This window comes from Hippocampus guttulatus, chromosome 10 (assembly GCF_054856545.1).
Source record: "Hippocampus guttulatus isolate MCC_2025c chromosome 10, RoL_Hgut_1.0, whole genome shotgun sequence".
In the NCBI taxonomy this organism is placed as follows: Eukaryota; Metazoa; Chordata; class Actinopteri; order Syngnathiformes; family Syngnathidae; genus Hippocampus; species Hippocampus guttulatus.
The window spans coordinates 22,561,324-22,633,412 of NC_141270.1; positions in this window are offsets into that span (position 1 = coordinate 22,561,324).

Here is a 72,089-nt window from a genome sequence, read left to right on the forward strand (position 1 = left end):
ATATGGGCTTCAGGAGGTCATCCTGAACAAAATACATGTTGAAGTGTGTGCATAAGTCCTTTGGTTTAGGTGTGACACTCAATTTGAGTTTTTATTGCTTTAAATGCATTTTCAGCCCGAGCTGAGCACGTTTTGTGATTTTGAATGTATCTTCATAGGAATGAGTTGTGTAGTCAAATTAATGCTCATTTAGGCTTCAGGTGGTCATCCTGAACTAAATACATGTTGAAGTGTGTGCAAAAGTCCTTTGGTTTAGGCGTGACACTCAATTTGAGTTTTTATTGATTTAAATTAAATGCATTTTCAGCCCGAGCTGAGCGCGCTTTCTGACTTTGAATGTATCTTCATAGGAATGAGTTGTGTAATCAAATTAATGCTCATTTAGGCGTCAGGTGGTCATCCTGAACAAAATACATGTTGAAGTGTGTGCATAAGTCCTTTGGTTTAGGCGTGACACTCAATTTGAGTTTTTATTGCTTTAAATGCATTTTCAGCCCGAGCTGAGCACGTTTTGTGAGTTTGAATGTATCTTCATAGGAATGAGTTGTGTAGTCAAATTAATGCTCATATGGGCTTCAGGAGGTCATCCTGAACAAAATACATGTTGAAGTGTGTGCATAAGTCCTTTGGTTTAGGCGTGACACTCAATTTGAGTTTTTATTGCTTTAAATGCATTTTCAGCCCGAGTTGAGCACATTTTGTGAGTTTGAATGTATCTTCATAGGAATGAGTTGTGTAGACAAATTAATGCTCATATGGGCTTCAGGATGTCATCCTGAACTAAATACATGTTGAAGTGTGTGCATAAGTCCTTTGGTTTAGGTGTGACACTAAATTTGAGTTTTTATTGCTTTAAAGGCATTTTCAGCCCGAGCTGAGCGCGTTTTGTGAGTTTAAATGTATCTTCATAGGAATGAGTTGTGTGGTCAAATTAATGCTTATTTAGGCTTCAGGAGGTCACCCTGAACAAAATACATGTTGAAGTGTGTCCATAAGTCCTTTGGTTTAGGCGTGACACTCAATTTGAGTTTTTATTGCTTTAAATGCATTTTCAGCCCGAGCTGAGCGCGTTTTGTGAGTTTGAATGTATCTTCATAGGAATGAGTTGTGTGGTCAAATTAATGCTCAATTAGGCGTCAGGTGGTCATCCTGAACAAAATACATGTTGAAGTGTGTGCATAAGTCCTTTGGTTTAGGCGTGACACTCAATTTGAGTTTTTATTGCTTTAAATGCATTTTCAGGCCGAGCTGAGCACGTTTTGTGTGTTTGAATGTATCTTCATAGGAATGAGTTGTGTGGTCAAATTAATGCTCATATGGGCTTCAGGAGGTCATCCTGAACAAAATACATGTTGAAGTGTGTGCATGAGTCCTTTGGTTTAGGCGTGACACTCAATTTGAGTTTTTATTGCTTTAAATGCATTTTCAGCCCGAGCTGAGCGCGTTTTGTGAGTTTGAATGTATCTTCATAGGAATGAGTTGTGTGGTCAAATTAATGCTTATTTAGGCTTCAGGAGGTCACCCTGAACAAAATACATGTTGAAGTGTGTGCATAAGTCCTTTGGTTTAGGCGTGACACTCAATTTGAGTTTTTATTGCTTTAAATGCATTTTCAGCCCGAGCTGAGCGCGTTTTGTGAGTTTGAATGTATCTTCATAGGAATGAGTTGTGTGGTCAAATTAATGCTCATTTAGGCGTCAGGTGGTCATCCTGAACAAAATACATGTTGAAGTGTGTGCATAAGTCCTTTGGTTTAGGCGTGACACTCAATTTGAGTTTTTATTGCTTTAAATGCATTTTCAGGCCGAGCTGAGCACGTTTTGTGTGTTTGAATGTATCTTCATAAGAATGAGTTGTGTGGTCAAATTAATGATCATATGGGCTTCAGGAGGTCATCCTGAACAAAATACATGTTGAAGTGTGTCCATAAGTCCTTTGGTTTAGGCGTGACACTCAATTTGAGTTTTTATTGCTTTAAATGCATTTTCAGCCCGAGCTGAGCGCGTTTTGTGAGTTTGAATGTATATTCATAGGAATGAGTTGTGTGGTCAAATTAATGCTCAATTAGGCGTCAGGTGGTCATCCTGAACAAAATACATGTTGAAGTGTGTGCATAAGTCCTTTGGTTTAGGCGTGACACTCAATTTGAGTTTTTATTGCTTTAAATGCATTTTCAGGCCGAGCTGAGCACGTTTTGTGTGTTTGAATGTAACTTCATAGGAATGAGTTGTGTGGTCAAATTAATGCTCATATGGGCTTCAGGAGGTCATCCTGAACAAAATACATGTTGAAGTGTGTGCATAAGTCCTTTGGTTTAGGCGTGACACTCAATTTGAGTTTTTATTGCTTTAAATGCATTTTCAGGCCGAGCTGAGCACGTTTTGTGTGTTTGAATGTATCTTCATAAGAATGAGTTGTGTGGTCAAATTAATGATCATATGGGCTTCAGGAGGTCATCCTGAACAAAATACATGTTGAAGTGTGTCCATAAGTCCTTTGGTTTAGGCGTGACACTCAATTTGAGTTTTTATTGCTTTAAATGCATTTTCAGCCCGAGCTGAGCGCGTTTTGTGAGTTTGAATGTATCTTCATAGGAATGAGTTGTGTGGTCAAATTAATGCTCAATTAGGCGTCAGGTGGTCATCCTGAACAAAATACATGTTGAAGTGTGTGCATAAGTCCTTTGGTTTAGGCGTGACACTCAATTTGAGTTTTTATTGCTTTAAATGCATTTTCAGGCCGAGCTGAGCACGTTTTGTGTGTTTGAATGTATCTTCATAGGAATGAGTTGTGTGGTCAAATTAATGCTCATATGGGCTTCAGGAGGTCATCCTGAACAAAATACATGTTGAAGTGTGTGCATAAGTCCTTTGGTTTAGGCGTGACACTCAATTTGAGTTTTTATTGCTTTAAATGCATTTTCAGCCCGAGCTGAGCGCGTTTTGTGAGTTTGAATGTATCTTCATAGGAATGAGTTGTGTGGTCAAATTAATGCTTATTTAGGCTTCAGGAGGTCACCCTGAACAAAATACATGTTGAAGTGTGTGCATAAGTCCTTTGGTTTAGGCGTGACACTCAATTTGAGTTTTTATTGCTTTAAATGCATTTTCAGCCCGAGCTGAGCGCGTTTTGTGAGTTTGAATGTATCTTCATAGGAATGAGTTGTGTGGTCAAATTAATGCTCATTTAGGCGTCAGGTGGTCATCCTGAACAAAATACATGTTGAAGTGTGTGCATAAGTCCTTTGGTTTAGGCGTGACACTCAATTTGAGTTTTTATTGCTTTAAATGCATTTTCAGGCCGAGCTGAGCACGTTTTGTGTGTTTGAATGTATCTTCATAAGAATGAGTTGTGTGGTCAAATTAATGATCATATGGGCTTCAGGAGGTCATCCTGAACAAAATACATGTTGAAGTGTGTGCATAAGTCCTTTGGTTTAGGCGTGACACTCAATTTGAGTTTTTATTGCTTAAAATGCATTTTCAGCCTGAGTTGAGCACGTTTTGTGAGTTTGAATGTATCTTCATAGGAATGAGTTGGGTGGTCAAATTAATGCTCATTTAGGCTTCAGGTGGTCATCCTGAACTAAATACATGTTGAAGTGTGTGCATAAGTCCTTTGGTTTAGGCGTGACACTCAATTTGAGTTTTTATTGCTTTAAATGCATTTTCATCCCGAGCTGAGCACGTTTTGTGAGTTTGAATGTATCTTCATAGGAATGAGTTGTGTGGTCAAATTAATGCTCATATGGGCTTCAGGAGGTCATCCTGAACAAAATACATGTTGAAGTGTGTGCATAAGTCCTTTGGTTTAGGTGTGACACTCAATTTGAGTTTTTATTGCTTTAAATGCATTTTCAGAGCGAGCTGAGCACGTTTTTTGAGTTTGAATGTATCTTCATAGGAATGAGTTGTGTGGTCAAATTATTGCTCATTTAGGCTTCAGGAGGTCATCCTGAACAAAATACATGTTGAAGTGTGTGCATAAGTCCTTTGGTTTAGGCGTGACACTCAATTTGAGTTTTTATTGCTTTAAATGCATTTTCAGCCCGAGCTGAGCAAGTTTTGTGAGTTTGAATGTATCTTCATAGGAATGAGTTGTGTGGTCAAATTAATGCTCATTTAGGCTTCAGGTGGTCATCCTGAACAAAATACATGTTGAAGTGTGTGCATAAGTCCTTTGGTTTAGGCGTGACACTCAATTTGAGTTTTTATTGCTTTAAATGCACTTTCAGCCCGAGCTGAGCACGTTTTGTGAGTTTGAATGTATCTTCATAGGAATGAGTTGTGTGGTCAAATTAATGCTCATATGGGCTTCAGGAGGTCATCCTGAACAAAATACATTTTGAAGTGTGTGAATAAGTCCTTTGGTTTAGGTGTGACACTCAATTTGAGTTTTATTGCTTTAAATGCATTTTCAGCCCGAGCTGAGCACGTTTTGTGAGTTTGAATGTATCTTCATAGGAATGAGTTGTGTGGTCAAATTAATGCTCATATGGGCTTCAGGAGGTCATCCTGAACAAAATACATGTTGAAGTGTGTGCATAAGTCCTTTGGTTTAGGTGTGACACTCAATTTGAGTTTTTATTGCTTTAAATGCATTTTCAGCCCGAGCTGAGCGCGTTTTGTGAGTTTGAATGTATCTTCATAGGAATGAGTTGTGTGGTAAAATTAATGCTCAATTAGGCGTCAGGTTGTCATCCTGAACAAAATACATGTTGAAGTGTGTGCATAAGTCCTTTGGTTTAGGCGTGACACTCAATTTGAGTTTTTATTGCTTTAAATGCATTTTCAGGCCGAGCTGAGCACGTTTTGTGTGTTTGAATGTATCTTCATAGGAATGAGTTGTGTGGTCAAATTAATGCTCATATGGGCTTCAGGAGGTCATCCTGAACAAAATACATGTTGAAGTGTGTGCATAAGTCCTTTGGTTTAGGCGTGACACTCAATTTGAGTTTTTATTGCTTTAAATGCATTTTCAGCCTGAGTTGAGCACGTTTTGTGAGTTTGAATGTATCTTCATAGGAATGAGTTGTGTGGTCAAATTAATGCTCATTTAGGCTTCAGGTGGTCATCCTGAACTAAATACATGTTGAAGTGTGTGCATAAGTCCTTTGGTTTAGGCGTGACACTCAATTTGAGTTTTTATTGCTTTAAATGCATTTTCATCCCGAGCTGAGCACGTTTTGTGAGTTTGAATGTATCTTCATAGGAATGAGTTGTGTGGTCGAATTAATGCTCATATGGGCTTCAGGAGGTCATCCTGAACAAAATACATGTTGAAGTGTGTGCATAAGTCCTTTGGTTTAGGTGTGACACTCAATTTGAGTTTTTATTGCTTTAAATGCATTTTCAGACCGAGCTGAGCACGTTTTTTGAGTTTGAATGTATCTTCATAGGAATGAGTTGTGTGGTCAAATCATTGCTCATTTAGGCTTAAGGAGGTCATCCTGAACAAAATACATGTTGAAGTGTGTGCATAAGTCCTTTGGTTTAGGCGTGACACTCAATTTGAGTTTTTATTGCTTTAAATGCATTTTCAGCCCGAAATGTGCAAGTTTTGTGAGTTTGAATGTATCTTCATAGGAATGAGTTGTGTGGTCAAATTAATGCTCATTTAGGCTTCAGGTGGTCATCCTGAACAAAATACATGTTGAAGTGTGTGCATAAGTCCTTTGGTTTAGGTGTGACACTCAATTTGAGTTTTAATTGCTTTAAATGCATTTTCAGCCCGAGCTGAGCACGTTTTGTGAGTTTGAATGTATCTTCATAGGAATGAGTTGTGTAGTCAAATTAATGCTCATTTAGGCTTCAGGTGGTCATCCTGAACTAAATACATGTTGAAGTGTGTGCATAAGTCCTTTGGTTTAGGCGTGACACTCAATTTGAGTTTTTATTGCTTTAAATTAAATGCATTTTCAGCCCGAGCTGAGCGCGCTTTCTGACTTTGAATGTATCTTCATAGGAATGAGTTGTGTGGTCAAATTAATGCTCATTTAGGCGTCAGGTGGTCATCCTGAACAAAATACATGTTGAAGTGTGTGCATAAGTCCTTTGGTTTAGGCGTGACACTCAATTTGAGTTTTTATTGCTTTAAATGCATTTTCAGCCCGAGTTGAGCGCGTTTTGTGAGTTTGAATGTATTCTCATAGGAATGAGTTGTGTGGTCAAATTAATGCTCATATGGGCTTCAGGAGGTCATCCTGAACAAAATACATGTTGAAGTGTGTGCATAAGTCCTTTGGTTTAGGCGTGACACTCAATTTGAGCTTTTATTGCTTTAAATGCATTTTCAGCCCGAGTTGAGCGCGTTTTGTGAGTTTGAATGTATCTTCATAGGAATGAGTTGTGTGGTCAAATTAATGCTCATTTAGGCTTCAGGTGGTCCTCGTGAACAAAATACATGTTGAAGTGTGTGCATAAGTCCTTTGGTTTAGGCGTGACACTCAATTTGAGTTTTTACTGCTTTAAATGCATTTTCAGCCCGAGCTGAGCACGTTTTGTGAGTTTGAATGTATCTTCATAGGAATGAGTTGTGTGGTCAAATTAATGCTCATATGGGCTTCAGGAGGTCATCCTGAACAAAATACATGTTGAAGTGTGTGCATAAGTCCTTTGGTTTAGGTGTGACACTCAATTTGAGTTTTTATTGCTTTAAATGCATTTTCAGCCCGAGCTGAGCACTTTTTTTGAGTTTGAATGTATCTTCATAGGAATGAGTTGTGTGGTCAAATTATTGCTCATTTAGGCTTCAGGAGGTCATCCTGAACAAAACACATGTTGAAGTGTGTGCATAAGTCCTTTGGTTTAGGCGTGATACTCAATTTGAGTTTTTATTGCTTTAAATGCATTTTCAGGCCGAGCTGAGCACATTTTGTGTGTTTGAATGTATCTTCATAGGAATGAGTTGTGTGGTCAAATGAATGCTCATTTAGGCGTCAGGTGGTCATCCTGAACAAAATACATGTTGAAGTGTGTGCATAAGTCCTTTGGTTTAGGCGTGACACTCAATTTGAGTTTTTATTGCTTTAAATGCATTTTCAGGCCGAGCTGAGCACGTTTTGTGTGTTTAAATGTATCTTCATAGGAATGAGTTGTGTGGTCAAATTAATGCTCATATGGGCTTCAGGAGGTCATCCTGAACAAAATACATGTTGAAGTGTGTGCATAAGTCCTTTGGTTTAGGCGTGACACTCAATTTGAGCTTTTATTGCTTTAAATGCATTTTCAGCCCGAGTTGAGCACGTTTTGTGAGTTTGAATGTATCTTCATAGGAATGAGTTGTGTGGTCAAATTAATGCTCATTTAGGCTTCAGGTGGTCATCGTGAACAAAATACATGTTGAAGTGTGTGCATAAGTCCTTTGGTTTAGGCGTGACACTCAATTTGAGTTTTTATTGCTTTAAATGCATTTTCAGCCCGAGCTGAGCACGTTTTGTGAGTTTGAATGTATCTTCATAGGAATGAGTTGTGTGGTCAAATTAATGCTCATATGGGCTTCAGGAGGTCATCCTGAACAAAATACATGTTGAAGTGTGTGCATAAGTCCTTTGGTTTAGGTGTGACACTCAATTTGAGTTTTTATTGCTTTAAATGCATTTTCAGCCCGAGCTGAGCACGTTTTTTGAGTTTGAATGTATCTTCATAGGAATGAGTTGTGTAATCAAATTATTGCTCATTTAGGCTTCAGGAGGTCATCTTGAACAAAATCCATGTTGAAGTGTGTGCATAAGTCCTTTGGTTTAGGCGTGACACTCAATTTGAGTTTTTATTGCTTTAAATGCATTTTCAGCCCGAGCTGAGCGTGTTTTGTGAGTTTGAATGTATCTTCATAGGAATGAGTTGTGTGGTCAAATTAATGCTTATTTAGGCTTCAGGAGGTCATCCTGAATAAAATACATGTTGAAGTGTGTGCATAAGTCCTTTGGTTTAGGCGTGACACTCAATTTGAGTTTTTATTGCTTTAAATGCATTTTCAGCCCGAGCTGAGCACGTTTTGTGAGTTTGAATGTATCTTCATAGGAATGAGTTGTGTAGTCAAATTAATGCTAATATGGGGTTCAGAAGGTCATCCTGAACAAAATACATGTTGAAATGTGTGCATAAGTCCTTTGGTTTAGGTGTGACACTCAATTTGAGTTTTTATTGCTTTAAATGCATTTTCAGCCCGAGCTGAGCACGTTTTGTGAGTTTGAATGTATCTTCATAGGAATGAGTTGTGTGGTCAAATAAATGCTCATTTAGGCTTCAGGTGGTCATCCTGAACTAAATACATGTTGAAGTGTGTGCATAAGTCCTTTGGTTTAGGCGTGACAGTCAATTGGAGTTTTTATTGCTTTAAATTAAATGCATTTTCAGCCCGAGCTGAGCGCACTTTCTGACTTTGAATGTATCTTCATAGGAATGAGTTGTGTGGTCAAATTAATGCTCATTTAGGCGTCAGGTGGTCATCCTGAACTAAATACATGTTGAAGTGTGTGCATAAGTCCTTTGGTTTAGGCGTGACAGTCAATTGGAGTTTTTATTGCTTTAAATTAAATGCATTTTCAGCCCGAGCTGAGCGCACTTTCTGACTTTGAATGTATCTTCATAGGAATGAGTTGTGTGGTCAAATTAATGCTCATTTAGGCGTCAGGTGGTCATCCTGAACAAAATACATGTTGAAGTGTGTGCATAAGTCCTTTGGTTTAGGCGTGACACTCAATTTGAGTTTTTATTGCTTTAAATGCATTTTCAGCCCGAGCTGAGCACATTTTGTGAGTTTGAATGTATCTTCATAGGAATGAGTTGTGTAGTCAAATTAATGCTCATATGGGCTTCAGGAGGTCATCCTGAACAAAATACATGTTGAAGTGTGTGCATAAGTCCTTTGGTTTAGGCGTGGCACTCAATTTGAGTTTTTATTGCTTTAAATGCATTTTCAGCCCGAGTTGAGCACGTTTTGTGAGTTTGAATGTATCTTCATAGGAATGAGTTGTGTAGACAAATTAATGCTCATATGGGCTTCAGGATGTCATCCTGAACTAAATACATGTTGAAGTGTGTGCATAAGTCCTTTGGTTTAGGTGTGACACTGAATTTGAGTTTTTATTGCTTTAAATGCATTTTCAGCCCGAGTTGAGCACGTTTTGTGAGTTTGAATGTATCTTCATAGGAATGAGTTGTGTAGACAAATTAATGCTCATATGGGCTTCAGGATGTCATCCTGAACTAAATACATGTTGAAGTGTGTGCATAAGTCCTTTGGTTTAGGTGTGACACTAAATTTGAGTTTTTATTGCTTTAAATGCATTTTCAGCCCGAGCTGAGCGCGTTTTGTGAGTTTGAATGTATCTTCATAGGAATGAGTTGTGTGGTCAAATTAATGCTTATTTAGGCTTCAGGAGGTCACCCTGAACAAAATACATGTTGAAGTGTGTGCATAAGTCCTTTGGTTTAGGCGTGACACTCAATTTGAGTTTTTATTGCTTTAAATGCATTTTCAGCCCGAGCTGAGCGCGTTTTGTGAGTTTGAATGTATCTTCATAGGAATGAGTTGTGTGGTCAAATTAATGCTCATTTAGGCGTCAGGTGGTCATCCTGAACAAAATACATGTTGAAGTGTGTGCATAAGTCCTTTGGTTTAGGCGTGACACTCAATTTGAGTTTTTATTGCTTTAAATGCATTTTCAGGCCGAGCTGAGCACGTTTTGTGTGTTTGAATGTATCTTCATAAGAATGAGTTGTGTGGTCAAATTAATGATCATATGGGCTTCAGGAGGTCATCCTGAACAAAATACATGTTGAAGTGTGTGCATAAGTCCTTTGGTTTAGGCGTGACACTCAATTTGAGTTTTTATTGCTTTAAATTAAATGCATTTTCAGCCCGAGCTGAGCGCGCTTTCTGACTTTGAATGTATCTTCATAGGAATGAGTTGTGTGGTCAAATTAATGCTCATTTAGGCGTCAGGTGGTCATCCTGAACAAAATACATGTTGAAGTGTGTGCATAAGTCCTTTGGTTTAGGCGTGACACTCAATTTGAGTTTTTATTGCTTTAAATGCATTTTCAGCCCGAGTTGAGCGCGTTTTGTGAGTTTGAATGTATTCTCATAGGAATGAGTTGTGTGGTCAAATTAATGCTCATATGGGCTTCAGGAGGTCATCCTGAACAAAATACATCTTGAAGTGTGTGCATAAGTCCTTTGGTTTAGGCGTGACACTCAATTTGAGTTTTTATTGCTTTAAATGCATTTTCAGCCCGAGCTGAGCGCGCTTTCTGACTTTGAATGTATCTTCATAGGAATGAGTTGTGTGGTCAAATTAATGCTCATTTAGGCGTCAGGTGGTCATCCTGAACAAAATACATGTTGAAGTGTGTGCATAAGTCCTTTGGTTTAGGCGTGACACTCAATTTGAGTTTTTATTGCTTTAAATGCATTTTCAGCCCGAGCTGAGCACATTTTGTGAGTTTGAATGTATCTTCATAGGAATGAGTTGTGTAGTCAAATTAATGCTCATTTAGGCTTCAGGTGGTCATCCTGAACTAAATACATGTTGAAGTGTGTGCATAAGTCCTTTGGTTTAGGCGTGACACTCAATTGGAGTTTTTATTGCTTTAAATTAAATGCATTTTCAGCCCGAGCTGAGCGCACTTTCTGACTTTGAATGTATCTTCATAGGAATGAGTTGTGTGGTCAAATTATTGCTGATTTAGGCTTCAGGAGGTCATCCTGAACAAAATACATGTTGAAGTGTGTGCATAAGTCCTTTGGTTTAGGCGTGACACTCAATTTGAGTTTTTATTGCTTTAAATGCATTTTCAGCCCGAGCTGAGCGCGCTTTCTGACTTTGAATGTATCTTCATAGGAATGAGTTGTGTGGTCAAATTAATGCTCATTTAGGCGTCAGGTGGTCATCCTGAACAAAATACATGTTGAAGTGTGTGCATAAGTCCTTTGGTTTAGGCGTGACACTCAATTTGAGTTTTTATTGCTTTAAATGCATTTTCAGCCCGAGCTGAGCACATTTTGTGAGTTTGAATGTATCTTCATAGGAATGAGTTGTGTAGTCAAATTAATGCTCATATGGGCTTCAGGAGGTCATCCTGAACAAAATACATGTTGAAGTGTGTGCATAAGTCCTTTGGTTTAGGCGTGGCACTCAATTTGAGTTTTTATTGCTTTAAATGCATTTTCAGCCCGAGTTGAGCACGTTTTGTGAGTTTGAATGTATCTTCATAGGAATGAGTTGTGTAGACAAATTAATGCTCATATGGGCTTCAGGATGTCATCCTGAACTAAATACATGTTGAAGTGTGTGCATAAGTCCTTTGGTTTAGGTGTGACACTGAATTTGAGTTTTTATTGCTTTAAATGCATTTTCAGCCCGAGTTGAGCACGTTTTGTGAGTTTGAATGTATCTTCATAGGAATGAGTTGTGTAGACAAATTAATGCTCATATGGGCTTCAGGATGTCATCCTGAACTAAATACATGTTGAAGTGTGTGCATAAGTCCTTTGGTTTAGGTGTGACACTAAATTTGAGTTTTTATTGCTTTAAATGCATTTTCAGCCCGAGCTGAGCGCGTTTTGTGAGTTTGAATGTATCTTCATAGGAATGAGTTGTGTGGTCAAATTAATGCTTATTTAGGCTTCAGGAGGTCACCCTGAACAAAATACATGTTGAAGTGTGTGCATAAGTCCTTTGGTTTAGGCGTGACACTCAATTTGAGTTTTTATTGCTTTAAATGCATTTTCAGCCCGAGCTGAGCGCGTTTTGTGAGTTTGAATGTATCTTCATAGGAATGAGTTGTGTGGTCAAATTAATGCTCATTTAGGCGTCAGGTGGTCATCCTGAACAAAATACATGTTGAAGTGTGTGCATAAGTCCTTTGGTTTAGGCGTGACACTCAATTTGAGTTTTTATTGCTTTAAATGCATTTTCAGGCCGAGCTGAGCACGTTTTGTGTGTTTGAATGTATCTTCATAAGAATGAGTTGTGTGGTCAAATTAATGATCATCTGGGCTTCAGGAGGTCACCCTGAACAAAATACATGTTGAAGTGTGTGCATAAGTCCTTTGGTTTAGGCGTGACACTCAATTTGAGTTTTTATTGCTTTAAATGCATTTTCAGCCCGAGCTGAGCGCGTTTTGTGAGTTTGAATGTATCTTCATAGGAATGAGTTGTGTGGTCAAATTAATGCTCAATTAGGCGTCAGGTGGTCATCCTGAACAAAATACATGTTGAAGTGTGTGCATAAGTCCTTTGGTTTAGGCGTGACACTCAATTTGAGTTTTTATTGCTTTAAATGCATTTTCAGGCCGAGCTGAGCACGTTTTGTGGGTTTGAATGTATCTTCATAGGAATGAGTTGTGTGGTCAAATTAATGCTCATATGGGCTTCAGGAGGTCATCCTGAACAAAATACATGTTGAAGTGTGTGCATAAGTCCTTTGGTTTAGGCGTGACACTCAATTTGAGTTTTTATTGCTTTAAATGCATTTTCAGCCCGAGCTGAGCACTTTTTTTGAGTTTGAATGTATCTTCATAGGAATGAGTTGTGTGGTCAAATTATTGCTCATTTAGGCTTCAGGAGGTCATCCTGAACAAAACACATGTTGAAGTGTGTGCATAAGTCCTTTGGTTTAGGCGTGACACTCAATTTGAGTTTTTATTGCTTTAAATGCATTTTCAGGCCGAGCTGAGCACGTTTTGTGTGTTTGAATGTATCTTCATAGGAATGAGTTGTGTGGTCAAATGAATGCTCATTTAGGCGTCAGGTGGTCATCCTGAACAAAATACATGTTGAAGTGTGTGCATAAGTCCTTTGGTTTAGGCGTGACACTCAATTTGAGTTTTTATTGCTTTAAATGCATTTTCAGGCCGAGCTGAGCACGTTTTGTGTGTTTGAATGTATCTTCATAGGAATGAGTTGTGTGGTCAAATTAATGCTCATATGGGCTTCAGGAGGTCATCCTGAACGAAATACATGTTGAAGTGTGTGCATAAGTCCTTTGGTTTAGGCGTGACACTCAATTTGAGCTTTTATTGCTTTAAATGCATTTTCAGCCCGAGTTGAGCACGTTTTGTGAGTTTGAATGTATCTTCATAGGAATGAGTTGTGTGGTCAAATTAATGCTCATTTAGGCTTCAGGTGGTCATCGTGAACAAAATACATGTTGAAGTGTGTGCATAAGTCCTTTGGTTTAGGCGTGACACTCAATTTGAGTTTTTATTGCTTTAAATGCATTTTCAGCCCGAGCTGAGCACGTTTTGTGAGTTTGAATGTATCTTCATAGGAATGAGTTGTGTGGTCAAATTAATGCTCATATGGGCTTCAGGAGGTCATCCTGAACAAAATACATGTTGAAGTGTGTGCATAAGTCCTTTGGTTTAGGTGTGACACTCAATTTGAGTTTCTATTGCTTTAAATGCATTTTCAGCCCGAGCTGAGCACGTTTTTTGAGTTTGAATGTATCTTCATAGGAATGAGTTGAGTAATCAAATTATTGCTCATTTAGGCTTCAGGAGGTCATCTTGAACAAAATCCATGTTGAAGTGTGTGCATAAGTCCTTTGGTTTAGGCGTGACACTCAATTTGAGTTTTTATTGCTTTAAATGCATTTTCAGCCCGAGCTGAGCGTGTTTTGTGAGTTTGAATGTATCTTCATAGGAATGAGTTGTGTGGTCAAATTAATGCTTATTTAGGCTTCAGGAGGTCATCCTGAATAAAATACATGTTGAAGTGTGTGCATAAGTCCTTTGGTTTAGGCGTGACACTCAATTTGAGTTTTTATTGCTTTAAATGCATTTTCAGCCCGAGCTGAGCACGTTTTGTGAGTTTGAATGTATCTTCATAGGAATGAGTTGTGTAGTCAAATTAATGCTCATATGGGGTTCAGAAGGTCATCCTGAACAAAATACATGTTGAAATGTGTGCATAAGTCCTTTGGTTTAGGTGTGACACTCAATTTGAGTTTTTATTGCTTTAAATGCATTTTCAGCCCGAGCTGAGCACGTTTTGTGAGTTTGAATGTATCTTCATAGGAATGAGTTGTGTGGTCAAATTAATGCTCATTTAGGCTTCAGGTGGTCATCCTGAACTAAATACATGTTGAAGTGTGTGCATAAGTCCTTTGGTTTAGGCGTGACACTCAATTGGAGTTTTTATTGCTTTAAATTAAATGCATTTTCAGCCCGAGCTGAGCGCACTTTCTGACTTTGAATGTATCTTCATAGGAATGAGTTGTGTGGTCAAATTATTGCTGATTTAGGCTTCAGGAGGTCATCCTGAACAAAATACATGTTGAAGTGTGTGCATAAGTCCTTTGGTTTAGGCGTGACACTCAATTTGAGTTTTTATTGCTTTAAATGCATTTTCAGCCCGAGCTGAGCGCGCTTTCTGACTTTGAATGTATCTTCATAGGAATGAGTTGTGTGGTCAAATTAATGCTCATTTAGGCGTTAGGTGGTCATCCTGAACAAAATACATGTTGAAGTGTGTGCATAAGTCCTTTGGTTTAGGCGTGACACTCAATTTGAGTTTTTATTGCTTTAAATGCATTTTCAGCCCGAGCTGAGCACGTTTTGTGAGTTTGAATGTATCTTCATAGGAATGAGTTGTGTAGTCAAATTAATGCTCATATGGGCTTCAGGAGGTCATCCTGAACAAAATACATGTTGAAGTGTGTGCATAAGTCCTTTGGTTTAGGCGTGACACTCAATTTGAGTTTTTATTGCTTTAAATGCATTTTCAGCCCGAGTTGAGCACGTTTTGTGAGTTTGAATGTATCTTCATAGGAATGAGTTTTGTAGACAAATTAATGCTCATATGGGCTTCAGGATGTCATCCTGAACTAAATACATGTTGAAGTGTGTGCATAAGTCCTTTGGTTTAGGTGTGACACTAAATTTGAGTTTTTATTGCTTTAAATGCATTTTCAGCCCGAGCTGAGCGCGTTTTGTGAGTTTGAATGTATCTTCATAGGAATGAGTTGTGTGGTCAAATTAATGCTTATTTAGGCTTCAGGAGGTCACCCTGAACAAAATACATGTTGAAGTGTGTGCATAAGTCCTTTGGTTTAGGCGTGACACTCAATTTGAGTTTTTATTGCTTTAAATGCATTTTCAGCCCGAGCTGAGCGCGTTTTGTGAGTTTGAATGTATCTTCATAGGAATGAGTTGTGTGGTCAAATTAATGCTCATTTAGGCGTCAGGTGGTCATCCTGAACAAAATACATGTTGAAGTGTGTGCATAAGTCCTTTGGTTTAGGCGTGACACTCAATTTGAGTTTTTATTGCTTTAAATGCATTTTCAGGCCGAGCTGAGCACGTTTTGTGTGTTTGAATGTATCTTCATAAGAATGAGTTGTGTGGTCAAATTAATGATCATATGGGCTTCAGGAGGTCATCCTGAACAAAATACATGTTGAAGTGTGTCCATAAGTCCTTTGGTTTAGGCGTGACACTCAATTTGAGTTTTTATTGCTTTAAATGCATTTTCAGCCCGAGCTGAGCGCGTTTTGTGAGTTTGAATGTATCTTCATAGGAATGAGTTGTGTGGTCAAATTAATGCTCAATTAGGCGTCAGGTGGTCATCCTGAACAAAATACATGTTGAAGTGTGTGCATAAGTCCTTTGGTTTAGGCGTGACACTCAATTTGAGTTTTTATTGCTTTAAATGCATTTTCAGGCCGAGCTGAGCACGTTTTGTGTGTTTGAATGTATCTTCATAGGAATGAGTTGTGTGGTCAAATTAATGCTCATATGGGCTTCAGGAGGTCATCCTGAACAAAATACATGTTGAAGTGTGTGCATAAGTCCTTTGGTTTAGGCGTGACACTCAATTTGAGTTTTTATTGCTTTAAATGCATTTTCAGCCCGAGCTGAGCACGTTTTTTGAGTTTGAATGTATCTTCATAGGAATGAGTTGTGTGGTCAAATTAATGCTCATTTAGGCTTCAGGTGGTCATCGTGAACAAAATACATGTTGAAGTGTGTGCATAAGTCCTTTGGTTTAGGCGTGACACTCAATTTGAGTTTTTATTGCTTTAAATGCATTTTCAGGCCGAGCTGAGCACGTTTTGTGTGTTTGAATGTATCTTCATAAGAATGAGTTGTGTGGTCAAATTAATGATCATATGGGCTTCAGGAGGTCATCCTGAACAAAATACATGTTGAAGTGTGTCCATAAGTCCTTTGGTTTAGGCGTGACACTCAATTTGAGTTTTTATTGCTTTAAATGCATTTTCAGCCCGAGCTGAGCGCGTTTTGTGAGTTTGAATGTATCTTCATAGGAATGAGTTGTGTGGTCAAATTAATGCTTATTTAGGCTTCAGGAGGTCACCCTGAACAAAATACATGTTGAAGTGTGTGCATAAGTCCTTTGGTTTAGGCGTGACACTCAATTTGAGTTTTTATTGCTTTAAATGCATTTTCAGGCCGAGCTGAGCACGTTTTGTGTGTTTGAATGTATCTTCATAGGAATGAGTTGTGTGGTCAAATTAATGCTCAATTAGGCGTCAGGAGGTCATCCTGAACAAAATACATGTTGAAGTGTGTGCATAAGTCCTTTGGTTTAGGCGTGACACTCAATTTGAGTTTTTATTGCTTTAAATGCATTTTCAGGCCGAGCTGAGCACGTTTTGTGTGTTTGAATGTATCTTCATAAGAATGAGTTGTGTGGTCAAATTAATGATCATATGGGCTTCAGGAGGTCATCCTGAACAAAATACATGTTGAAGTGTGTCCATAAGTCCTTTGGTTTAGGCGTGACACTCAATTTGAGTTTTTATTGCTTTAAATGCATTTTCAGCCCGAGCTGAGCGCGTTTTGTGAGTTTGAATGTATCTTCATAGGAATGAGTTGTGTGGTCAAATTAATGCTCATTTAGGCTTCAGGTGGTCATCGTGAACAAAATACATGTTGAAGTGTGTGCATAAGTCCTTTGGTTTAGGCGTGACACTCAATTTGAGTTTTTATTGCTTTAAATGCATTTTCAGCCCGAGCTGAGCACGTTTTGTGAGTTTGAATGTATCTTCATAGGAATGAGTTGTGTGGTCAAATTAATGCTCATATGGGCTTCAGGAGGTCATCCTGAACAAAATACATGTTGAAGTGTGTGCATAAGTCCTTTGGTTTAGGTGTGACACTCAATTTGAGTTTTTATTGCTTTAAATGCATTTTCAGCCCGAGCTGAGCACGTTTTTTGAGTTTGAATGTATCTTCATAGGAATGAGTTGTGTAATCAAATTATTGCTCATTTAGGCTTCAGGAGGTCATCTTGAACAAAATCCATGTTGAAGTGTGTGCATAAGTACTTTGGTTTAGGCGTGACACTCAATTTGAGTTTTTATTGCTTTAAATGCATTTTCAGCCCGAGCTGAGCGTGTTTTGTGAGTTTGAATGTATCTTCATAGGAATGAGTTGTGTGGTCAAATTAATGCTTATATGGGGTTCAGAAGGTCATCCTGAACAAAATACATGTTGAAATGTGTGCATAAGTCCTTTGGTTTAGGTGTGACACTCAATTTGAGTTTTTATTGCTTTAAATGCATTTTCAGCCCGAGCTGAGCACGTTTTGTGAGTTTGAATGTATCTTCATAGGAATGAGTTGTGTGGTCAAATTAATGCTCATTTAGGCTTCAGGTGGTCATCCTGAACTAAATACATGTTGAAGTGTGTGCATAAGTCCTTTGGTTTAGGCGTGACACTCAATTGGAGTTTTTATTGCTTTAAATTAAATGCATTTTCAGCCCGAGCTGAGCGCACTTTCTGACTTTGAATGTATCTTCATAGGAATGAGTTGTGTGGTCAAATTATTGCTGATTTAGGCTTCAGGAGGTCATCCTGAACAAAATACATGTTGAAGTGTGTGCATAAGTCCTTTGGTTTAGGCGTGACACTCAATTTGAGTTTTTATTGCTTTAAATGCATTTTCAGCCCGAGCTGAGCGCGCTTTCTGACTTTGAATGTATCTTCATAGGAATGAGTTGTGTGGTCAAATTAATGCTCATTTAGGCGTCAGGTGGTCATCCTGAACAAAATACATGTTGAAGTGTGTGCATAAGTCCTTTGGTTTAGGCGTGACACTCAATTGAGTTTTTATTGCTTTAAATGCATTTTCAGCCCGAGCTGAGCACGTTTTGTGAGTTTGAATGTATCTTCATAGGAATGAGTTGTGTAGTCAAATTAATGCTCATATGGGCTTCAGGAGGTCATCCTGAACAAAATACATGTTGAAGTGTGTGCATAAGTCCTTTGGTTTAGGCGTGACACTCAATTTGAGTTTTTATTGCTTTAAATGCATTTTCAGCCCGAGCTGAGCGCGTTTTGTGAGTTTGAATGTATCTTCATAGGAATGAGTTGTGTGGTCAAATTAATGCTTATTTAGGCTTCAGGAGGTCATCCTGAACAAAATACATGTTGAAGTGTGTGCATAAGTCCTTTGGTTTAGGCGTGACACTCAATTTGAGTTTTTATTGCTTTAAATGCATTTTCAGCCCGAGCTGAGCACGTTTTGTGAGTTTGAATGTATCTTCATAGGAATGAGTTGTGTAGTCAAATTAATGCTCATATGGGCTTCAGGAGGTCAACCTGAACAAAATACATGTTGAAGTGTGTGCATAAGTCCTTTGGTTTAGGCGTGACACTCAATTTGAGTTTTTATTGCTTTAAATGCATTTTCAGCCCGAGCTGAGCGCGTTTTGTGAGTTTGAATGTATCTTCATAGGAATGAGTTGTGTGGTCAAATTAATGCTCATTTAGGCGTCAGGTGGTCATCCTGAACAAAATACATGTTGAAGTGTGTGCATAAGTCCTTTGGTTTAGGCGTGACACTCAATTTGAGTTTTTATTGCTTTAAATGCATTTTCAGGCCGAGCTGAGCACGTTTTGTGTGTTTGAATGTATCTTCATAAGAATGAGTTGTGTGGTCAAATTAATGATCATATGGGCTTCAGGAGGTCATCCTGAACAAAATACATGTTGAAGTGTGTCCATAAGTCCTTTGGTTTAGGCGTGACACTCAATTTGAGTTTTTATTGCTTTAAATGCATTTTCAGCCCGAGCTGAGCGCGTTTTGTGAGTTTGAATGTATCTTCATAGGAATGAGTTGTGTGGTCAAATTAATGCTCAATTAGGCGTCAGGTGGTCATCCTGAACAAAATACATGTTGAAGTGTGTGCATAAGTCCTTTGGTTTAGGCGTGTTACTCAATTTGAGTTTTTATTGCTTTAAATGCATTTTCAGGCCGAGCTGAGCACGTTTTGTGTGTTTGAATGTATGTTCATAGGAATGAGTTGTGTGGTCAAATTAATGCTCATATGGGCTTCAGGAGGTCATCCTGAACAAAATACATGTTGAAGTGTGTGCATAAGTCCTTTGGTTTAGGCGTGACACTCAATTTGAGTTTTTATTGCTTTAAATGCATTTTCAGCCTGAGTTGAGCACGTTTTGTGAGTTTGAATGTATCTTCATAGGAATGAGTTGTGTGGTCAAATTAATGCTCATTTAGGCTTCAGGTGGTCATCCTGAACTAAATACATGTTGAAGTGTGTGCATAAGTCCTTTGGTTTAGGCGTGACACTCAATTTGAGTTTTTATTGCTTTAAATGCATTTTCATCCCGAGCTGAGCACGTTTTGTGAGTTTGAATGTATCTTCATAGGAATGAGTTGTGTGGTCAAATTAATGCTCATATGGGCTTCAGGAGGTCATCCTGAACAAAATACATGTTGAACTGTGTGCATAAGTCCTTTGGTTTAGGTGTGACACTCAATTTGAGTTTTTATTGCTTTAAATGCATTTTCAGACCGAGCTGAGCACGTTTTTTGAGTTTGAATGTATCTTCATAGGAATGAGTTGTGTGGTCAAATTATTGCTCATTTAGGCTTCAGGAGGTCATCCTGAACAAAATACATGTTGAAGTGTGTGCATAAGTCCTTTGGTTTAGGCGTGACACTCAATTTGAGTTTTTATTGCTTTAAATGCACTTTCAGCCCGAGCTGAGCACGTTTTGTGAGTTTGAATGTATCTTCATAGGAATGAGTTGTGTGGTCAAATTAATGCTTATTTAGGCTTCAGGAGGTCACCCTGAACAAAATACATGTTGAAGTGTGTGCATAAGTCCTTTGGTTTAGGCGTGACACTCAATTTGAGTTTTTATTGCTTTAAATGCATTTTCAGCCCGAGCTGAGCAAGTTTTGTGAGTTTGAATGTATCTTCATAGGAATGAGTTGTGTAGTCAAATTAATGCTCATTTAGGCTTCAGGTGGTCATCCTGAACTAAATACATGTTGAAGTGTGTGCATAAGTCCTTTGGTTTAGGCGTGACACTCAATTTGAGTTTTTATTGCTTTAAATGCATTTTCAGGCCGAGCTGAGCACGTTTTGTGTGTTTGAATGTATCTTCATAGGAATGAGTTGTGTGGTCAAATTAATGCTCATATGGGCTTCAGGAGGTCATCCTGAACAAAATACATGTTGAAGTGTGTGCATAAGTCCTTTGGTTTAGGCGTGACACTCAATTTGAGCTTTTATTGCTTTAAATGCATTTTCAGCCCGAGTTGAGCACGTTTTGTGAGTTTGAATGTATCTTCATAGGAATGAGTTGTGTGGTCAAATTAATGCTCATTTAGGCTTCAGGTGGTCATCGTGAACAAAATCCATGTTGAAGTGTGTGCATAAGTCCTTTGGTTTAGGCGTGACACTCAATTTGAGTTTTTATTGCTTTAAATGCATTTTCAGCCCGAGCTGAGCGTGTTTTGTGAGTTTGAATGTATCTTCATAGGAATGAGTTGTGTGGTCAAATTAATGCTTATTTAGGCTTCAGGAGGTCATCCTGAATAAAATACATGTTGAAGTGTGTGCATAAGTCCTTTGGTTTAGGCGTGACACTCAATTTGAGTTTTTATTGCTTTAAATGCATTTTCAGCCCGAGCTGAGCACGTTTTGTGAGTTTGAATGTATCTTCATAGGAATGAGTTGTGTAGTCAAATTAATGCTCATATGGGGTTCAGAAGGTCATCCTGAACAAAATACATGTTGAAATGTGTGCATAAGTCCTTTGGTTTAGGTGTGACACTCAATTTGAGTTTTTATTGCTTTAAATGCATTTTCAGCCCGAGCTGAGCACGTTTTGTGAGTTTGAATGTATCTTCATAGGAATGAGTTGTGTGGTCAAATTAATGCTCATTTAGGCTTCAGGTGGTCATCCTGAACTAAATACATGTTGAAGTGTGTGCATAAGTCCTTTGGTTTAGGCGTGACACTCAATTGGAGTTTTTATTGCTTTAAATTAAATGCATTTTCAGCCCGAGCTGAGCGCACTTTCTAACTTTGAATGTATCTTCATAGGAATGAGTTGTGTGGTCAAATTATTGCTGATTTAGGCTTCAGGAGGTCATCCTGAACAAAATACATGTTGAAGTGTGTGCATAAGTCCTTTGGTTTAGGCGTGACACTCAATTTGAGTTTTTATTGCTTTAAATGCATTTTCAGCCCGAGCTGAGCGCGCTTTCTGACTTTGAATGTATCTTCATAGGAATGAGTTGTGTGGTCAAATTAATGCTCATTTAGGCGTCAGGTGGTCATCCTGAACAAAATACATGTTGAAGTGTGTGCATAAGTCCTTTGGTTTAGGCGTGACACTCAATTTGAGTTTTTATTGCTTTAAATGCATTTTCAGCCCGAGCTGAGCACGTTTTGTGAGTTTGAATGTATCTTCATAGGAATGAGTTGTGTAGTCAAATTAATGCTCATATGGGCTTCAGGAGGTCATCCTGAACAAAATACATGTTGAAGTGTGTGCATAAGTCCTTTGGTTTAGGCGTGACACTCAATTTGAGTTTTTATTGCTTTAAATGCATTTTCAGCCCGAGTTTAGCACGTTTTGTGAGTTTGAATGTATCTTCATAGGAATGAGTTGTGTAGACAAATTAATGCTCATATGGGCTTCAGGATGTCATCCTGAACTAAATACATGTTGAAGTGTGTGCATAAGTCCTTTGGTTTAGGTGTGACACTGAATTTGAGTTTTTATTGCTTTAAATGCATTTTCAGACCGAGCTGAGCACGTTTTTTGAGTTTGAATGTATCTTCATAGGAATGAGTTGTGTGGTCAAATTAATGCTTATTTAGGCTTCAGGAGGTCATCCTGAATAAAATACATGTTGAAGTGTGTGCATAAGTCCTTTGGTTTAGGCGTGACACTCAATTTGAGTTTTTATTGCTTTAAATGCATTTTCAGCCCGAGCTGAGCACGTTTTGTGAGTTTGAATGTATCTTCATAGGAATGAGTTGTGTGGTCAAATTAATGCTCATATGGGCTTCAGGAGGTCATCCTGAACAAAATACATGTTGAAGTGTGTGCATAAGTCCTTTGGTTTAGGTGTGACACTCAATTTGAGTTTTTATTGCTTTAAATGCATTTTCAGCCCGAGTTGAGCACGTTTTGTGAGTTTGAATGTATCTTCATAGGAATGAGTTGTGTGGTCAAATTAATGCTCATTTAGGCGTCAGGTGGTCATCCTGAACAAAATACATGTTGAAGTGTGTGCATAAGTCCTTTGGTTTAGGCGTGACACTCAATTTGAGTTTTTATTGCTTTAAATGCATTTTCAGCCCGAGCTGAGCACGTTTTGTGAGTTTGAATGTATCTTCATAGGAATGAGTTGTGTAGTCAAATTAATGCTCATATGGGCTTCAGGAGGTCATCCTGAACAAAATACATGTTGAAGTGTGTGCATAAGTCCTTTGGTTTAGGCGTGACACTCAATTTGAGTTTTTATTGCTTTAAATGCATTTTCAGCCCGAGTTGAGCACGTTTTGTGAGTTTGAATGTATCTTCATAGGAATGAGTTGTCTAGACAAATTAATGCTCATATGGGCTTCAGGATGTCATCCTGAACTAAATACATGTTGAAGTGTGTGCATAAGTCCTTTGGTTTAGGTGTGACACTCAATTTGAGTTTTTATTGCTTTAAATGCATTTTCAGACCGAGCTGAGCACGTTTTTTGAGTTTGAATGTATCTTCATAGGAATGAGTTGTGTGGTCAAATTAATGCTTATTTAGGCTTCAGGAGGTCATCCTGAATAAAATACATGTTGAAGTGTGTGCATAAGTCCTTTGGTTTAGGCGTGACACTCAATTTGAGTTTTTATTGCTTTAAATGCATTTTCAGCCCGAGCTGAGCACGTTTTGTGAGTTTGAATGTATCTTCATAGGAATGAGTTGTGTGGTCAAATTAATGCTCATATGGGCTTCAGGAGGTCATCCTGAACAAAATACATGTTGAAGTGTGTGCATAAGTCCTTTGGTTTAGGTGTGACACTCAATTTGAGTTTTTATTGCTTTAAATGCATTTTCAGACCGAGCTGAGCACGTTTTTTGAGTTTGAATGTATCTTCATAGGAATGAGTTGTGTGGTCAAATTATTGCTCATTTAGGCTTCAGGAGGTCATCCTGAACAAAATACATGTTGAAGTGTGTGCATAAGTCCTTTGGTTTAGGTGTGACACTCAATTTGAGTTTTTATTGCTTTAAATGCATTTTCAGACCGAGCTGAGCACGTTTTTTGAGTTTGAATGTATCTTCATAGGAATGAGTTGTGTGGTCAAATTATTGCTCATTTAGGCTTCAGGAGGTCATCCTGAACAAAATACATGTTGAAGTGTGTGCATAAGTCCTTTGGTTTAGGCGTGACACTCAATTTGAGTTTTTATTGCTTTAAATGCATTTTCAGCCCGAGCTGAGCAAGTTTTGTGAGTTTGAATGTATCTTCATAGGAATGAGTTGTGTGGTCAAATTAATGCTCATTTAGGCTTCAGGTGGTCATCCTGAACAAAATACATGTTGAAGTGTGTGCATAAGTCCTTTGGTTTAGGCGTGACACTCAATTTGAGTTTTTATTGCTTTAAATGCACTTTCAGCCCGAGCTGAGCACGTTTTGTGAGTTTGAATGTATCTTCATAGGAATGAGTTGTGTGGTCAAATTAATGCTTATTTAGGCTTCAGGAGGTCACCCTGAACAAAATACATGTTGAAGTGTGTGCATAAGTCCTTTGGTTTAGGCGTGACACTCAATTTGAGTTTTTATTGCTTTAAATGCATTTTCAGCCCGAGCTGAGCACGTTTTGTGAGTTTGAATGTATCTTCATAGGAATGAGTTGTGTGGTCAAATTAATGCTCATTTAGGCTTCAGGTGGTCATCCTGAACAAAATACATGTTGAAGTGTGTGCATAAGTCCTTTGGTTTAGGTGTGACACTCAATTTGAGTTTTAATTGCTTTAAATGCATTTTCAGCCCGAGCTGAGCACGTTTTGTGAGTTTGAATGTATCTTCATAGGAATGAGTTGTGTAGTCAAATTAATGCTCATTTAGGCTTCAGGTGGTCATCCTGAACTAAATACATGTTGAAGTGTGTGCATAAGTCCTTTGGTTTAGGCGTGACACTCAATTTGAGTTTTTATTGCTTTAAATTAAATGCATTTTCAGCCCGAGCTGAGCGCGCTTTCTCACTTTGAATGTATCTTCATAGGAATGAGTTGTGTGGTCAAATTAATGCTCATTTAGGCGTCAGGTGGTCATCCTGAACAAAATACATGTTGAAGTGTGTGCATAAGTCCTTTGGTTTAGGCGTGACACTCAATTTGAGTTTTTATTGCTTTAAATGCATTTTCACCCCGAGTTGAGCGCGTTTTGTGAGTTTGAATGTATTCTCATAGGAATGAGTTGTGTGGTCAAATTAATGCTCATATGGGCTTCAGGAGGTCATCCTGAACAAAATACATGTTGAAGTGTGTGCATAAGTCCTTTGGTTTAGGCGTGACACTCAATTTGAGCTTTTATTGCTTTAAATGCATTTTCAGCCCGAGTTGAGCGCGTTTTGTGAGTTTGAATGTATCTTCATAGGAATGAGTTGTGTGGTCAAATTAATGCTCATTTAGGCTTCAGGTGGTCATCGTGAACAAAATACATGTTGAAGTGTGTGCATAAGTCCTTTGGTTTAGGCGTGACACTCAATTTGAGTTTTTATTGCTTTAAATGCATTTTCAGCCCGAGCTGAGCACGTTTTGTGAGTTTCAATGTATCTTTATAGGAATGAGTTGTGTAGTCAAACTAATGCTCATATGGGCTTCAGGAGGTCATCCTGAGCAAAATACATGTTGAAGTGTGTGCATAAGTCCTTTGGTTTAGGCGTGACACTCAATTTGAGCTTTTATTGCTTTAAATGCATTTTCAGCCCGAGTTGAGCGCGTTTTGTGAGTTTGAATGTATCTTCATAGGAATGAGTTGTGTGGTCAAATTAATGCTCATTTAGGCTTCAGGTGGTCATCGTGAACAAAATACATGTTGAAGTGTGTGCATAAGTCCTTTGGTTTAGGCGTGACACTCAATTTGAGTTTTTATTGCTTTAAATGCATTTTCAGCCCGAGCTGAGCACGTTTTGTGAGTTTGAATGTATCTTCATAGGAATGAGTTGTGTGGTCAAATTAATGCTCATATGGGCTTCAGGAGGTCATCCTGAACAAAATACATGTTGAAGTGTGTGCATATGTCCTTTGGTTTAGGTGTGACACTCAATTTGAGTTTTTATTGCTTTAAATGCATTTTCAGCCCGAGCTGAGCACGTTTTTTGAGTTTGAATGTATCTTCATAGGAATGAGTTGTGTGGTCAAATTATTGCTCATTTAGGCTTCAGGAGGTCATCCTGAACAAAATACATGTTGAAGTGTGTGCATAAGTCCTTTGGTTTAGGCGTGACACTCAATTTGAGTTTTTATTGCTTTAAATGCATTTTCAGCCCGAGCTGAGCAAGTTTTGTGAGTTTGAATGTATCTTCATAGGAATGAGTTGTGTGGTCAAATTAATGCTCATTTAGGCTTCAGGTGGTCATCCTGAACGAAATACATGTTGAAGTGTGTGCATAAGTCCTTTGGTTTAGGTGTGACACTCAATTTGAGTTTTAATTGCTTTAAATGCATGTTCAGCCCGAGCTGAGCACGTTTTGTGAGTTTGAATGTATCTTCATAGGAATGAGTTGTGTAGTCAAATTAATGCTCATTTAGGCTTCAGGTGGTCATCCTGAACTAAATACATGTTGAAGTGTGTGCATAAGTCCTTTGGTTTAGGCGTGACACTCAATTTGAGTTTTTATTGCTTTAAATTAAATGCATTTTCAGCCCGAGCTGAGCGCGCTTTCTGACTTTGAATGTATCTTCATAGGAATGAGTTGTGTGGTCAAATTAATGCTCATTTAGGCGTCAGGTGGTCATCCTGAACAAAATACATGTTGAAGTGTGTGCATAAGTCCTTTGGTTTAGGCGTGACACTCAATTTGAGTTTTTATTGCTTTAAATGCATTTTCAGCCCGAGTTGAGCGCGTTTTGTGAGTTTGAATGTATTCTCATAGGAATGAGTTGTGTGGTCAAATTAATGCTCATATGGGCTTCAGGAGGTCATCCTGAACAAAATACATGTTGAAGTGTGTGCATAAGTCCTTTGGTTTAGGCGTGACACTCAATTTGAGTTTTTATTGCTTTAAATGCATTTTCAGCCCGAGCTGAGCACGTTTTGTGAGTTTGAATGTATCTTCATAGGAATGAGTTGTGTGGTCAAATTAATGCTCATTTAGGCTTCAGGTGGTCATCGTGAACAAAATACATGTTGAAGTGTGTGCATAAGTCCTTTGGTTTAGGTGTGACACTCAATTTGAGTTTTTATTGCTTTAAATGCATTTTCAGCCCGAGCTGAGCACGTTTTGTGAGTTTGAATGTATCTTCATAGGAATGAGTTGTGTGGTCAAATTAATGCTCATATGGGCTTCAGGAGGTCATCCTGAACAAAATACATGTTGAAGTGTGTGCATAAGTCCTTTGGTTTAGGTGTGACACTCAATTTGAGTTTTTATTGCTTTAAATGCATTTTCAGCCCGAGCTGAGCACTTTTTTTGAGTTTGAATGTATCTTCATAGGAATGAGTTGTGTGGTCAAATTATTGCTCATTTAGGCTTCAGGAGGTCATCCTGAACAAAATACATGTTGAAGTGTGTGCATAAGTCCTTTGGTTTAGGCGTGACACTCAATTTGAGTTTTTATTGCTTTAAATGCACTTTCAGCCCGAGCTGAGCACGTTTTGTGAGTTTGAATGTATCTTCATAGGAATGAGTTGTGTGGTCAAATTAATGCTTATTTAGGCTTCAGGAGGTCACCCTGAACAAAATACATGTTGAAGTGTGTGCATAAGTCCTTTGGTTTAGGCGTGACACTCAATTTGAGTTTTTATTGCTTTAAATGCATTTTCAGCCCGAGCTGAGCACGTTTTGTGAGTTTGAATGTATCTTCATAGGAATGAGTTGTGTGGTCAAATTAATGCTTATTTAGGCTTCAGGAGGTCACCCTGAACAAAATACATGTTGAAGTGTGTGCATAAGTCCTTTGGTTTAGGCGTGACACTCAATTTGAGTTTTTATTGCTTTAAATGCATTTTCAGCCCGAGCTGAGCACGTTTTGTGAGTTTGAATGTATCTTCATAGGAATGAGTTGTGTGGTCAAATTAATGCTCATTTAGGCTTCAGGTGGTCATCCTGAACAAAATACATGTTGAAGTGTGTGCATAAGTCCTTTGGTTTAGGTGTGACACTCAATTTGAGTTTTAATTGCTTTAAATGCATTTTCAGCCCGAGCTGAGCACGTTTTGTGAGTTTGAATGTATCTTCATAGGAATGAGTTGTGTAGTCAAATTAATGCTCATTTAGGCTTCAGGTGGTCATCCTGAACTAAATACATGTTGAAGTGTGTGCATAAGTCCTTTGGTTTAGGCGTGACACTCAATTTGAGTTTTTATTGCTTTAAATTAAATGCATTTTCAGCCCGAGCTGAGCGCGCTTTCTCACTTTGAATGTATCTTCATAGGAATGAGTTGTGTGGTCAAATTAATGCTCATTTAGGCGTCAGGTGGTCATCCTGAACAAAATACATGTTGAAGTGTGTGCATTAGTCCTTTGGTTTAGGCGTGACACTCAATTTGAGTTTTTATTGCTTTAAATGCATTTTCACCCCGAGTTGAGCGCGTTTTGTGAGTTTGAATGTATTCTCATAGGAATGAGTTGTGTGGTCAAATTAATGCTCATATGGGCTTCAGGAGGTCATCCTGAACAAAATACATGTTGAAGTGTGTGCATAAGTCCTTTGGTTTAGGCGTGACACTCAATTTGAGCTTTTATTGCTTTAAATGCATTTTCAGCCCGAGTTGAGCGCGTTTTGTGAGTTTGAATGTATCTTCATAGGAATGAGTTGTGTGGTCAAATTAATGCTCATTTAGGCTTCAGGTGGTCATCGTGAACAAAATACATGTTGAAGTGTGTGCATAAGTCCTTTGGTTTAGGCGTGACACTCAATTTGAGTTTTTATTGCTTTAAATGCATTTTCAGCCCGAGCTGAGCACGTTTTGTGAGTTTCAATGTATCTTTATAGGAATGAGTTGTGTAGTCAAACTAATGCTCATATGGGCTTCAGGAGGTCATCCTGAGCAAAATACATGTTGAAGTGTGTGCATAAGTCCTTTGGTTTAGGCGTGACACTCAATTTGAGCTTTTATTGCTTTAAATGCATTTTCAGCCCGAGTTGAGCGCGTTTTGTGAGTTTGAATGTATCTTCATAGGAATGAGTTGTGTGGTCAAATTAATGCTCATTTAGGCTTCAGGTGGTCATCGTGAACAAAATACATGTTGAAGTGTGTGCATAAGTCCTTTGGTTTAGGCGTGACACTCAATTTGAGTTTTTATTGCTTTAAATGCATTTTCAGCCCGAGCTGAGCACGTTTTGTGAGTTTGAATGTATCTTCATAGGAATGAGTTGTGTGGTCAAATTAATGCTCATATGGGCTTCAGGAGGTCATCCTGAACAAAATACATGTTGAAGTGTGTGCATATGTCCTTTGGTTTAGGTGTGACACTCAATTTGAGTTTTTATTGCTTTAAATGCATTTTCAGCCCGAGCTGAGCACGTTTTTTGAGTTTGAATGTATCTTCATAGGAATGAGTTGTGTGGTCAAATTATTGCTCATTTAGGCTTCAGGAGGTCATCCTGAACAAAATACATGTTGAAGTGTGTGCATAAGTCCTTTGGTTTAGGCGTGACACTCAATTTGAGTTTTTATTGCTTTAAATGCATTTTCAGCCCGAGCTGAGCAAGTTTTGTGAGTTTGAATGTATCTTCATAGGAATGAGTTGTGTGGTCAAATTAATGCTCATTTAGGCTTCAGGTGGTCATCCTGAACAAAATACATGTTGAAGTGTGTGCATAAGTCCTTTGGTTTAGGTGTGACACTCAATTTGAGTTTTAATTGCTTTAAATGCATGTTCAGCCCGAGCTGAGCACGTTTTGTGAGTTTGAATGTATCTTCATAGGAATGAGTTGTGTAGTCAAATTAATGCTCATTTAGGCTTCAGGTGGTCATCCTGAACTAAATACATGTTGAAGTGTGTGCATAAGTCCTTTGGTTTAGGCGTGACACTCAATTTGAGTTTTTATTGCTTTAAATTAAATGCATTTTCAGCCCGAGCTGAGCGCGCTTTCTGACTTTGAATGTATCTTCATAGGAATGAGTTGTGTGGTCAAATTAATGCTCATTTAGGCGTCAGGTGGTCATCCTGAACAAAATACATGTTGAAGTGTGTGCATAAGTCCTTTGGTTTAGGCGTGACACTCAATTTGAGTTTTTATTGCTTTAAATGCATTTTCAGCCCGAGTTGAGCGCGTTTTGTGAGTTTGAATGTATTCTCATAGGAATGAGTTGTGTGGTCAAATTAATGCTCATATGGGCTTCAGGAGGTCATCCTGAACAAAATACATGTTGAAGTGTGTGCATAAGTCCTTTGGTTTAGGCGTGACACTCAATTTGAGCTTTTATTGCTTTAAATGCATTTTCAGCCCGAGTTGAGCGCGTTTTGTGAGTTTGAATGTATCTTCATAGGAATGAGTTGTGTGGTCAAATTAATGCTCATTTAGGCTTCAGGTGGTCATCGTGAACAAAATACATGTTGAAGTGTGTGCATAAGTCCTTTGGTTTAGGTGTGACACTCAATTTGAGTTTTTATTGCTTTAAATGCATTTTCAGCCCGAGCTGAGCACGTTTTGTGAGTTTGAATGTATCTTCATAGGAATGAGTTGTGTGGTCAAATTAATGCTCATATGGGCTTCAGGAGGTCATCCTGAACAAAATACATGTTGAAGTGTGTGCATAAGTCCTTTGGTTTAGGTGTGACACTCAATTTGAGTTTTTATTGCTTTAAATGCATTTTCAGCCCGAGCTGAGCACTTTTTTTGAGTTTGAATGTATCTTCATAGGAATGAGTTGTGTAGTCAAATTAATGCTCATATGGGGTTCAGAAGGTCATCCTGAACAAAATACATGTTGAAGTGTGTGCATAAGTCCTTTGGTTTAGGCGTGACACTCAATTTGAGTTTTTATTGCTTTAAATGCATTTTCAGCCCGAGCTGAGCGCGTTTTGTGAGTTTGAATGTATCGTCATAGGAATGAGTTGTGTGGTCAAATTAATGCTTATTTAGGCTTCAGGAGGTCATCCTGAACAAAATACATGTTGAAGTGTGTGCATAAGTCCTTTGGTTTAGGCGTGACACTCAATTTGATTTTTTATTGCCTTAAATTAAATGCATTTTCAGCCCGAGCTGAGCGCACTTTCTGACTTTGAATGTATCTTCATTGGAATGAGTTGTGTGGTCAAATTATTGCTGATTTAGGCTTCAGGAGGTCATCCTGAACTAAATACATGTTGAAATGTGTGCATAAGTCCTTTGGTTTAGGCGTGACACTCAATTTGAGTTTTTATTGCTTTAAATGCATTTTCAGCCAGAGCTGAGTACGTTTTCCGAGTTTGAATGTATCTTCATAGGAATGAGTTGTGTGGTCAAATTAATGCTCATTTAGGCTTCAGGTGGTCATCCTGAACTAAATACATGTTGAAGTGTGGGCATAAGTCCTTTGGTTTAGGCGTGACACTCAATTTGAGTTTTTATTGCTTTAAATGCATTTTCAGCCCGAGCTGAGCACGTTTTGTGAGTTTGAATGTATCTTTATAGGAATGAGTTGTGTAGTCAAATTAATGCTCATATGGGCTTCAGGAGGTCATCCTGAACAAAATACATGTTGAAGTGTGTGCATAAGTCCTTTGGTTTAGGTGTGACACTCACTTTGAGTTTTTATTGCTTTAAATGCATTTTCAGCCCGAGCTGAGCACGTTTTGTGAGTTTGAATGTATCTTCATAGGAATGAGTTGTGTAGTCAAATTAATGCTCATTTAGGCTTCAGGTGGTCATCCTGAACTAAATACATGTTGAAGTGTGTGCATAAGTCCTTTGGTTTAGGCGTGACACTCAATTTGAGTTTTTATTGCTTTAAATGCATTTTCAGCCCGAGCTGAGCGCGCTTTCTGACTTTGAATGTATCTTCATAGGAATGAGTTGTGTGGTCAAATTATTGCTCATTTAGGCTTCAGGAGGTCATCCTGAACAAAATACATGTTGAAGTGTGTGCATAAGTCCTTTGGTTTAGGCGTGACACTCAATTTGAGTTTTTATTGCTTTAAATGCATTTTCAGCCCGAGCTGAGCGCGCTTTCTGACTTTGAATGTATCTTCATAGGAATGAGTTGTGTGGTCAAATTAATGCTCATATGGGCTTCAGGAGGTCATCCTGAACAAAATACATGTTGAAGTGTGTGCATAAGTCCTTTGGTTTAGGCGTGACACTCAATTTGAGTTTTTATTGCTTTAAATTAAATGCATTTTCAGCCCGAGCTGAGCGCGCTTTCTGACTTTTAATGTATCTTCATAGGAATGAGTTGTGTGGTCAAATTAATGCTCATATGGGCTTCAGGAGGTCATCCTGAACAAAATACATGTTGAAGTGTGTGAATAAGTCCTTTAGTTTAGGTGTGACACTCAATTTGAGTTTTATTGCTTTAAATGCATTTTCAGCCCGAGCTGAGCACGTTTTGTGAGTTTGAATGTATCTTCATAGGAATGAGTTGTGTGGTCAAATTAATGCTCATATGGGCTTCAGGAGGTCATCCTGAACAAAATACATGTTGAAGTGTGTGCATAAGTCCTTTGGTTTAGGTGTGACACTCAATTTGAGTTTTATTGCTTTAAATGCATTTTCAGCCCGAGCTGAGCACGTTTTGTGAGTTTGAATGTATCTTCATAGGAATGAGTTGTGTGGTCAAATTAATGCTCATATGGGCTTCAGGAGGTCATCCTGAACAAAATACATGTTGAAGTGTGTGCATAAGTCCTTTGGTTTAGGTGTGACACTCAATTTGAGTTTTTATTGCTTTAAATGCATTTTTAGCCCGAGCTGAGCACGTTTTTTGAGTTTGAATGTATCTTCATAGGAATGAGTTGTGTGGTCAAATTATTGCTCATTTAGGCTTCAGGAGGTCATCCTGAACAAAATACATGTTGAAGTGTGTGCATAAGTCCTTTGGTTTAGGCGTGACACTCAATTTGAGTTTTTATTGCTTTAAATGCATTTTCAGCCCGAGCTGAGCACGTTTTGTGAGTTTGAATGTATCTTCATAGAATGAGTTGTGTGGTCAAATTAATGCTCATTTAGGCTTCAGGTGGTCATCCTGAACAATATACATGTTGAAGTGTGTGCATAATTCCTTTGGTTTAGGTGTGACACTCAATTTGAGTTTTTATTGCTTTAAATGCATTTTCAGGCCGAGCTGAGCACGTTTTGTGTGTTTGAATGTATCTTCATAGGAATGAGTTGTGTAGTCAAATTAATGCTCATATGGGCTTCAGGAGGTCATCCTGAACAAAATACATGTTGAAGTGTGTGCATAAGTCCTTAGGTTTAGGTGTGACACTCAATTTGAGTTTTTATTGCTTTAAATTAAATGCATTTTCAGCCCGAGCTGAGCGCACTTTCTGACTTTGAATGTATCTTCATAGGAATGAGTTGTGTGGTCAAATTATTGCTTATTTAGGCTTCAGGAGGTCATCCTGAACAAAATACATGTTGAAGTGTGTGCATAAGTCCTTTGGTTTAGGCGTGACACTCAATTTGAGTTTTTATTGCTTTAAATGCATTTTCAGCCCGAGCTAAGCAAGTTTTGTGAGTTTAAATGTATCTTCATAGGAATGAGTCGTGTAGTCAAATTAATGCTCATATGGGGTTCAGAGGGTCATCCTGAACAAAATACATGTTGAAGTGTGTGCATAAGTCCTTTGGTTTAGGTGTGACACTCAATTTGAGTTTTTATTGCTTTAAATGCATTTTCAGCCCGAGCTGAGCACGTTTTGTGAGTTTGAATGTATCTTCATAGAATGAGTTGTGTGGTCAAATTAATGCTTATTTGGGCTTCAGGAGGTCATCCTAAACAAAATACATGTTGGAGTGTGTGCATAAGTCCTTTGGTTTAGGTGTGACACTCAATTTGAGTTTTATTGCTTTAAATGCATTTTCAGCCCGAGCTGAGCACGTTTTGTGAGTTTGAATGTATCTTCATAGGAATGAGTTGTGTGGTCAAATTAATGCTCATATGGGCTTCAGGAGGTCATCCTGAACAAAATACATGTTGAAGTGTGTGCATAGGTCCTTTGGTTTAGGCGTGACACTCAATTTGAGTTTTTATTGCTTTAAATGCATTTTCAGCCCGAGCTGAGCATGTTTTGTGAGTTTGAATGTATCTTCATAGGAATGAGATGTGTGGTCAAATTAATGCTCATTTAGGCTTCAGGTGGTCATCCTGAACTAAATACATGTTGAAGTGTGTGCATAAGTCCTTTGGTTTAGGTGTGGCACTCAATTTGAGTTTTTATTGCTTTAAATGCATTTTCAGCCCGAGCTGAGCGCGTTTTGTGAGTTTGAATGTATCTTCATAGGAATGAGTTGTGTGGTCAGATTAATGCTTATTTAGGCTTCAGGAGGTCATCCTGAACAAAATACATGTTGAAGTGTGTGCATAAGTCCTTTGGTTTAGGCGTGACACTCAATTTGAGTTTTTATTGCTTTAAATGCATTTTCAGCCCGAGCTGAGCACGTTTTGTGAGTTTGAATGTATCTTCATAGGAATGAGTTGTGTAGTCAAATTAATGCTCATATGGGCTTCAGAAGGTCATCCTGAACAAAATACATGTTGAAGTGTGTGCATAAGTCCTTTGGTTTAGGCGTGACACTCAATTTGAGTTTTTATTGCTTTAAATGCATTTTCAGCCCGAGCTGAGCACGTTTTGTGAGTTTGAATGTATCTTCATAGGAATGAGTTGTGTGGTCAAATTAATGCTCATTTAGGCTTCAGGTGGTCATCCTGAACTAAATACATGTTGAACTGTGTGCATAAGTCCTTTGGTTTAGGCGTGACACTCAATTTGAGTTTTTATTGCTTTAAATGCATTTTCAGCCCGAGCTGAGCACGTTTTGTGAGTTTGAATGTATCTTCATAGGAATGAGTTGTGTGGTCAAATTAATGCTCATATGGGCTTCAGGAGGTCATCCTGAACAAAATACATGTTGAAGTGTGTGCATAAGTCCTTTGGTTTAGGCGTGACACTCAATTTGAGTTTTTATTGCTTTAAAAGCATTTTCAGCCCGAGCTGAGCACGTTTTTTGAGTTTGAATGTATCTTCATAGGAATGAGTTGTGTAGTCAAATTAATGCTCATATGGGCTTCAGGATGTCATCCTGAACTAAATACATGTTGAAGTGTGTGCATAAGTCCTTTGGTTTAGGTGTGACACTAAATTTGAGTTTTTATTGCTTTAAATGCATTTTCAGCCCGAGCTGAGCGCGTTTTGTGAGTTTGAATGTATCTTCATAGGAATGAGTTGTGTGGTCAAATTAATGCTCATTTAGGCTTCAGGTGGTCATCCTGAACTAAATCCATGTTGAAGTGTGTGCATAAGTCCTTTGGTTTAGGCGTGACACTCAATTTGAGTTTTTATTGCTTTAAATTAAATGCATTTTCAGCCCGAGCTGAGCGCGCTTTCTGACTTTGAATGTATCTTCATAGGTATGAGTTGTGTGGTCAAATTATTGCTGATTTGGGCTTCAGGAGGTCATCCTGAACAAAATACATGTTGAAGTGTGTGCATAAGTCCTTTGGTTTAGGCCTGACACTCAATTTGAGTTTTTATTGCTTTAAATGCATTTTTAGCCCGAGCTGAGCACGTTTTGTGAGTTTGAATGTATCTTCATAGGAATGAGTTGTGTAGTCAAATTAATGCTCATATGGGCTTCAGAAGGTCATCCTGAACAAAATACATGTTGAAGTGTGTGCATAAGTCCTTTGGTTTAGGTGTGACACTCAATTTGAGTTTTTATTGCTTTAAATGCATTTTCAGCCCGAGCTGAGCACGTTTTGTGAGTTTGAATGTATCTTCATAGGAATGAGTTGTGTGGTCAAATTAATGCTCATTTAGGCTTCAGGTGGTCATCCTGAACTAAATACATGTTGAAGTGTGTGCATAAGTCCTTTGGTTTAGGCGTGACACTCAATTTGAGTTTTTATTGCTTTAAATGCATTTTCAGCCCGAGTTGAGCAAGTTTTGTGAGTTTGAATGTATCTTCATAGGAATGAGTTGTGTAGACAAATTAATGCTCATATGGGCTTCAGGATGTCATCCTGAACTAAATACATGTTGAAGTGTGTGCATAAGTCCTTTGGTTTAGGTGTGACACTAAATTTGAGTTTTTATTGCTTTAAATGCATTTTCAGCCCGAGCTGAGCGCGTTTTGTGAGTTTGAATGTATCTTCATAGGAATGAGTTGTGTGGTCAAATTAATGCTTATTTAGGCTTCAGGAGGTCACCCTGAACAAAATACATGTTGTAGTGTGTGCATAAGTCCTTTGGTTTAGGCGTTACACTCAATTTGAGTTTTTATTGCTTTAAATGCATTTTCAGCCCGAGCTGAGCGCGTTTTGTGAGTTTGAATGTATCTTCATAGGAATGAGTTGTGTGGTCAAATTAATGCTCATTTAGGCGTCAGGTGGTCATCCTGAACAAAATACATGTTGAAGTGTGTGCATAAGTCCTTTGGTTTAGGCGTGACACTCAATTTGAGTTTTTATTGCTTTAAATGCATTTTCAGCCTGAGCTGAGCACGTTTTGTGAGTTTGAATGTATCTTCATAGAATGAGTTGTGTGGTCAAATTAATGCTCATTTAGGCTTCAGGTGGTCATCCTGAACAAAATACATGTTGAAGTGTGTGCATAAGTCCTTTGGTTTAGGCGTGACACTCAATTTCATTTTTTATTGCTTTAAATGCATTTTCAGCCCGAGTTGAGCACGTTTTGTGAGTTTGAATGTATCTTCATAGGAATGAGTTGTGTGGTCAAATTAATGCTCATTTAGGCTTCAGGTGGTCATCCTGAACAAAATACATGTTGAAGTGTGTGCATAAGTCCTTTGGTTTAGGCGTGACACTCAATTTGAGTTTTTATTGCTTTAAATGCATTTTCAGCCCGAGCTGAGCACGTTTTGTGAGTTTGAATGTATCTTCATAGGAATGAGTTGTGTGGTCAAATTAATGCTCATTTAGGCTTCAGGTGGTCATCCTGAACAAAATACATGTTGAAGTGTGTGCATAAGTCCTTTGGTTTAGGCGTGACACTCAATTTGAGTTTTTATTGCTTTAAATGCATTTTCAGCCTGAGCTGAGCACGTTTTGTGAGTTTGAATGTATCTTCATAGAATGAGTTGTGTGGTCAAATTAATGCTCATTTAGGCTTCAGGTGGTCATCCTGAACAAAATACATGTTGAAGTGTGTGCATAAGTCCTTTGGTTTAGGCGTGACACTCAATTTGAGTTTTTATTGCTTTAAATGCATTTTCAGCCCGAGATGAGCACGTTTTGTGAGTTTGAATGTATCTTCATAGGAATGAGTTATGTGGTCAAAATAATGCTCATTTAGGCTTCAGGTGGTCATCCTGAACTAAATACATGTTGAAGTGTGTGCATAAGTCCTTTGGTTTGGGCGTGACACTCAATTTGAGTTTTTATTGCTTTAAATGCATTTTCAGGCCGAGCTGAGCACGTTTTGTGTGTTTGAATGTATCTTCATAGCAATGAGTTGTGTGGTCAAATTAATGCTCATATGGGCTTCAGGAGGTCATCCTGAACAAAATACATGTTGAAGTGTGTGCATAAGTCCTTTGGTTTAGGCGTGACACTCAATTTGAGCTTTTATTGCTTTAAATGCATTTTCAGCCCGAGTTGAGCACGTTTTGTGAGTTTGAATGTATCTTCATAGGAATGAGTTGTGTGGTCAAATTAATGCTCATTTAGGCTTCAGGTGGTCATCGTGAACAAAATACATGTTGAAGTGTGTGCATAAGTCCTTTGGTTTAGGCGTGACACTCAATTTGAGTTTTTATTGCTTTAAATGCATTTTCAGCCCAAGCTGAGCACGTTTTGTGAGTTTGAATGTATCTTCATAGGAATGAGTTGTGTGGTCAAATTAATGCTCATATGGGCTTCAGGAGGTCATCCTGAACAAAATACATGTTGAAGTGTGTGCATAAGTCCTTTGTTTTGGGCGTGACACTCAATTTGAGTTTTTATTGCTTTAAATGCATTTTCAGGCCGAGCTGAGCACGTTTTGTGTGTTTGAATGTATCTTCATAGGAATGAGTTGTGTGGTCAAATTAATGCTCATATGGGCTTCAGGAGGTCATCCTGAACAAAATACATGTTGAAGTGTGTGCATAAGTCCTTTGGTTTAGGCGTGACACTCAATTTGAGCTTTTATTGCTTTAAATGCATTTTCAGCCCGAGTTGAGGACGTTTTGTGAGTTTGAATGTATCTTCATAGGAATGAGTTGTGTGGTCAAATTAATGCTCATTTAGGCTTCAGGTGGTCATCGTGAACAAAATACATGTTGAAGTGTGTGCATAAGTCCTTTGGTTTAGGCGTGACACTCAATTTGAGTTTTTATTGCTTTAAATGCATTTTCAGCCCGAGCTGAGCACGTTTTGTGAGTTTGAATGTATCTTCATTGGAATGAGTTGTGTAGTCAAATTAATTTTCATATGGGCTTCAGAAGGTCATCCTGAACAAAATACATGTTGAAGTGTGTGCATAAGTCCTTTGGTTTAGGTGTGACACTCAATTTGAGTTTTTATTGCTTTAAATGCATTTTCAGCCCGAGCTGAGCACGTTTTGTGAGTTTGAATGTATCTTCATAGGAATGAGTTGTGTGGTCAAATTAATGCTCATTTAGGCTTCAGGTGGTCATCCTGAACTAAATACATGTTGAAGTGTGTGCATAAGTCCTTTGGTTTAGGCGTGACACTCAATTTGAGTTTTTATTGCTTAAAATTAAATGCATTTTCAGCCCGAGCTGAGCGCGCTTTCTGACTTTGAATGTATCTTCATAGGAATGAGTTGTGTGGTCAAATTAATGCTCATTTAGGCGTCAGGTGGTCATCCTGAACAAAATACATGTTGAAGTGTGTGCATAAGTCCTTTGGTTTAGGCGTGACACTCAATTTGAGTTTTTATTGCTTTAAATGCATTTTCAGCCCGAGCTGAGCACGTTTTGTGAGTTTGAATGTATCTTCATAGGAATGAGTTGTGTAGTCAAATTAATAATCATATGGGCTTCAGGAGGTCATCCTGAACAAAATACATGTTGAAGTGTGTGCATAAGTCCTTTGGTTTAGGCGTGACACTCAATTTGAGTTTTTATTGCTTTAAATGCATTTTCAGCCCGAGTTGAGCACGTTTTGTGAGTTTGAATGTATCTTCATAGGATTGAGTTTTGTAGACAAATTAATGCTCATATGGGCTTCAGGATGTCATCCTGAACTAAATACATGTTGAAGTGTGTGCATAAGTCCTTTGGTTTAGGTGTGACACTAAATTTGAGTTTTTATTGCTTTAAATGCATTTTCAGGCCGAGCTGAGCGCGTTTTGTGAGTTTGAATGTATCTTCATAGGAATGAGTTGTGTGGTCAAATTAATGCTCATTTAGGCGTCAGGTGGTCATTCTGAACAAAATACATGTTGAAGTGTGTGCATAAGTCCTTTGGTTTAGGCGTGACACTCAATTTGAGTTTTTATTGCTTTAAATGCATTTTCAGGCCGAGCTGAGCACGTTTTGTGTGTTTGAATGTATCTTCATAGGAATGAGTTGTGTGGTCAAATTAATGCTCATTTAGGCGTCAGGTGGTCATTCTGAACAAAATACATGTTGAAGTGTGTGCATAAGTCCTTTGGTTTAGGCGTGACACTCAATTTGAGTTTTTATTGCTTTAAATGCATTTTCAGCCCGAGCTGAGCACGTTTTGTGAGTTTGAATGTATCTTCATAGGAATGAGTTGTGTGGTCAAATTAATGCTCATTTAGGCTTCAGGTGGTCATCCTGAACTAAATACATGTTGAAGTGTGTGCATAAGTCCTTTGGTTTAGGCGTGACACTCAATTTGAGTTTTTATTGCTTTAAATTAAATGCATTTTCAGCCTGAGCTGAGCGCGCTTTCTGACTTTGAATGTATCTTCATAGGAATGAGTTGTGTGGTCAAATTAATGCTCATTTGGGCGTCAGGTGGTCATCCTGAACAAAATACATGTTGAAGTGTGTGCATAAGTCCTTTGGTTTAGGCGTGACACTCAATTTGAGTTTTTATTGCTTTAAATGCATTTTCAGCCCGAGCTGAGCACGTTTTGTGAGTTTGAATGTATCTTCATAGGAATGAGTTGTGTAGTCAAATTAATGCTCATATGGGCTTCAGGAGGTCATCCTGAACAAAATACATGTTGAAGTGTGTGCATAAGTCCTTTGGTTTAGGCGTGACACTCAATTTGAGTTTTTATTGCTTTAAATGCATTTTCAGCCCGAGTTGAGCACGTTTTGTGAGTTTGAATGTATCTTCATAGGAATGAGTTTTGTAGACAAATTAATGCTCATATGGGCTTCAGGATGTCATCCTGAACTAAATACATGTTGAAGTGTGTGCATAAGTCCTTTGGTTTAGGTGTGACACTAAATTTGAGTTTTTATTGCTTTAAATGCATTTTCAGCCCGAGCTGAGCGCGTTTTGTGAGTTTGAATGTATCTTCATAGGAATGAGTTGTGTGGTCAAATTAATGCTTATTTAGGCTTCAGGAGGTCACCCTGAACAAAATACATGTTGTAGTGTGTGCATAAGTCCTTTGGTTTAGGCGTGACACTCAATTTGAGTTTTTATTGCTTTAAATGCATTTTCAGCCCGAGCTGAGCGCGTTTTGTGAGTTTGAATGTATCTTCATAGGAATGAGTTGTGTGGTCAAATTAATGCTCATTTAGGCGTCAGGTGGTCATCCTGAACAAAATACATGTTGAAGTGTGTGCATAAGTCCTTTGGTTTAGGCGTGACACTCAATTTGAGTTTTTATTGCTTTAAATGCATTTTCAGGCCGAGCTGAGCACGTTTTGTGTGTTTGAATGTATCTTCATAGGAATGAGTTGTGTGGTCAAATTAATGCTCATATGGGCTTCAGGAGGTCATGCTGAACAAAATACATGTTGAAGTGTGTGCATAAGTCCTTTGGTTTAGGCGTGACACTCAATTTGAGCTTTTATTGCTTTAAATGCATTTTCAGCCCGAGTTGAGCACGTTTTGTGAGTTTGAATGTATCTTCATAGGAATGAGTTGTGTGGTCAAATTAATGCTCATTTAGGCTTCAGGTGGTCATCGTGAACAAAATACATGTTGAAGTGTGTGCATAAGTCCTTTGGTTTAGGCGTGACACTCAATTTGAGTTTTTATTGCTTTAAATGCATTTTCAGCCCGAGCTGAGCACGTTTTGTGAGTTTGAATGTATCTTCATAGGAATGAGTTGTGTGGTTAAATTAATGCTCATTTAGGCTTCAGGTGGTCATCCTGAACAAAATACATGTTGAAGTGTGTGCATAAGTCCTTTGGTTTAGGCGTGACACTCAATTTGAGTTTTTATTGCTTTAAATGCATTTTCAGCCCGAGCTGAGCACGTTTTGTGAGTTTGAATGTATCTTCATAGGAATGAGTTGTGTAGTCAAATTAATGCTCATATGGGCTTCAGGAGGTCATCCTGAACAAAATACATGTTGAAGTGTGTGCATAAGTCCTTTGGTTTAGGCGTGACACTCAATTTGAGTTTTTATTGCTTTAAATGCATTTTCAGCCCGAGTTGAGCACGTTTTGTGAGTTTGAATGTATCTTCATAGGAATGAGTTTTGTAGACAAATTAATGCTCATATGGGCTTCAGGATGTCATCCTGAACTAAATACATGTTGAAGTGTGTGCATAAGTCCTTTGGTTTAGGTGTGACACTAAATTTGAGTTTTTATTGCTTTAAATGCATTTTCAGCCCGAGCTGAGCGCGTTTTGTGAGTTTGAATGTATCTTCGTAGGAATGAGTTGTGTGGTCAAATTAATGCTTATTTAGGCTTCAGGAGGTCACCCTGAACAAAATACATGTTGTAGTGTGTGCATAAGTCCTTTGGTTTAGGCGTGACACTCAATTTGAGTTTTTATTGCTTTAAATGCATTTTCAGGCCGAGCTGAGCGCGTTTTGTGAGTTTGAATGTATCTTCATAGGAATGAGTTGTGTGGTCAAATTAATGCTCATTTAGGCGTCAGGTGGTCATTCTGAACAAAATACATGTTGAAGTGTGTGCATAAGTCCTTTGGTTTAGGCGTGACACTCAATTTGAGTTTTTATTGCTTTAAATGCATTTTCAGGCCGAGCTGGGCACGTTTTGTGTGTTTGAATGTATCTTCATAGGAATGAGTTGTGTGGTCAAATTAATGCTCATATGGGCTTCAGGAGGTCATCCTGAACAAAATACATGTTGAAGTGTGTGCATAAGTCCTTTGGTTTAGGTGTGACACTAAATTTGAGTTTTTATTGCTTTAAATGCATTTTCAGCCCGAGCTGAGCACGTTTTGTGAGTTTGAATGTATCTTCATAGGAATGAGTTGTGTGGTCAAATTAATGCTCATTTAGGCTTCAGGTGGTCATCCTGAACTAAATACATGTTGAAGTGTGTGCATAAGTCCTTTGGTTTAGGCGTGACACTCAATTTGAGTTTTTATTGCTTTAAATTAAATGCATTTTCAGCCCGAGCTGAGCGCGCTTTCTGACTTGAATGTATCTTCATAGGAATGAGTTGTGTGGTCAAATTAATGCTCATTTGGGCGTCAGGTGGTCATCCTGAACAAAATACATGTTGAAGTGTGTGCATAAGTCCTTTGGTTTAGGTGTGACACTAAATTTGAGTTTTTATTGCTTTAAATGCATTTTCAGCCCGAGCTGAGCGCGTTTTGTGAGTTTGAATGTATCTTCGTAGGAATGAGTTGTGTGGTCAAATTAATGCTTATTTAGGCTTCAGGAGGTCACCCTGAACAAAATACATGTTGTAGTGTGTGCATAAGTCCTTTGGTTTAGGCGTGACACTCAATTTGAGTTTTTATTGCTTTAAATGCATTTTCAGGCCGAGCTGAGCGCGTTTTGTGAGTTTGAATGTATCTTCATAGGAATGAGTTGTGTGGTCAAATTAATGCTCATTTAGGCGTCAGGTGGTCATTCTGAACAAAATACATGTTGAAGTGTGTGCATAAGTCCTTTGGTTTAGGCGTGACACTCAATTTGAGTTTTTATTGCTTTAAATTAAATGCATTTTCAGCCCGAGCTGAGCGCGCTTTCTGACTTTGAATGTATCTTCATAGGAATGAGTTGTGTGGTCAAATTAATGCTCATTTGGGCGTCAGGTGGTCATCCTGAACAAAATACATGTTGAAGTGTGTGCATAAGTCCTTTGGTTTAGGCGTGACACTCAATTTGAGTTTTTATTGCTTTAAATGCATTTTCAGCCCGAGCTGAGCACGTTTTGTGAGTTTGAATGTATCTTCATAGGAATGAGTTGTGTAGTCAAATTAATGCTCATATGGGCTTCAGGAGGTCATCCTGAACAAAATACATGTTGAAGTGTGTGCATAAGTCCTTTGGTTTAGGCGTGACACTCAATTTGAATTTTTATTGCTTTAAATGCATTTTCAGCCCGAGTTGAGCACGTTTTGTGAGTTTGAATGTATCTTCATAGGAATGAGTTGTGTGGTCAAATTAATGCTTATTTAGGCTTCAGGAGGTCACCCTGAACTAAATACATGTTGAAGTGTGTGCATAAGTCCTTTGGTTTAGGTGTGACACTAAATTTGAGTTTTTATTGCTTTAAATGCATTTTCAGCCCGAGCTGAGCGCGTTTTGTGAGTTTGAATGTATCTTCATAGGAATGAGTTGTGTGGTCAAATTAATGCTTATTTAGGCTTCAGGAGGTCACCCTGAACAAAATACATGTTGTAGTGTGTGCATAAGTCCTTTGGTTTAGGCGTGACACTCAATTTGAGTTTTTATTGCTTTAAATGCATTTTCAGCCCGAGCTGAGCGCGTTTTGTGAGTTTGAATGTATCTTCATAGGAATGAGTTGTGTGGTCAAATTAATGCTCATTTCGGCGTCAGGTGGTCATCCTGAACAAAATACATGTTGAAGTGTGTGCATAAGTCCTTTGGTTTAGGCGTGACACTCAATTTGAGTTTTTATTGCTTTAAATGCATTTTCAGGCCGAGCTGAGCACGTTTTGTGTGTTTGAATGTATCTTCATAGGAATGAGTTGTGTGGTCAAATTAATGCTCATATGGGCTTCAGGAGGTCATCCTGAACAAAATACATGTTGAAGTGTGTGCATAAGTCCTTTGGTTTAGGCGTGACACTCAATTTGAGCTTTTATTGCTTTAAATGCATTTTCAGCCCGAGTTGAGCACGTTTTGTGAGTTTGAATGTATCTTCATAGGAATGAGTTGTGTGGTCAAATTAATGCTTATTTAGGCTTCAGGAGGTCACCCTGAACAAAATACATGTTGTAGTGTGTGCATAAGTCCTTTGGTTTAGGCGTGACACTCAATTTGAGTTTTTATTGCTTTAAATGCATTTTCAGGCCGAGCTGAGCACGTTTTGTGTGTTTGAATGTATCTTCATAGGAATGAGTTGTGTGGTCAAATTAATGCTCATATGGGCTTCAGGAGGTCATATTGAACAAAATACATGTTGTAGTGTGTGCATAAGTCCTTTGGTTTAGGCGTGACACTCAATTTGAGTTTTTATTCCTTTAAATGCATTTTCAGCCCGAGTTGAGCACGTTTTGTGAGTTTGAATGTATCTTCATAGGAATGAGTTGTGTGGTCAAATTAATGCTCATATGGGCTTCAGGAGGTCATATTGAACAAAATACATGTTGAAGTGTTTGCATAAGTCCTTTGGTTTAGGCGTGACACTCAATTTGAGCTTTTATTGCTTTAAATGCATTTTCAGCCCGAGTTGAGCACGTTTTGTGAATTTGAATGTATCTTTATAGGAATGAGTTGTGTAGTCAAATTAATGCTCATATGGGCTTCAGGAGTTCATCCTGAACAAAATACATGTTGAAGTGTGTGCATAAGTCCTTTGGTTTAGGTGTGACACTCAATTTGAGTTTTTATTGCTTTAAATGCATTTTCAGCCCGAGCTGAGCACGTTTTGTGAGTTTGAATGTATCTTCATAGGAATGAGTTGTGTAGTCAAATTAATGCTCATTTAGGCTTCAGGTGGTCATCCTGAACTAAATACATGTTGAAGTGTGTGCATAAGTCCTTTGGTTTAGGCGTGACACTCAATTTGAGTTTTTATTGCTTTAAATTAAATGCATTTTCAGCCCGAGCTGAGCGCGCTTTCTGACTTTGAATGTATCTTCATAGGAATGAGTTGTGTGGTCAAATTAATGCTCATTTAGGCGTCAGGTGGTCATCCTGAACAAAATACATGTTGAAGTGTGTGCATAAGTCCTTTGGTTTAGGCGTGACACTCAATTTGAGTTTTTATTGCTTTAAATGCATTTTCAGTCCGAGCTGAGCACGTTTTGTGAGTTTGAATGTATCTTCATAGGAATGAGTTGTGTAGTCAAATAAATGCTCATATGGGCTTCAGGAGGTCATCCTGAACAAAATACATGTTGAAGTGTGTGCATAAGTCCTTTGGTTTAGGCGTGACACTCAATTTGAGTTTTTATTGCTTTAAATGCATTTTCAGCCCGAGTTGAGCACGTTTTGTGAGTTTGAATGTATCTTCATAGGAATGAGTTGTGTAGTCAAATTAATGTTCATATGGGCTTCAGGATGTCATCCTGAACTAAATACATGTTGAAGTGTGTGCATAAGTCCTTTGGTTTAGGTGTGACACTATATTTGAGTTTTTATTGCTTTAAATGCATTTTCAGCCCGAGCTGAGCGCGTTTTGTGAGTTTGAATGTATCTTCATAGGAATGAGTTGTGTGGTCAAATTAATGCTTATTTAGGCTTCAGGAGGTCATCCTGAACAAAATACATGTTGAAGTGTGTGCATAAGTCCTTTGGTTTAGGCGTGACACTCAATTTGAGTTTTTATTGCTTTAAATGCATTTTCAGCCCGAGCTGAGCACGTTTTGTGAGTTTGAATGTATCTTCATAGGAATGAGTTGTGTAGTCAAATTAATGCTCATATGGGCTTCAGGAGGTCATCCTGAACAAAATACATGTTGAAGTGTGTGCATAAGTCCTTAGGTTTAGGTGTGACACTCAATTTGAGTTTTTATTGCTTTAAATGCATTTTCAGCCCGAGCTGAGCGCGTTTTGTGAGTTTGAATGTATCTTCATAGGAATGAGTTGTGTGGTCAAATGAATGCTCATTTAGGCTTCAGGTGGTCATCCTGAACTAAATACATGTTGAAGTGTGTGCATAAGTCCTTTGGTTTAGGCGTGACACTCAATTTGAGTTTTTATTGCTTTAAATTAAATGCATTTTCAGCCCGAGCTGAGCGCGCTTTCTGACTTTGAATGTATCTTCATAGGAATGAGTTGTGTGGTCAAATTAATGCTCATATGGGCTTCAGGAGGTCATCCTGAACAAAATACATGTTGAAGTGTGTGCATAAGTCTTTTGGTTTAGGCGTGACACTCAATTTGAGTTTTTATTGCTTTAAATTAAATGCATTTTCAGCCCGAGCTGAGCGCGCTTTCTGACTTTGAATTTATCTTCATAGGAATGAGTTGTGTGGTCAAATTAATGCTCATTTAGGCTTCAGGTGGTCATCCTGAACTAAATACATGTTGAAGTGTGTGCATAAGTCCTTTGGTTTAGGCGTGACACTCAATTTGAGTTTTTATTCCTTTAAATGCATTTTCAGCCCGAGTTGAGCACGTTTTGTGAGTTTGAATGTATCTTCATAGGAATGAGTTGTGTGGTCAAATTAATGCTCATTTAGGCTTCAGGTGGTCATCCTGAACAAAATACATGTTAAAGTGTGTGCATAAGTCCTTTGGTTTAGGTGTGACACTCAATTTGAGTTTTTATTGCTTTAAATGCATTTTAAGCCCAAGCTGAGCACGTTTTGTGAGTTTGAATGTATCTTCATAGGAATGAGTTGTGTGGTCAAATTAATGCTCATTTAGGCTTCAGTTGGTCATCCTGAACTAAATACATGTTGAAGTGTGGGCATAAGTCCTTTGGTTTAGGCGTGACACTCAATTTGAGTTTTTATTGCTTTAAATTAAATGCATTTTCAGCCCGAGCTGAGCACGTTTTCTGACTTTGAATGTATCTTCATAGGAATGAGTTGTGTGGTCAAATTATTGCTGATTTAGGCTTCAGGAGGTCATCCTGAACAAAATACATGTTGAAGTGTGTGCATAAGTCCTTTGGTTTAGGCGTGACACTCAATTTGAGTTTTTATTGCTTTAAATGCATTTTCAGCCCGAGCTGAGCACGTTTTGTGAGTTTGAATGTATCTTAATAGGAATGAGTTGTGTGGTCAATTTAATGCTCATTTAGGCGTCAGGTGGTCATCCTGAACAAAATACATGTTGAAGTGTGTGCATAAGTCCTTTGGTTTAGGCGTGACACTCAATTTGAGTTTTTATTGCTTTAAATGCATTTTCAGGCCGAGCTGAGCACGTTTTGTGTGTTTGAATGTATCATCATAGGAATGAGTTGTGTGGTCAAATTAATGCTCATATGGGCTTCAGGAGGTCATATTGAACAAAATACATGTTGAAGTGTGTGCATAAGTCCTTTGGTTTAGGCGTGACACTCAATTTGAGCTTTTATTGCTTTAAATGCATTTTCAGCCCGAGTTGAGCACGTTTTGTGAATTTGAATGTATCTTCATAGGAATGAGTTGTGTGGTCAAATTAATGCTCATTTAGGCTTCAGGTGGTCATCGTGAACAAAATACATGTTGAAGTGTGTGCATAAGTCCTTTGGTTTAGGCGTGACACTCAATTTGAGTTTTTATTGCTTTAAATGCATTTTCAGCCCGAGTTGAGCGCGTTTTCTGAGTTTGAATGTATCTTCATAGGAATGAGTTGTGTGGTCAAATTAATGCTCATATGGGCTTCAGGAGGTCATCCTGAACAAAATACATGTTGAAGTGTGTGCAAAAGTCCTTTGGTTTAGGTGTGATACTCAATTTGAGTTTTTATTGCTTTAAATGCATTTTCAGCCCGAGCTGAGCACGTTTTTTGAGTTTGAATGTATCTTCATAGGAATGAGTTGTGTGGTCAAATTATTGCTCATTTAGGCTTCAGGAGGTCATCCTGAACAAAATACATGTTGAAGTGTGTGCATAAGTCCTTTGGTTTAGGCGTGACATTCAATTTGAGTTTTAATTGCTTTAAATGCATTTTCAGCCCGAGCTGAGCATGTTTTGTGAGTTTGAATGTATCTTCATAGGAATGAGATGTGTGGTCAAATTAATGCTCATTTAGGCTTCAGGTGGTCATCCTGAACTAAATACATGTTGAAGTGTGTGCATAAGTCCTTTGGTTTAGGTGTGACACTCAATTTGAGTTTTTATTGCTTTAAATGCATTTTCAGCCCGAGCTGAGCGCGTTTTGTGAGTTTGAATGTATCTTCATAGGAATGAGTTGTGTGGTCAGATTAATGCTTATTTAGGCTTCAGGAGGTCATCCTGAACAAAATACATGTTGAAGTGTGTGCATAAGTCCTTTGGTTTAGGCGTGACACTCAATTTGAGTTTTTATTGCTTTAAATGCATTTTCAGCCCTAGCTGAGCACGTTTTGTGAGTTTGAATGTATCTTCATAGGAATGAGTTGTGTAGTCAAATTAATGCTCATATGGGCTTCAGAAGGCCTTCCTGAACAAAATACATGTTGAAGTGTGTGCATAAGTCCTTTGGTTTAGGTGTGACACTCAATTTGAGTTTTTATTGCTTTAAATGCATTTTCAGCCCGAGCTGAGCACGTTTTGTGAGTTTGAATGTATCTTCATAGGAATGAGTTGTGTAGTCAAATTAATGCTCATATGGGCTTCAGGAGGTCATCCTGAACAAAATACATGTTGAAGTGTGTGCATAAGTCCTTTGGTTTAGGCGTGACACTCAATTTGAGTTTTTATTGCTTTAAATGCATTTTCAGCCCGAGTTGAGCACGTTTTGTGAGTTTGAATGTATCTTCATAGGAATGAGTTGTGTAGACAAATTAATGCTCATATGGGCTTCAGGATGTCATCCTGAACTAAATACATGTTGAAGTGTGTGCATAAGTCCTTTGGTTTAGGTGTGACACTAAATTTGAGTTTTTATTGCTTTAAATGCATTTTCAGCCGGAGCTGAGCGCGTTTTGTGAGTTTGAATGTATCTTCATAGGAATGAGTTGTGTGGTCAAATTAATGCTTATTTAGGCTTCAGGAGGTCACCCTGAACAAAATACATGTTGTAGTGTGTGCATAAGTCCTTTGGTTTAGGCGTGACACTCAATTTGAGTTTTTATTGCTTTAAATGCATTTTCAGCCCGAGCTGAGCACGTTTTGTGAGTTTGAATGTATCTTCATAGGAATGAGTTGTGTGGTCAAATTAATGCTCATTTAGGCTTCAGGTGGTCATCCTGAACTAAATACATGTTGAAGTGTGTGCATAAGTCCTTTGGTTTAGGTGTGACACTCAATTTGAGTTTTTATTGCTTTAAATGCATTTTCAGCCCGAGCTGAGCGCGTTTTGTGAGTTTGAATGTATCTTCATAGGAATGAGTTGTGTGGTCAAATCAATGCTTATTTAGGCTTCAGGAGGTCATCCTGAACAAAATACATGTTGAAGTGTGTGCATAAGTCCTTTGGTTTAGGCGTGACACTCAATTTGAGTTTTTATTGCTTTAAATGCATTTTCAGCCCGAGCTGAGCACGTTTTGTGAGTTTGAATGTATCTTCATAGGAATGAGTTGTGTAGTCAAATTAATGCTCATATGGGATTCAGAAGCTCATCCTGAACAAAATACATGTTGAAGTGTGTGCATAAGTCCTTTGGTTTAGGCGTGACACTCAATTTGAGTTTTTATTGCTTTAAATGCATTTTCAGCCCGAGCTGAGCACGTTTTGTGAGTTTGAATGTATCTTCATAGGAATGAGTTGTGTGGTCAAATTAATGCTCATTTAGGCTTCAGGTGGTCATCCTGAACTAAATACATGTTGAAGTGTGTGCATAAATTCTTTGGTTTAGGCGTGACACTCAATTTGAGTTTTTATTGCTTTAAATGCATTTTCAGCCCGAGCTGAGCACGTTTTGTGAGTTTGAATGTATCTTCATAGGAATGAGTTGTGTGGTCAGATTAATGCTTATTAAGGCTTCAGGAGGTCATCCTGAACAAAATACATGTTGAAGTGTGTGCATAAGTCCTTTGGTTTAGGCGTGACACTCAATTTGAGTTTTTATTGCTTTAAATGCATTTTCAGCCCTAGCTGAGCACGTTTTGTGAGTTTGAATGTATCTTCATAGGAATGAGTTGTGTAGTCAAATTAATGCTCATATGGGCTTCAGAAGGTCTTCCTGAACAAAATACATGTTGAAGTGTGTGCATAAGTCCTTTGGTTTAGGTGTGACACTCAATTTGAGTTTTTATTGCTTTAAATGCATTTTCAGCCCGAGCTGAGCACGTTTTGTGAGTTTGAATGTATCTTCATAGGAATGAGTTGTGTGGTCAAATTAATGCTCATTTAGGCTTCAGGTGGTCATCCTGAACTAAATACATGTTGAAGTGTGTGCATAAGTCCTTTGGTTTAGGCGTGACACTCAATTTGAGTTTTTATTGCTTTAAATGCATTTTCAGCCCGAGCTGAGCACGTTTTGTGAGTTTGAATGTATCTTCATAGGAATGAGTTGTGTAGTCAAATTAATGCTCATATGGGCTTCAGGAGGTCATCCTGAACAAAATACATGTTGAAGTGTGTGCATAAGTCCTTTGGTTTAGGTGTGACACTCAATTTGAGTTTTTATTGCTTTAAATGCATTTTCAGCCGGAGCTGAGCACGTTTTGTGAGTTTGAATGTATCTTCATAGGAATGAGTTGTGTAGTCAAATTAATGCTCATATGGGCTTCAGGAGGTCATCCTGAACAAAATACATGTTGAAGTGTGTGCATAAGTCCTTTGGTTTAGGCGTGACACTCAATTTGAGTTTTTATTGCTTTAAATGCATTTTCAGCCCGAGTTGAGCACGTTTTGTGAGTTTGAATGTATCTTCATAGGAATGAGTTGTGTAGACAAATTAATGCTCATATGGGCTTCAGGATGTCATCCTGAACTAAATACATGTTGAAGTGTGTGCATAAATCCTTTGGTTTAGGTGTAACACTAAATTTGAGTTTTTATTGCTTTAAATGCATTTTCAGCCCGAGCTGAGCGCGTTTTGTGAGTTTGAATGTATCTTCATAGGAATGAGTTGTGTGGTCAAATTAATGCTTATTTAGGCTTCAGGAGGTCACCCTGAACAAAATACATGTTGTAGTGTGTGCATAAGTCCTTTGGTTTAGGCGTGACACTCAATTTGAGTTTTTATTGCTTTAAATGCATTTTCAGCCTGAGCTGAGCGCGTTTTGTGAGTTTGAATGTATCTTCATAGGAATGAGTTGTGTGATCAAATTAATGCTCATTTAGGCGTCAGGTGGTCATCCTGAACAAAATACATGTTGAAGTGTGTGCATAAGTCCTTTGGTTTAGGCGTGACACTCAATTTGAGTTTTTATTGCTCTAAATGCATTTTCAGGCCGAGCTGAGCACGTTTTGTGTGTTTGAATGTATCTTCATAGGAATGAGTTGTGTGGTCAAATTAATGCTCATATGGGCTTCAGGAGGTCATCCTGAACAAAACACATGTTGAAGTGTGTGCATAAGTCCTTTGGTTTAGGCGTGACACTCAATTTGAGTTTTTATTGCTTTAAATGCATTTTCAGCCCGAGCTGAGCACGTTTTGTGAGTTTGAATGTATCTTCATAGGAATGAGTTGTGTGGTCAAATTAATGCTCATTTAGGCGTCAGGTGGTCATCCTGAACAAAATACATGTTGAAGTGTGTGCATAAGTCCTTTGGTTTAGGCGTGACACTCAATTTGAGTTTTTATTGCTTTAAATGCATTTTCAGCCCGAGCTGAGCCCGTTTTGTGAGTTTGAATGTATCTTCATAGGAATGAGTTGTGTGGTCAAATTAATGCTTATTTAGGCCTCAGGAGGTCATCCTGAACAAAATACATGTTGAAGTGTGTGCATAAGTCCTTTTGTTTAGGCGTGACACTAAATTTGAGTTTTTATTGCTTTAAATGCATTTTCAGCCCGAGCTGAGCACGTTTTGTGAGTTTGAATGTATCTTCATAGAATGAGTTGTGTGGTCAAATTAATGCTTATTTGGGCTTCAGGAGGTCATCCTGAACAAAATACACGTTGGAGTGTGTGAATAAGTCCTTTGGTTTAGGTGTGACACTCAATTTGAGTTTTATTGCTTTAAATGCATTTTCAGCCCGAGCTGAGCACGTTTTGTGAGTTTGAATGTATCTTCATAGGAATTAGTTGTGTGGTCAAATTAATGCTCATTTAGGCTTCAGGTGGTCATCCTGAACAAAATACATGTTGAGGTGTGTGCATAAGTCCTTTGGTTTAGGTGTGACACTCAATTTGAGTTTTTATTGCTTTAAATGCATTTTCAGCCCGAGCTGAGCACATTTTGAGAGTTTGAATGTATCTTCATAGGAATGAGTTGTGTGGTCAAATTAATGCTCATATGGGCTTCAGGAAGTCATCCTGAACAAAATACATGTTGAAGTGTGTGCATAAGTCCTTTGGTTTAGGTGTGACACTCAATTTGAGTTTTTATTGCTTTAAATGCATTTTCAGCCCGAGCTGAGCACATTTTGAGAGTTTGAATGTATCTTCATAGGAATGAGTTGTGTGGTCAAATTAATGCTCATATGGGCTTCAGGAGGTAATCCTGAACTAAATACATGTGCAAGTGTGTGATAAGTCCTTTTTTAGGCGTGACACTCAATTTGAGTTTTTATTGCTTTAAATGCATTTTCAGCCCGAGCTGAGCACGTTTTGTGAGTTTGAATGTATCTTCATAGGAATGAGTTGTGTAGTCAAATTAATGCTCATATGGGCTTCAGAAGGCCTCCCTGAACAAAATACATGTTGAAGTGTGTGCATAAGTCCTTTGGTTTAGGTGTGACACTCAATTTGAGTTTTTATTGCTTTAAATGCATTTTCAGCCCGAGCTGAGCACGTTTTGTGAGTTTGAATGTATCTTCATAGGAATGAGTTGTGTAGTCAAATTAATGCTCATATGGGCTTCAGGAGGTCATCCTGAACAAAATACATGTTGAAATGTGTGCATAAGTCCTTTGGTTTAGGCGTGACACTCAATTTGAGTTTTTATTGCTTTAAATGCATTTTCAGCCCGAGTTGAGCACGTTTTGTGAGTTTGAATGTATCTTCATAGGAATGAGTTGTGTAGACAAATTAATGCTCATATGGGCTTCAGGATGTCATCCTGAACAAAATACATGTTGAAGTGTGTGCATAAGTCCTTTGGTTTAGGTGTGACACTAAATTTGAGTTTTTATTGCTTTAAATGCATTTTCAGCCGGAGCTGAGCGCGTTTTGTGAGTTTGAATGTATCTTCATAGGAATGAGTTGTGTAGACAAATTAATGCTCATATGGGCTTCAGGATGTCATCCTGAACAAAATACATGTTGAAGTGTGTGCATAAGTCCTTTGGTTTAGGTGTGACACTCAATTTGAGTTTTTATTGCTTTAAATGCATTTTCAGCCCGAGCTGAGCACATTTTGAGAGTTTGAATGTATCTTCATAGGAATGAGTTGTGTGGTCAAATTAATGCTCATATGGGCTTCAGGAGGTAATCCTGAACTAAATACATGTGCAAGTGTGTGATAAGTCCTTTTTTAGGCGTGACACTCAATTTGAGTTTTTATTGCTTTAAATGCATTTTCAGCCCGAGCTGAGCACGTTTTGTGAGTTTGAATGTATCTTCATAGGAATGAGTTGTGTAGTCAAATTAATGCTCATATGGGCTTCAGAAGGCCTTCCTGAACAAAATACATGTTGAAGTGTGTGCATAAGTCCTTTGGTTTAGGTGTGACACTCAATTTGAGTTTTTATTGCTTTAAATGCATTTTCAGCCCGAGCTGAGCACGTTTTGTGAGTTTGAATGTATCTTCATAGGAATGAGTTGTGTGGTCAAATTAATGCTCATTTAGGCTTCAGGTGGTCATCCTGAACTAAATACATGTTGAAGTGTGTGCATAAGTCCTTTGGTTTAGGCGTGACACTCAATTTGAGTTTTTATTGCTTTAAATGCATTTTCAGCCCGAGCTGAGCACGTTTTGTGAGTTTGAATGTATCTTCATAGGAATGAGTTGTGTAGTCAAATTAATGCTCATATGGGCTTCAGGAGGTCATCCTGAACAAAATACATGTTGAAGTGTGTGCATAAGTCCTTTGGTTTAGGTGTGACACTCAATTTGAGTTTTTATTGCTTTAAATGCATTTTCAGCCGGAGCTGAGCACGTTTTGTGAGTTTGAATGTATCTTCATAGGAATGAGTTGTGTAGTCAAATTAATGCTCATATGGGCTTCAGGAGGTCATCCTGAACAAAATACATGTTGAAGTGTGTGCATAAGTCCTTTGGTTTAGGCGTGACACTCAATTTGAGTTTTTATTGCTTTAAATGCATTTTCAGCCCGAGTTGAGCACGTTTTGTGAGTTTGAATGTATCTTCATAGGAATGAGTTGTGTAGACAAATTAATGCTCATATGGGCTTCAGGATGTCATCCTGAACTAAATACATGTTGAAGTGTGTGCATAAATCCTTTGGTTTAGGTGTAACACTAAATTTGAGTTTTTATTGCTTTAAATGCATTTTCAGCCCGAGCTGAGCGCGTTTTGTGAGTTTGAATGTATCTTCATAGGAATGAGTTGTGTGGTCAAATTAATGCTTATTTAGGCTTCAGGAGGTCACCCTGAACAAAATACATGTTGTAGTGTGTGCATAAGTCCTTTGGTTTAGGCGTGACACTCAATTTGAGTTTTTATTGCTTTAAATGCATTTTCAGCCTGAGCTGAGCGCGTTTTGTGAGTTTGAATGTATCTTCATAGGAATGAGTTGTGTGATCAAATTAATGCTCATTTAGGCGTCAGGTGGTCATCCTGAACAAAATACATGTTGAAGTGTGTGCATAAGTCCTTTGGTTTAGGCGTGACACTCAATTTGAGTTTTTATTGCTCTAAATGCATTTTCAGGCCGAGCTGAGCACGTTTTGTGTGTTTGAATGTATCTTCATAGGAATGAGTTGTGTGGTCAAATTAATGCTCATATGGGCTTCAGGAGGTCATCCTGAACAAAACACATGTTGAAGTGTGTGCATAAGTCCTTTGGTTTAGGCGTGACACTCAATTTGAGTTTTTATTGCTTTAAATGCATTTTCAGCCCGAGCTGAGCACGTTTTGTGAGTTTGAATGTATCTTCATAGGAATGAGTTGTGTGGTCAAATTAATGCTCATTTAGGCGTCAGGTGGTCATCCTGAACAAAATACATGTTGAAGTGTGTGCATAAGTCCTTTGGTTTAGGCGTGACACTCAATTTGAGTTTTTATTGCTTTAAATGCATTTTCAGCCCGAGCTGAGCCCGTTTTGTGAGTTTGAATGTATCTTCATAGGAATGAGTTGTGTGGTCAAATTAATGCTTATTTAGGCCTCAGGAGGTCATCCTGAACAAAATACATGTTGAAGTGTGTGCATAAGTCCTTTTGTTTAGGCGTGACACTAAATTTGAGTTTTTATTGCTTTAAATGCATTTTCAGCCCGAGCTGAGCACGTTTTGTGAGTTTGAATGTATCTTCATAGAATGAGTTGTGTGGTCAAATTAATGCTTATTTGGGCTTCAGGAGGTCATCCTGAACAAAATACACGTTGGAGTGTGTGAATAAGTCCTTTGGTTTAGGTGTGACACTCAATTTGAGTTTTATTGCTTTAAATGCATTTTCAGCCCGAGCTGAGCACGTTTTGTGAGTTTGAATGTATCTTCATAGGAATTAGTTGTGTGGTCAAATTAATGCTCATTTAGGCTTCAGGTGGTCATCCTGAACAAAATACATGTTGAAGTGTGTGCATAAGTCCTTTGGTTTAGGTGTGACACTCAATTTGAGTTTTTATTGCTTTAAATGCATTTTCAGCCCGAGCTGAGCACATTTTGAGAGTTTGAATGTATCTTCATAGGAATGAGTTGTGTGGTCAAATTAATGCTCATATGGGCTTCAGGAAGTCATCCTGAACAAAATACATGTTGAAGTGTGTGCATAAGTCCTTTGGTTTAGGTGTGACACTCAATTTGAGTTTTTATTGCTTTAAATGCATTTTCAGCCCGAGCTGAGCACATTTTGAGAGTTTGAATGTATCTTCATAGGAATGAGTTGTGTGGTCAAATTAATGCTCATATGGGCTTCAGGAGGTAATCCTGAACTAAATACATGTGCAAGTGTGTGATAAGTCCTTTTTTAGGCGTGACACTCAATTTGAGTTTTTATTGCTTTAAATGCATTTTCAGCCCGAGCTGAGCACGTTTTGTGAGTTTGAATGTATCTTCATAGGAATGAGTTGTGTAGTCAAATTAATGCTCATATGGGCTTCAGAAGGCCTTCCTGAACAAAATACATGTTGAAGTGTGTGCATAAGTCCTTTGGTTTAGGTGTGACACTCAATTTGAGTTTTTATTGCTTTAAATGCATTTTCAGCCCGAGCTGAGCACGTTTTGTGAGTTTGAATGTATCTTCATAGGAATGAGTTGTGTAGTCAAATTAATGCTCATATGGGCTTCAGGAGGTCATCCTGAACAAAATACATGTTGAAATGTGTGCATAAGTCCTTTGGTTTAGGCGTGACACTCAATTTGAGTTTTTATTGCTTTAAATGCATTTTCAGCCCGAGTTGAGCACGTTTTGTGAGTTTGAATGTATCTTCATAGGAATGAGTTGTGTAGACAAATTAATGCTCATATGGGCTTCAGGATGTCATCCTGAACAAAATACATGTTGAAGTGTGTGCATAAGTCCTTTGGTTTAGGTGTGACACTAAATTTGAGTTTTTATTGCTTTAAATGCATTTTCAGCCGGAGCTGAGCGCGTTTTGTGAGTTTGAATGTATCTTCATAGGAATGAGTTGTGTGGTCAAATTAATGCTTATTTAGGCTTCAGGAGGTCACCCTGAACAAAATACATGTTGTAGTGTGTGCATAAGTCCTTTGGTTTAGGCGTGACACTCAATTTGAGTTTTTATTGCTTTAAATGCATTTTCAGCCCGAGCTGAGCACGTTTTGTGAGTTTGAATGTATCTTCATAGGAATGAGTTGTGTGGTCAAATTAATGCTCATTTAGGCTTCAGGTGGTCATCCTGAACTAAATACATGTTGAAGTGTGTGCATAAGTCCTTTGGTTTAGGTGTGACACTCAATTTGAGTTTTTATTGCTTTAAATGCATTTTCAGCCCGAGCTGAGCGCGTTTTGTGAGTTTGAATGTATCTTCATAGGAATGAGTTGTGTGGTCAAATCAATGCTTATTTAGGCTTCAGGAGGTCATCCTGAACAAAATACATGTTGAAGTGTGTGCATAAGTCCTTTGGTTTAGGCATGACACTCAATTTGAGTTTTTATTGCTTTAAATGCATTTTCAGCCCGAGCTGAGCACGTTTTGTGAGTTTGAATGTATCTTCATAGGAATGAGTTGTGTAGTCAAATTAATGCTCATATGGGATTCAGAAGCTCATCCTGAACAAAATACATGTTGAAGTGTGTGCATAAGTCCTTTGGTTTAGGCGTGACACTCAATTTGAGTTTTTATTGCTTTAAATGCATTTTCAGCCCGAGCTGAGCACGTTTTGTGAGTTTGAATGTATCTTCATAGGAATGAGTTGTGTGGTCAAATTAATGCTCATTTAGGCTTCAGGTGGTCATCCTGAACTAAATACATGTTGAAGTGTGTGCATAAGTCCTTTGGTTTAGGCGTGACACTCAATTTGAGTTTTTATTGCTTTAAATGCATTTTCAGCCCGAGTTGAGCACGTTTTGTGAGTTTGAATGTATCTTCATAGGAATGAGTTGTGTAGACAAATTAATGCTCATATGGGCTTCAGGATGTCATCCTGAACTAAATACATGTTGAAGTGTGTGCATAAGTCCTTTGGTTTAGGTGTGACACTAAATTTGAGTTTTTATTGCTTTAAATGCATTTTCAGCCCGAGCTGAGCGCGTTTTGTGAGTTTGAATGTATCTTCATAGGAATGAGTTGTGTGGTCAAATTAATGCTTATTTAGGCTTCAGGAGGTCACCCTGAACAAAATACATGTTGTAGTGTGTGCATAAGTCCTTTGGTTTAGGCGTTACACTCAATTTGAGTTTTTATTGCTTTAAATGCATTTTCAGCCCGAGCTGAGCGCGTTTTGTGAGTTTGAATGTATCTTCATAGGAATGAGTTGTGTGGTCAAATTAATGCTCATTTAGGCGTCAGGTGGTCATCCTGAACAAAATACATGTTGAAGTGTGTGCATAAGTCCTTTGGTTTAGGCGTGACACTCAATTTGAGTTTTTATTGCTTTAAATGCATTTTCAGCCCGAGCTGAGCACGTTTTGTGAGTTTGAATGTATCTTCATAGGAATGAGTTGTGTGGTCAAATTAATGCTCATTTAGGCTTCAGGTGGTCATCCTGAACAAAATACATGTTGAAGTGTGTGCATAAGTCCTTTGGTTTAGGCGTGACACTCAATTTGAGTTTTTATTGCTTTAAATGCATTTTCAGCCCGAGCTGAGCACGTTTTGTGAGTTTGAATGTATCTTCATAGGAATGAGTTGTGTGGTCAAATTAATGCTCATTTAGGCTTCAGGTGGTCATCCTGAACAAAATACATGTTGAAGTGTGTGCATAAGTCCTTTGGTTTAGGCGTGACACTCAATTTGAGTTTTTATTGCTTTAAATGCATTTTCAGCCTGAGCTGAGCACGTTTTGTGAGTTTGAATGTATCTTCATAGAATGAGTTGTGTGGTCAAATTAATGCTCATTTAGGCTTCAGGTGGTCATCCTGAACAAAATACATGTTGAAGTGTGTGCATAAGTCCTTTGGTTTAGGCGTGACACTCAATTTGAGTTTTTATTGCTTTAAATGCATTTTCAGCCCGAGATGAGCACGTTTTGTGAGTTTGAATGTATCTTCATAGGAATGAGTTATGTGGTCAAAATAATGCTCATTTAGGCTTCAGGTGGTCATCCTGAACTAAATACATGTTGAAGTGTGTGCATAAGTCCTTTGGTTTGGGCGTGACACTCAATTTGAGTTTTTATTGCTTTAAATTCATTTTCAGGCCGAGCTGAGCACGTTTTGTGTGTTTGAATGTATCTTCATAGCAATGAGTTGTGTGGTCAAATTAATGCTCATATGGGCTTCAGGAGGTCATCCTGAACAAAATACATGTTGAAGTGTGTGCATAAGTCCTTTGGTTTAGGCGTGACACTCAATTTGAGCTTTTATTGCTTTAAATGCATTTTCAGCCCGAGTTGAGCACGTTTTGTGAGTTTGAATGTATCTTCATAGGAATGAGTTGTGTGGTCAAATTAATGCTCATTTAGGCTTCAGGTGGTCATCGTGAACAAAATACATGTTGAAGTGTGTGCATAAGTCCTTTGGTTTAGGCGTGACACTCAATTTGAGTTTTTATTGCTTTAAATGCATTTTCAGCCCAAGCTGAGCACATTTTGTGAGTTTGAATGTATCTTCATAGGAATGAGTTGTGTGGTCAAATTAATGCTCATATGGGCTTCAGGAGGTCATCCTGAACAAAATACATGTTGAAGTGTGTGCATAAGTCCTTTGTTTTGGGCGTGACACTCAATTTGAGTTTTTATTGCTTTAAATTAAATGCATTTTCAGCCCGAGCTGAGCGCACTTTCTGACTTTGAATGTATCTTCATAGGAATGAGTTGTGTGGTCAAATTATTGCTGATTTAGGCTTCAGGAGGTCATCCTGAACAAAATACATGTTGAAGTGTGTGTATAAGTCCTTTGGTTTAGGCGTGACACTCAATATGAGTTTTTATTGCTTTAAATGCATTTTCAGCCCGAGCTGAGCACGTTTTGTGAGTTTGAATGTATCTTCATAGGAATGAGTTGTGTGGTCAAATTAATGCTCATTTAGGCGTCAGGTGGTCATCCTGAACAAAATACATGTTGAAGTGTGTGCATAAGTCCTTTGGTTTAGGCGTGACACTCAATTTGAGTTTTTATTGCTTTAAATGCATTTGAAGGCCGAGCTGAGCACGTTTTGTGTGTTTGAATGTATCTTCATAGGAATGAGTTGTGTGGTCAAATGAATGCTCATATGGGCTTCAGGAGGTCATCCTGAACAAAATACATGTTGAAGTGTGTGCATAAGTCCTTTGGTTTAGGCGTGACACTCAATTTGAGTTTTTATTGCTTTAAATGCATTTTCAGCCCGAGTTGAGCACGTTTTGTGAGTTTGAATGTATCTTCATAGGAATGAGTTGTGTGGTCAAATTAATGCTCATTTAGGCTTCAGTTGGTCATCCTGAACAAAATACATGTTGAAGTGTGTGCATAATTCCTTTGGTTTGGGCGTGACACTCAATTTGAGTTTTTATTGCTTTAAATGCATTTTCAGCCCGAGCTGAGCACGTTTTGTGAGTTTGAATGTATTTTCATAGGAATGAGTTGTGTGGTCAAATTAATGCTCATTTAGGCTTCAGGTGGTCATCCTGAACTAAATACATGTTGAAGTGTGTGCATAATTCCTTTGGTTTAGGTGTGACACTCAATTTGAGTTTTTATTGCTTTAAATGCATTTTCAGGCCGAGCTGAGCACGTTTTGTGTGTTTGAATGTATCTTCATAGGAATGAGTTGTGTAGTCAAATTAATGCTCATATGGGCTTCAGGAGGTCATCCTGAACAAAATACATGTTGAAGTGTGTGCATAAGTCCTTAGGTTTAGGTGTGACACTCAATTTGAGTTTTTATTGCTTTAAATTAAATGCATTTTCAGCCCGAGCTGAGCGCGCTTTCTGACTTTGAATGTATCTTCATAGGAATGAGTTGTGTGGTCAAATTATTGCTTATTTAGGCTTCAGGAGGTCATCCTGAACAAAATACATGTTGAAGTGTGTGCATAAGTCCTTTTGTTTAGGCGTGACACTCAATTTGAGTTTTTATTGCTTTAAATGCATTTTCAGCCCGAGCTGAGCACGTTTTGTGAGTTTGAATGTATCTTCATAGAATGAGTTGTGTGGTCAAATTAATGCTTATTTGGGCTTCAGGAGGTCATCCTGAACAAAATACATGTTGGAGTGTGTGCATAAGTCCTTTGGTTTAGGCGTGACACTCAATTTGAGTTTTTATTGCTTTAAATGCATTTTCAGCCCGAGCTGAGCACGTTTTGTGAGTTTGAATGTATCTTCATAGGAATGAGTTGTGTGGTAAATTTAATGCTCATATGGGCTTCAGGAGGTCATCCTGAACAAAATACATGTTGAAGTGTGTGCATGGGTCCTTTGGTTTAGGCGTGACACTCAATTTGAGTTTTTATTGCTTTAAATGCATTTTCAGCCCGAGCTGAGCATGTTTTGTGAGTTTGAATGTATCTTCATAGGAATGAGATGTGTGGTCAAATTAATGCTCATTTAGGCTTCAGGTGGTCATCCTGAACTAAATACATGTTGAAGTGTGTGCATAAGTCCTTTGGTTTAGGTGTGACACTCAATTTGAGTTTTTATTGCTTTAAATGCATTTTCAGCCCGAGCTGAGCGCGTTTTGTGAGTTTGAATGTATCTTCATAGGAATGAGTTGTGTGGACAGATTAATGCTTATTTAGGCTTCAGGAGGTCATCCTGAACAAAATACATGTTGAAGTGTGTGCATAAGTCCTTTGGTTTAGGCGTGACACTCAATTTGAGTTTTTATTGCTTTAAATGCATTTTCAGCCCTAGCTGAGCACGTTTTGTGAGTTTGAATGTATCTTCATAGGAATGAGTTGTGTAGTCAAATTAATGCTCATATGGGCTTCAGAAGGTCTTCCTGAACAAAATACATGTTGAAGTGTGTGCATAAGTCCTTTGGTTTAGGTGTGACACTCAATTTGAGTTTTTATTGCTTTAAATGCATTTTCAGCCCGAGCTGAGCACGTTTTGTGAGTTTGAATGTATCTTCATAGGAATGAGTTGTGTGGTCAAATTAATGCTCATTTAGGCTTCAGGTGGTCATCCTGAACTAAATACATGTTGAAGTGTGTGCATAAGTCCTTTGGTTTAGGCGTGACACTCAATTTGAGTTTTTATTGCTTTAAATGCATTTTCAGCCCGAGCTGAGCACGTTTTGTGAGTTTGAATGGATCTTCATAGGAATGAGTTGTGTAGTCAAATTAATGCTCATATGGGCTTCAGGAGGTCATCCTGAACAAAATACATGTTGAAGTGTGTGCATAAGTCCTTTGGTTTAGGCGTGACACTCAATTTGAGTTTTTATTGCTTTAAATGCATTTTCAGCCGGAGCTGAGCACGTTTTGTGAGTTTGAATGTATCTTCATAGGAATGAGTTGTGTAGTCAAATTAATGCTCATATGGGCTTCAGGAGGTCATCCTGAACAAAATACATGTTGAAGTGTGTGCATAAGTCCTTTGGTTTAGGCGTGACACTCAATTTGAGTTTTTATTGCTTTAAATGCATTTTCAGCCCGAGTTGAGCACGTTTTGTGAGTTTGAATGTATCTTCATAGGAATGAGTTGTGTAGACAAATTAATGCTCATATGGGCTTCAGGATGTCATCCTGAACTAAATACATGTTGAAGTGTGTGCATAAATCCTTTGGTTTAGGTGTGACACTAAATTTGAGTTTTTATTGCTTTAAATGCATTTTCAGCCCGAGCTGAGCGCGTTTTGTGAGTTTGAATGTATCTTCATAGGAATGAGTTGTGTGGTCAAATTAATGCTTATTTAGGCTTCAGGAGGTCACCCTGAACAAAATACATGTTGTAGTGTGTGCATAAGTCCTTTGGTTTAGGCGTGACACTCAATTTGAGTTTTTATTGCTTTAAATGCATTTTCAGCCTGAGCTGAGCGCGTTTTGTGAGTTTGAATGTATCTTCATAGGAATGAGTTGTGTGGTCAAATTAATGCTCATTTAGGCGTCAGGTGGTCATCCTGAACAAAATACATGTTGAAGTGTGTGCATAAGTCCTTTGGTTTAGGCGTGACACTCAATTTGAGTTTTTATTGCTTTAAATGCATTTTCAGGCCGAGCTGAGCACGTTTTGTGTGTTTGAATGTATCTTCATAGGAATGAGTTGTGTGGTCAAATTAATGCTCATATGGGCTTCAGGAGGTCATCCTGAACAAAATACATGTTGAAGTGTGTGCATAAGTCCTTTGGTTTAGGCGTGACACTCAATTTGAGCTTTTATTGCTTTAAATGCATTTTCAGCCCGAGTTGAGCACGTTTTGTGAGTTTGAATGTATCTTCATAGGAATGAGTTGTGTGGTCAAATTAATGCTCATTTAGGCTTCAGGTGGTCATCGTGAACAAAATACATGTTGAAGTGTGTGCATAAGTCCTTTGGTTTAGGCGTGACACTCAATTTGAGTTTTTATTGCTTTAAATGCATTTTCAGCCCAAGCTGAGCACGTTTTGTGAGTTTGAATGTATCTTCATAGGAATGAGTTGTGTGGTCAAATTAATGCTCATATGGGCTTCAGGAGGTCATCCTGAACAAAATACATGTTGAAGTGTGTGCATAAGTCCTTTGGTTTGGGCGTGACACTCAATTTGAGTTTTTATTGCTTTAAATGCATTTTCAGGCCGAGCTGAGCACGTTTTGTGTGTTTGAATGTATCTTCATAGGAATGAGTTGTGTGGTCAAATTATTGCTCATATGGGCTTCAGGAGGTCATCCTGAACAAAATACATGTTGAAGTGTGTGCATAAGTCCTTTGGTTTAGGCGTGACACTCAATTTGAGCTTTTATTGCTTTAAATGCATTTTCAGCCCGAGTTGAGGACGTTTTGTGAGTTTGAATGTATCTTCATAGGAATGAGTTGTGTGGTCAAATTAATGCTCATTTAGGCTTCAGGTGGTCATCGTGAACAAAATACATGTTGAAGTGTGTGCATAAGTCCTTTGGTTTAGGCGTGACACTCAATTTGAGTTTTTATTGCTTTAAATGCATTTTCAGCCCGAGCTGAGCACGTTTTGTGAGTTTGAATGTATCTTCATAGGAATGAGTTGTGTGGTCAAATTAATGCTCATATGGGCTTCAGGAGGTCATCCTGAACAAAATACATGTTGAAGTGTGTGCATAAGTCCTTTGGTTTAGGTGTGACACTCAATTTGAGTTTTTATTGCTTTAAATTAAATGCATTTTCAGCCCGAGCTGAGCACGTTTTTTGAATTTGAATGTATCTTCATAGGAATGAGTTGTGTGGTCAAATTAATGCTCATTTAGGCTTCAGGTGGTCATCCTGAACAAAATACATGTTGAAGTGTGTGCATAAGTCCTTTGGTTTAGGCGTGACATTCAATTTGAGTTTTTATTGCTTTAAATGCATTTTCAGCCCGAGCTGAGCATGTTTTGTGAGTTTGAATGTATCTTCATAGGAATGAGTTGTGTGGTCAGATTAATGCTCATTTAGGCTTCAGGTGGTCATCCTCAACTAAATACATGTTGAAGTGTGTGCATAAGTCCTTTGGTTTAGGTGTGACACTCAATTTGAGTTTTTATTGCTTTAAATGCATTTTCAGCCCGAGCTGAGCGCGTTTTGTGAGTTTGAATGTATCTTCATAGGAATGAGTTGTGTGGTCAAATTAATGCTTATTTAGGCTTCAGGAGGTCATCCTGAACAAAATACATGTTGAAATGTGTGAATAAGTCCTTTGGTTTAGGCGTGACACTCAATTTGAGTTTTTATTGCTTTAAATGCATTTTCAGCCCGAGCTGAGCACGTTTTGTGAGTTTGAATGTATCTTCATAGGAATGAGTTGTGTGGTCAAATTAATGCTCATTTAGGCTTCAGGTGGTCATCCTGAACTAAATACATGTTGAAGTGTGTGCATAAGTCCTTTGGTTTAGGCGTGACACTCAATTTGAGTTTTTATTGCTTTAAATTAAATGCATTTTCAGCCCGAGCTGAGCGCACTTTCTGACTTTGAATGTATCTTCATAGGAATGAGTTGTGTGGTCAAATTATTGCTGATTTAGGCTTCAGGAGGTCATCCTGAACAAAATACATGTTGAAGTGTGTGTATAAGTCCTTTGGTTTAGGCGTGACACTCAATATGAGTTTTTATTGCTTTAAATGCATTTTCAGCCCGAGCTGAGCACGTTTTGTGAGTTTGAATGTATCTTCATAGGAATGAGTTGTGTGGTCAAATTAATGCTCATTTAGGCGTCAGGTGGTCATCCTGAACAAAATACATGTTGAAGTGTGTGCATAAGTCCTTTGGTTTAGGCGTGACACTCAATTTGAGTTTTTATTGCTTTAAATGCATTTGAAGGCCGAGCTGAGCACGTTTTGTGTGTTTGAATGTATCTTCATAGGAATGAGTTGTGTGGTCAAATTAATGCTCATATGGGCTTCAGGAGGTCATCCTGAACAAAATACATGTTGAAGTGTGTGCATAAGTCCTTTGGTTTAGGCGTGACACTCAATTTGAGTTTTTATTGCTTTAAATGCATTTTCAGCCCGAGTTGAGCACGTTTTGTGAGTTTGAATGTATCTTCATAGGAATGAGTTGTGTGGTCAAATTAATGCTCATTTAGGCTTCAGGTGGTCATCCTGAACAAAATACATGTTGAAGTGTGTGCATAATTCCTTTGGTTTGGGTGTGACACTCAATTTGAGTTTTTATTGCTTTAAATGCATTTTCAGCCCGAGCTGAGCACGTTTTGTGAGTTTGAATGTATTTTCATAGGAATGAGTTGTGTGGTCAAATTAATGCTCATTTAGGCTTCAGGTGGTCATCCTGAACTAAATACATGTTGAAGTGTGTGCATAATTCCTTTGGTTTAGGTGTGACACTCAATTTGAGTTTTTATTGCTTTAAATGCATTTTCAGGCCGAGCTGAGCACGTTTTGTGTGTTTGAATGTATCTTCATAGGAATGAGTTGTGTAGTCAAATTAATGCTCATATGGGCTTCAGGAGGTCATCCTGAACAAAATACATGTTGAAGTGTGTGCATAAGTCCTTAGGTTTAGGCGTGACACTCAATTTGAGTTTTTATTGCTTTAAATTAAATGCATTTTCAGCCCGAGCTGAGCGCGCTTTCTGACTTTGAATGTATCTTCATAGGAATGAGTTGTGTGGTCAAATTATTGCTGATTTAGGCTTCAGGAGGTCATCCTGAACAAAATACATGTTGAAGTGTGTGCATAAGTCCTTTGGTTTAGGCGTGACACTCAATTTGAGTTTTTATTGCTTTAAATGCATTTTCAGCCCGAGCTGAGCCAGTTTTGTGAGTTTGAATGTATCTTCATAGGAATGAGTTGTGTGGTCAAATTAATGCTCATTTAGGCGTCAGGTGGTCATCCTGAACAAAATACATGTTGAAGTGTGTGCATAAGTCCTTTGGTTTAGGCGTGACACTCAATTTGAGTTTTTATTGCTTTAAATGCATTTTCAGCCCGAGCTGAGCACGTTTTGTGAGTTTGAATGTATCTTCATAGGAATGAGTTGTGTGGTCAAATTAATGCTCATATGGGCTTCAGGAGGTCATCCTGAACAAATACATGTTGAAGTGTGTGCAAAAGTCCTTTGGTTTAGGTGTGACACTCAATTTGATTTTTTATTGCTTTAAATGCATTTTCAGCCCGAGCTGAGCACGTTTTGTGAGTTTGAATGTATCTTCATAGAATGAGTTGTGTGGTCAAATTAATGCTCATGTAGGCTTCAGGTGGTCGTCCTGAACAAAATACATGTTGAAGTGTGTGCATAAGTCCTTTGGTTTAGGCGTGACATTCAATTTGAGTTTTTATTGCTTTAAATGCATTTTCAGCCCGAGCTGAGCATGTTTTGTGAGTTTGAATGTATCTTCATAGGAATGAGATGTGTGGTCAAATTAATGCTCATTTAGGCTTCAGGTGGTCATCCTGAACTAAATACATGTTGAAGTGTGTGCATAAGTCCTTTGGTTTAGGTGTGACACTCAATTTGAGTTTTTATTGCTTTAAATGCATTTTCAGCCCGAGCTGAGCGCGTTTTCTGAGTTTGAATGTATCTTCATAGGAATGAGTTGTGTGGTCAAATTAATGCTTATTTAGGCTTCAGGAGGTCATCCTGAACAAAATACATGTTGAAGTGTGTGCATAAGTCCTTTGGTTTAGGTGTGACGCTCAATTTGAGTTTTTATTGCTTTAAATGCATTTTCAGCCCGAGCTGAGCACGTTTTGTGAGTTTGAATGTATCTTCATAGGAATGAGTTGTGTGGTCAAATTAATGCTCATTTAGGCTTCAGGTGGTCATCCTGAACTAAATACATGTTGAAGTGTGTGCATAAGTCCTTTGGTTTAGGCGTGACACTCAATTTGAGTTTTTATTGCTTTAAATGCATTTTCAGCCCGAGTTGAGCACGTTTTGTGAGTTTGAATGTATCTTCATAGGAATGAGTTGTGTGGTCAAATTAATGCTCATTTAGGCTTCAGGTGGTCATCCTGAACTAAATACATGTTGAAGTGTGTGCATAAGTCCTTTGGTTTAGGCGTGACACTCAATTTGAGTTTTTATTGCTTTAAATGCATTTTCAGCCCGAGCTGAGCACGTTTTGTGAGTTTGAATGTATCTTCATAGGAATGAGTTGTGTAGTCAAATTAATGCTCATATGGGCTTCAGGAGGTCATCCTGAACAAAATACATGTTGAAGTGTGTGCATGAGTCCTTTGGTTTAGGCGTGACACTCAATTTGAGTTTTTATTGCTTTAAATGCATTTTCAGCCCGAGCTGAGCACGTTTTGTGAGTTTGAATGTATCTTCATAGGAATGAGTTGTGTGGTCAAATTAATGCTGATATGGGCTTCGGGAGGTCATCCTGAACAAAATACATGTTGAAGTGTGTGCATAAATCCTTTGGTTTAGGTGTGACACTCAATTTGAGTTTTTATTGCTTTAAATGCATTTTCAGCCCGAGCTGAGCACGTTTTGTGAGTTTGAATGTATCTTCATAGGAATAAGTTGTGTAGTCAAATTAATGCTCATATGGGCTTCAGGATGTCATCCTGAACTAAATACATGTTGAAGTGTGTGCATAAGTCCTTTGGTTTAGGTGTGACACTAAATTTGAGTTTTTATTGCTTTAAATGCATTTTCAGCCCGAGCTGAGCGTGTTTTGTGAGTTTGAATGTATCTTCATAGGAATGAGTTGTGTGGTCAAATTAATGCTTATTTAGGCTTCAGGAGGTCATCCTGAACAAAATACATGTTGAAGTGTGTGCATAAGTCCTTTGGTTTAGGCGTGACACTCAATTTGAGTTTTTATTGCTTTAAATGCATTTTTCAGCCCGAGCTGAGCACGTTTTGTGATTTTGAATGTATCTTCATAGGAATAAGTTGTGTAGTCAAATTAATGCTTATTTGGGCTTCAGAAGGTCATCCTGAACAAAATACACGTTGGAGTGTGTGAATAAGTCCTTTGGTTTAGGTGTGACACTCAATTTGAGTTTTATTGCTTTAAATGCATTTTCAGCCCGAGCTGAGCACGTTTTGTGAGTTTGAATGTATCTTCATAGGAATTAGTTGTGTGGTCAAATTAATGCTCATTTAGGCTTCAGGTGGTCGTCCTGAACAAAATACATGTTGAAGTGTGTGCATAAGTCCTTTGGTTTAGGTGTGACACTCAATTTGAGTTTTTATTGCTTTAAATGCATTTTCAGCCCGAGGTGAGCACGTTTTGTGAGTTTGAATGTACCTTCATAGGAATGAGTTGTGTAGTCAAATTAATGCTTATTTAGGCTTCAGGAGGTCATCCTGAACAAAATACATGTTGAAGTGTGTGCATAAGTCCTTTGGTTTAGGTGTGACGCTCAATTTGAGTTTTTATTGCTTTAAATGCATTTTCAGCCCGAGCTGAGCACGTTTTGTGAGTTTGAATGTATCTTCATAGGAATGAGTTGTGTAGTCAAATTAATGCTCATATGGGCTTCAGGAGGTCATCCTGAACAAAATACATGTTGAAGTGTGTGCATAAATCCTTTGGTTTAGGCGTGACACTCAATTTGAGTTTTTATTGCTTTAAATGCATTTTCAGCCCGAGTTGAGCACGTTTTGTGAGTTTGAATGTATCTTCATAGGAATGAGTTGTGTGGTCAAATTAATGCTCATTTAGGCTTCAGGTGGTCATCCTGAACTAAATACATGTTGAAGTGTGTGCATAAGTACTTTGGTTTAGGCGTGACACTCAATTTGAGTTTTTATTGCTTTAAATGCATTTTCAGCCCGAGCTGAGCACGTTTTGTGAGTTTGAATGTATCTTCATAGGAATGAGTTGTGTAGTCAAATTAATGCTCATATGGGCTTCAGGAAGTCATCCTGAACAAAATACATGTTGAAGTGTGTGCATAAGTCCTTTGGTTTAGGCGTGACACTCAATTTGAGTTTTTATTGCTTTAAATGCATTTTCAGCCCGAGCTGAGCACGTTTTGTGAGTTTGAATGTATCTTCATAGGAATGAGTTGTGTAGTCAAATTAATGCTCATATGGGCTTCAGGAGGTCATCCTGAACAAAATACATGTTGAAGTGTGTGCATAAGTCCTTTGGTTTAGGTGTGACACTCAATTTGAGTTTTTATTGCTTTAAATGCTTTTTCAGCCCGAGCTGAGCGCGTTTTGTGAGTTTGAATGTATCTTCATAGGAATGAGTTGTGTGGTCAAATTAATGCTTATTTAGGCTTCAGGAGGTCATCCTGAACAAAATACATGTTGAAGTGTGTGCATAAGTCCTTTGGTTTAGGCGTGACACTCAATTTGAGTTTTTATTGCTTTAAATGCATTTTCAGCCCGAGCTGAGCACGTTTTGTGAGTTTGAATGTATCTTCATAGGAATAAGTTGTGTAGTCAAATTAATGCTCATATGGGCTTCAGGAGGTCATCCTGAACAAAATACATGTTGAAGTGTGTGCATAAGTCCTTTGGTTTAGGTGTGACAGTCAATTTGAGTTTTTATTGCTTTAAATGCATTTTCAGCCCGAGCTGAGCACGTTTTGTGAGTTTGAATGTATCTTCATAGGAATGAGTTGTGTGGTCAAATTAATGCTCATTTAGGCTTCAGGTGGTCATCCTGAACTAAATACATGTTGAAGTGTGTGCATAAGTCCTTTGGTTTAGGCGTGACACTCAATTTGAGTTTTTATTGCTTTAAATGCATTTTCAGCCCGAGCTGAGCACGTTTTGTGAGTTTGAATGTATCTTCATAGGAATGAGTTGTGTGGTCAAATTAATGCTCATTTAGGCGTCAGGTGGTCGTCCTGAACAAAATACATGTTGAAGTGTGTGCATAAGTCCTTTGGTTTAGGCGTGACACTCAATTTGAGTTTTTATTGCTTTAAATGCATTTTCAGGCCGAGCTGAGCACGTTTTGTGTGTTTGAATGTATCTTCATAGGAATGAGTTGTGTGGTCAAATTAATGCTCATATGGGCTTCAGGAGGTCATCCTGAACAAAATACATGTTGAAGTGTGTGCATAAGTCCTTTGGTTTAGGCGTGACACTCAATTTGAGTTTTTATTGCTTTAAATGCATTTTCAGCCCGAGGTGAGCACGTTTTGTGAGTTTGAATGTATCTTCATAGGAATGAGTTGTGTGGTCAAATTAATGCTCATTTAGGCTTCAGGTGGTCATCCTGAACTAAATACATGTTGAAGTGTGTGCATAAGTCCTTTGGTTTAGGCGTGACACTCAATTTGAGTTTTTATTGCTTTAAATGCATTTTCAGCCCGAGCTGAGCACGTTTTGTGAGTTTGAATGTATCTTCATAGGAATGAGTTGTGTAGTCAAATTAATGCTCATATGGGCTTCAGGAGGTCATCCTGAACAAAATACATGTTGAAGTGTGTGCATAAGTCCCTTGGTTTAGGCGTGACACTCAATTTGAGTTTTTATTGCTTTAAATGCATTTTCAGCCCGAGCTGAGCACGTTTTGTGAGTTTGAATGTATCTTCATAGGAATGAGTTGTGTGGTCAAATTAATGCTCATTTAGGCTTCAGGTGGTCATCCTGAACTAAATACATGTTGAAGTGTGTGCATAATTCCTTTGGTTTAGGCGTGACACTCAATTTGAGTTTTTATTGCTTTAAATGCATTTTCAGCCCGAGCTGAGCGCGCTTTGTGAGTTTGAATGTATCTTCATAGGAATGAGTTGTGTAGTCAAATTAATGCTCATATGGGCTTCAGGAGGTCATCCTGAACAAAATACATGTTGAAGTGTGTGCATAAGTCCTTTGGTTTAGGCGTGACACTCAATTTGAGTTTTTATTGCTTTAAATGCATTTTCAGCCCGAGCTGAGCACGTTTTATGAGTTTGAATGTATCTTCATAGGAATGAGTTGTGTAGTCAAATTAATGCTCATATGGGCTTCAGGAGGTCATCCTGAACAAAATACATGTTGAAGTGTGTGCATAAGTCCTTTGGTTTAGGCGTGAGACTCAATTTGAGTTTGTATTGCTTTAAATGCATTTTCAGCCCGAGCTGAGCACGTTTTGTGAGTTTGAATGTATCTTCATAGGAATGAGTTGTGTGGTCAAATTAATGCTCATTTAGGCTTCAGGTGGTCATCCTGAACTAAATACATGTTGAAGTGTGTGCATAAGTCCTTTGGTTTAGGCTTGACACTCAATTTGAGTTTTTATTGCTTTAAATGCATTTTCAGCCCGAGCTGAGCACGTTTTGTGAGTTTGAATGTATCTTCATAGGAATGAGTTGTGTAGTCAAATTAATGCTCATATGGGCTTCAGGAGGTCATCCTGAACAAAATACATGTTGAAGTGTGTGCATAAGTCCCTTGGTTTAGGCGTGACACTCAATTTGAGTTTTTATTGCTTTAAATGCATTTTCAGCCCAAGCTGAGCACGTTTTGTGAGTTTGAATGTATCTTCATAGGAATGAGTTGTGTGGTCAAATTAATGCTCATTTAGGCTTCAGGTGGTCATCCTGAACTAAATACATGTTGAAGTGTGTGCATAATTCCTTTGGTTTAGGCGTGACACTCAATTTGAGTTTTTATTGCTTTAAATGCATTTTCAGCCCGAGCTGAGCGCGCTTTGTGAGTTTGAATGTATCTTCATAGGAATGAGTTGTGTAGTCAAATTAATGCTCATATGGGCTTCAGGAGGTCATCCTGAACAAAATACATGTTGAAGTGTGTGGATAAGTCCTTTGGTTTAGGCGTGACACTCAATTTGAGTTTTTATTGCTTTAAATGCATTTTCAGCCCGAGCTGAGCACGTTTTATGATTTTGAATGTATCTTCATAGGAATGAGTTGTGTAGTCAAATTAATGCTCATATGGGCTTCAGGAGGTCATCCTGAACAAAATACATGTTGAAGTGTGTGCATGAGTCCTTTGGTTTAGGCGTGAGACTCAATTTGAGTTTTTATTGCTTTAAATGCATTTTCAGCCCGAGCTGAGCACGTTTTGTGAGTTTGAATGTATCTTCATAG